This window comes from Cherax quadricarinatus, unplaced genomic scaffold (genome assembly GCF_038502225.1).
Source record: "Cherax quadricarinatus isolate ZL_2023a unplaced genomic scaffold, ASM3850222v1 Contig314, whole genome shotgun sequence".
NCBI classification, from domain to species: Eukaryota; Metazoa; Arthropoda; class Malacostraca; order Decapoda; family Parastacidae; genus Cherax; species Cherax quadricarinatus.
Genome location: NW_027195340.1, coordinates 26,129 through 98,217, shown reverse-complemented (window position 1 = coordinate 98,217; position 72,089 = coordinate 26,129). Strand labels below are relative to the sequence as shown.

At 39.7% G+C, this 72,089-nt stretch overlaps 1 protein-coding gene across 1 annotated transcript; it reads right to left on the bottom strand.

Annotated features, from left to right (window-relative positions):
* Positions 1-23,644: 23,644 nt before the first annotated feature.
* Positions 23,645-60,579, bottom strand: LOC128701237 (F-box/LRR-repeat protein 18). Its single transcript, XM_070080314.1, has 13 exons — positions 60,269-60,579; positions 58,612-58,837; positions 56,815-57,052; positions 55,043-55,127; positions 54,740-54,837; positions 53,202-53,413; positions 51,865-52,012; positions 47,933-48,116; positions 46,921-47,041; positions 40,211-40,335; positions 36,451-36,678; positions 34,698-34,880; positions 23,645-24,359 (listed from the first exon to the last, which is right to left on the bottom strand). Exons 1-12 carry the CDS (start codon positions 60,403-60,405, stop codon positions 34,736-34,738), a joined length of 1,947 nt encoding a protein of 648 aa, XP_069936415.1. The 5' UTR covers positions 60,406-60,579; the 3' UTR covers positions 23,645-24,359; positions 34,698-34,735.
* Positions 60,580-72,089: the final 11,510 nt, after the last annotated feature.

Genomic DNA, 72,089 nt, shown 5'->3' with positions numbered 1-72,089 from the left:
TTTAAAGTTTACCAGCTAATTATGCTAATTACGTGAGTGATCAGGTGTAAAATATGCGCAGGTAACCCACTGGCTTAGTCGATCACCATAACACAGAGATAATCACACACACACACACACACACACACACACACACACACACACACACACACACACACACACACACATCCTATGTAGTGTGTATGTATACTCACCTATTTGTGGTTGAAAGGGTCAAGTGACAGCTTCTGGCCCCGCCTCTTGAGTGGTCGTCACTAGGCCCACTCCCTGCTCCAAGAGCTTTATCGTACCTTTTCTTTAAGCTATGTATGGACCCTGCCTCCACTACATCACTCTTCAAATTGTTCCACTTCCTGACAACTCTATGACTGAAGAAATACTTCCTAACATCCCTGTGACTCATCGGAGTTTTATACATCTAGTTGTGATCTCTTGTTGCTGTGTCACATCTCTGAAACATTCTGCCCCTGTCCACCTTGTTAGTTTATCTGAGTAAACAGAGTATAGTCTGAGGCAGCTACGGTGAAAAGCTCTGTTCCACAAGGCACAGTACTCGCACCAATCCTATTCCTCATTCTCATATCTGACATAGACAGAGATGTAAGCCATAGCTCCGTGTCTTCCTTTGCGGATGACACCCGGATTGCCATGACAGTGACCTCCATCGAAGACACCGCAAGACTCCAAGCGGAGATCAACCAAATCTTCAAATGGGCCACTCAAAACAATATGAGGTTCAATGAAGAGAAATTTCAACTACTCAGATATGGAAAGTTTGAGGAAATTAAAACTGTAACAGGGTATACAACAAATTCTAACCAAACAGTAGAGCGAAAAAGTAATGTGAAGGACCTGGGAGTGATAATGTCAGAGGATCTCGCCTTTAAAGAACACAACAATGTATCTACCGCATCTACTAAGAAAATGAAAGGATGGATAATGAGAATTTTCAAAACTAGGGGCGCCAAGCCCATGATGATTCTCTTCAAATCGCTTGTTCTCTCTAGGCTAGAATACTGCTGTACACTAACTGAAAGTTCAAGGCAGACGAAATCGTTGACGTGGAGATTGTACAAAGAACTTTCACGGCACACATAAGTACGATAATACACCTAAATTACTGGGAACGGTTGAAATCCCTTGGTTTGCATTCCTTGGAATGCAGGCGAGAGAGATACATGATAATATACACCTGGAAAATCCTAGAGAGATTAGTACCAAACTTGCATACGAAAAATACTCCCTATAAAAGTAAAGGACTCGGTAGGAGATGCAACATTCCCCCAATGAAAAGCAGGGGCGCCACGTGCACTTGAAAGACACATAATAAGTGTCAGGGGCCAAAGACTGTTCAAATGCTTCCCAGCATAAATAAGGAGGGATTACCAATAGACCCCCTGGTGGTCTTCAAGAAGGCACTAGACAGGCTCCTAAAGTCAGTACCTGACCAGCCGGGCTGTGGTTCGTACCTCAGTTTGCGTACAGCCAGCAGAAGCAGCCTAGTTAATCAAACTCTGATCCACCACAAGGCCTGGTCTCAGGCCGGGCGGCGGGGGCGTTGACCCCCGAAACCCTCTCCAGGCATGTCCCCCTATCCCTCCTATCCTCCAGTGTGGTCATTTTGATCTCCCTTAACTTCTCGTAGGAAATACCCCTTAGCTCAGGGGCTAATCTTGTTGAAAACGTTTAATTTTTTTTTTAATTTCCTAACACATTTGACCAGGTGTGGGTTCCATACTTGAACGGCATACTTCGATATGACGTACAATGTGTACAAAGTCTTGAATGACCCCTTACTCAGGTATCGAACGCTATTCTTAGGTTTGCTAAGCGCCCATACGCTGCAGCAGTTATTTGGTTGATGTGCGCCTCAGGAGATGTGCTCGGTGTTATACTCACCCCAAGATCCTTTTCCTTGAATGAGCTCTGGGAAACGAATCTTGGGGTGAGTATTATTCCGAGCTCAGCCGCACATCAACCAAATACTTGCGGTTTTGTGAGTGTGAGTGTGTGTGTGTGTGTGTGTGTGTGTGTGTGTGTGTGTGTGTGTGTGTGTGTGTGTGTGTGTGTGTGTGTGTGTGTGTGTGTGTGTGTGTGTGTGTTGAATATAATAAAAATGAGATTTCATCGTATAATACGATGAATGACATTTCAATACCAGAGTTTTTGAAATTCATAAACAGTCACCCAGCACAGTACCAAACACCAAGAACAGGTGTGTCAGAATGGGCACTACAGTTTGACACTGTGCCACTATGATCACACTGTGTCAAATACGACCATTCATAGATCATGACAACAACTGCAGTGACGAAGTTTTTTTATTGACTGTCCATTATCAAGGATACACTCCTATCTGAGTGCAGTCTATCTCCATAATATATATTTTTTTTTATTATCACACTGGCCGATTCCCACCAAGGCAGGGTGGCCCGAAAAAGAAAAACTTTCACCATCATTCACTCCATCACTGTCTTGCCAGAAGGGTGCTTTACACTACAGTTTTTAAACTGCAACATTAACACCCCTCCTTCAGAGTGCAGGCACTGGACTTCCCATCTCCAGGACTCAAGTCCGGCCTGCCGGTTTCCCTGAATCCCTTCATAAATGTTACTTTGCTCACACTCCAACAGCACGTCAAGTATTAAAAACCATTTGTCTCCATTCACTCCTATCAAACACGCTCACGCATGCCTGCTGGAAGTCCAAGCCCCTCACACACAAAACCTCCTTTACCCCCTCCCTCCAACCCTTCCTAGGCCGACCCCTACCCCGCCTTCCTTCCACTACAGACTGATACACTCTTGAAGTCATTCTGTTTCGCTCCATTCTCTCTACATGTCCGAACCACCTCAACAACCCTTCCTCAGCCCTCTGGACAACAGTTTTGGTAATCCCGCACCTCCTCCTAACTTCCAAACTACGAATTCTCTGCATTATATTCACACCACACATTGCCCTCAGACATGACATCTCCACTGCCTCCAGCCTTCTCCTCGCTGCAACGTTCATCACCCATGCTTCACACCCATATAAGAGCGTTGGTAAAACTATACTCTCATACATTCCCCTCTTTGCCTCCAAGGGCAAAGTTCTTTGTCTCCACAGACTCCTAAGTGCACCACTCACTCTTTTTCCCTCATCAATTCTATGATTCACCTCATCTTTCATAGACCCATCCGCTGACACGTCCACTCCCAAATATCTGAATACGTTCACCTCCTCCATACTCTCTCCCTCCAATCTGATATTCAATCTTTCATCACCTAATCTTTTTGTTATCCTCATAACCTTACTCTTTCCTGTATTCACCTTTAATTTTCTTCTTTTGCACACCCTACCAAATTCATCCACCAATCTCTGCAGCTTCTCTTCAGAATCTCCCAAGAGCACAGTGTCATCAGCAAAGAGCAGCTGTGACAACTCCCACTTTGTGTGTGATTCTTTATCTTTTAACTCCACGCCTCTTGTCAAGACCCTCGCATTTACTTCTCTTACAACCCCATCTATAAATATATTAAACAACCACGGTGACATCACACATCCTTGTCTAAGGCCTACTTTTACTGGGAAAAAAATTTCCCTCTTTCCTACATACTCTAACTTGAGCCTCACTATCCTCGTAAAAACTCTTCACTGCTTTCAGTAACCTACCTCCTACACCATACACTTGCAACATCTGCCACATTGCCCCCCTATCCACCCTGTCATATGCCTTTTCCAAATCCATAAATGCCACAAAGACCTCTTTAGCCTTATCTAAATACTGTTCACTTATATGTTTCACTGTAAACACCTGGTCCACACACCCCCTACCTTTCCTAAAGCCTCCTTGTTCATCTGCTATCCTATTCTCCGTCTTACTCTTAATTCTTTCAATTATAACTCTACCATACACTTTACCAGGTACACTCAACAGACTTATCCCCCTATAATTTTTGCACTCTCTTTTATCCCCTTTGCCTTTATACAAAGGAACTATGCATGCTCTCTGCCAATCCCTAGGTACCTTACCCTCTTCCATACATTTATTAAATAATTGCACCAACCACTCCAAAACTATATCCCCACCTGCTTTTAACATTTCTATCTTTATCCCATCAATCCCGGCTGCCTTACCCCCTTTCATTTTACCTACTGCCTCACGAACTTCCCCCACACTCACAACTGGCTCTTCCTCACTCCTACAAGATGTTATTCCTCCTTGCCCTATACACGAAATCACAGCTTCCCTATCTTCATCAACATTTAACAATTCCTCAAAATATTCCCTCCATCTTCCCAATACCTCTAACTCTCCATTTAATAACTCTCCTCTCCTATTTTTAACTGACAAATCCATTTGTTCTCTAGGCTTCCTTAACTTGTTAATCTCACTCCAAAACTTTTTCTTATTTTCAACAAAATTTGTTGATAACATCTCACCCACTCTCTCATTTGCTCTCTTTTTACATTGCTTCACCACTCTCTTAACCTCTCTCTTTTTCTCCATATACTCTTCCCTCCTTGCATCACTTCTACTTTGTAAAAACTTCTCATATGCTAACTTTTTCTCCCTTACTACTCTCTTTAAATCATCATTTCACCAATCTATATATATATATATATATATATATATATATATATATATATATATATATATATATATATATATATATATATATATATATATATATATATATATATATATATTCAACAAACCGGCCCTATCCCACATAGGCAGGGTAGCCCAAAAAGAAAAACAAAAGTTTCTCTTTACAAATTTAGTAATTTATACGGGAGAAGGGGTTACTAGCCCCTTGCTCCCGGCATTTTAATCGCCTCTTACAACACGCATGGCTTACGGAGGAAGAATTCTGTTCCACTTCCCCATGGAGATAAGAGGAAATAGACAAGAACAAGAACTAGAAAGAAAATAGAAGAAAACCCAGAGGGGCGTGTATATATATGCTTGTACATGTATGTGTATTGTGACCTAAGTGTAAGTAGAAGTAGCAAGACGTACCTGAAATCTTGCATGTTTATGAGACAGACAAAAGACACCAGCAATCCTACCATCATGTAAAACAATTACAGGCTTTTGTTTTACACTCACTTGGCAGGACGGTAGTACCTCCCTGGGTGACTGCTGTCTACCAACCTACTACCTAAATATATATATATTATATATATATATATATTATATATATATATATATTATATATATATATATATATATATATATATATATATATGCCCAAAAGACCACCATGAAAAAATAGTGAAATTATAAGCACTTTAACAGAAAAAGAGATAGTTCCTTGTTGATGTCGTGCACAGACATCACAGTGCTGACAGTAACTATCACTGTACACAAACATCACAGTGCTGACAGTAACTATCACTGTACACAGACATCACAGTGCTGACAGTAACTATCACTGTACACAGACATCACAGTGCTGACAGTAACTATCACTGTACACAAACATCACAGTGCTGATAGGAACTATCACTGTACACAGACATCACAGTGCTGACAGTAACTATCACTGTACACAAACATCACAGTGCTGACAGTAACTATCACTGTACACAGACATCACAGTGCTGACAGTAACTATCACTGTACACAGACATCACAGTGCTGACAGTAACTATCACTGTACACAAACATCACAGTGCTGACAGTAACTATCACTGTACACAGACATCACAGTGCTGACAGTAACTATCACTGTACACAAACATCACAGTGCTGACAGTAACTATCACTGTACACAGACATCACAGTGCTGACAGTAACTATCACTGTACACAGACATCACAGTGCTGACAGTAACTATCACTGTACAAAGACATCTGCTAAATTGATCACATCATTAACTCTCTACAGCTATCACTGTACACAGACATCACAGTGATCATCATCACAAACATCACAGTGCTGACAGTAACTATCACTCACAGACATCACTCCGCTGCCAACAGTACTTCTCTTCTGTATTCAACTGAAGAAACCTGCAGAGCAGACGAAACATTTCAATAATAACGATACTTAGCTCTTTCTCGCGCATTTCACACAAAAAACTGATATGTATTTCATGTTTAAAAGATTTTCTTTATATTATTAGTAGAATTGTTATTTAATACAAAGAATTAGCATTAATGATCATTTTTACCACGCCAGCCATCTCATTCCAAGGCAAGGCGACCCAGAAATAAATGTAACACATTTACCATCATTCAGTCAATAGCTGTGTTGTCGGAAGCGCGTAGACAACACAGCTCAAATAATTCTTTGAACTGTTTAGTAAATTTGTCTAAGTGGACTAAACACAGGAATAACAGTGGATGTAAAGGATGTTACGTTGCTTGGCGGGGCAGTAGGTACACGGAGACTAATACTCAGGTACCTATTTTCTGCTGGGTGAAGATGGGCAGCAGGTGTGAGGTAAATTTCAATTAAATATCGACTCGCCTGGGAATTAAACCCGGGTTCTTTCTATTGGGAGCTGAACTTTCTATCATCGAGATACACAGAGTTAACAATGGTCTGTGCATCACCCATACACAGAGGCATGGGAGGAGGGGTACAGAGAGCAGCAGCGTTACAGGGAAGAGCAGCGCTACAGAGAGCAACAGTGTTACAGAGAACAGCGGCTGGACAAGCTAGTACAGAGACGTCACCTGTTGGTGAGGCTGGTCCGAGATACAGAGACTGTCTTCAGTCCTGTGCTACAGTGCTACTTTGCTACCACGGTGAGTCCTGTGCTACAGTGCTACCTCGCTACCACGGTGAGTCAGGTGCTACAGTGCTACGTCGCTACCACGGTGAGTCAGGTGCTACAGTGCTACTTCGCTACCACGGTGAGTCAGGTGCTACAGTGCTACGTCGCTACCACGGTGAGTCAGGTGCTACAGTGCTACTTCGCTACCACGGTGAGTCAGGTGCTACAGTGCTACTTCGCTACCACGGTGAGTCAGGTGCTACAGTGCTACTTCGCTACCACGGTGAGTCCTGTGCCACAGTGCTACTTCGCTACCACGGTGACTCAGGTGCTACAGTGCTACGTCGCTACCACGGTGAGTCAGGTGCTACAGTGCTACTTCGCTACCACGGTGAGTCCTGTGCTACAGTGCTACATCGCTACCACGGTGAGTCAGGTGCTACAGTGCTACTTCGCTACCACGGTGAGTCCTGTGCTACAGTGCTACTTCGCTACCACGGTGAGTCAGGTGCTACAGTGCTACTTCGCTACCACGGTGAGTCAGGTGCTACAGTGCTACGTCACTACCACGGTGAGTCAGGTGCTACAGTGCTACTTCGCTACCACGGTCAGTCAGGTGCTACAGTGCTACTTCGCTACCACGGTGAGCCCTGTGCTACAGTGCTACCTCGCTACCACGGTGAGTCAGGTGCTACAGTGCTACGTCGCTACCACGGTGAGTCAGGTGCTACAGTGCTACTTCGCTACCACGGTGAGTCAGGTGCTACAGTGCTACGTCGCTACCACGGTGAGTCAGGTGCTACAGTGCTACGTCACTACCACAGTGAGTCAGGTGCTACAGTGCTACTTCGCTACCACGGTGAGTCAGGTGCTACAGTGCTACTTCGCTACCACGGTGAGCCCTGTGCTACAGTGCTACCTCGCTACCACGGTGAGTCAGGTGCTACGGTGCTACGTCGCTACCACGGTGAGTCAGGTGCTACAGTGCTACGTCGCTACCACGGTGAGTCAGGTGCTACAGTGCTACGTCGCTACCACGGTGAGTCAGGTGCTACAGTGCTACGTCGCTACCACGGTGAGTCAGGTGCTACAGTGCTACGTCGCTACCACGGTGAGTCAGGTGCTACAGTGCTACGTCGCTACCACGGTGAGTCAGGTGCTACAGTGCTACGTTGCTACCACGGTGAGTCAGGTGCTACAGTGCTACTTCGCTACCATGGTGAGTCAGGTGCTACAGTGCTACGTCGCTACCACGGTGAGTCCTGTGCTACAGTGCTACGTCGCTACCACGGTGAGTCCTGTGCTACAGTGCTACCTCGCTACCACGGTGAGTCAGGTGCTACAGTGCTACGTCGCTACCACGGTGAGTCAGGTGCTACAGTGCTACGTCGCTACCACGGTGAGTCAGGTGCTACAGTGCTACGTCGCTACCACGGTGAGTCAGGTGCTACAGTGCTACGTCGCTACCACGGTGAGTCAGGTGCTACAGTGCTACGTCGCTACCACGGTGAGTCAGGTGCTACAGTGCTACTTCGCTACCACGGTGAGTCAGGTGCTACAGTGCTACGTCGCTACCACGGTGAGTCCTGTGCTACAGTGCTACGTCGCTACCACGGTGAGTCCTGTGCTACAGTGCTACGTCGCTACCACGGTGCTACGTCGGAATTTGACACACATGCAACACCAAATTCAATACAAAGACAATATGAAGGTGTCACGACTGTAGACAGTAGAATCTGAGGTAATCAGTCCCTAAGCCTGGTACTGACGCTGCTACCAACACAGGTACGGACATAGGTACTGACATAGATACTGACTCAGCTACTTACACAGGTACGGAAACAAGTACTGACATAGGTCCTGACGCAGCTACTAACACAGGTATGGACACAGGTAGTGACACAAGTAGTGACGCATGTAGTGACACAGGTACTGACATCACAGGTACTAGCATAAGTACTAACACAGGTATTAACACAGGTACTATCACAGGTTCTAGCACAGGTACCATCACTGGTACTAGCACATGTATTAACACAGGTACCATAACAGGTACTAACACAGTTACTAGCACAAGTACCATCACAGGTGCTAGCAAAGGTAATAACACAGGTACTAACACACGTTCCACCTCAGGTACTAGCAAAGGTACTAACACAGGTGCTAACACAAGTACTAACACATGTACCAACACAAGTACTAACACATGTACCATCACAGGTACTAACACAGGTACCATCACAGGTACTAACACAGGTACCACCACAGGTACTAGCATAGGTACCATCACATGTACTAACACAGGTACCACCACAGGTACTAACACAGGTACTAACACAGGTATCATCACAGGTACTAACATAGGTACCACCACAGGTACTAGTACAGGTACCATCACATGTACTAACACAGGTGCCACCACAGGTACTAGCACAGGTACTTACACCGGTACAATCACAGGTGATGATCGTGTGTACGGAACTGTACCTACTGGCCAAGGGTGTGGGGTCGAGGATGTACGCAGCTGAGGAACTGGTCATCCTGGTGCTGCTGACATTGCAGACAACCTGGCTGTTGGTGCATGTTTCTCTAGCAGCTGCTGTTGTACAGGAGAAGGTGAGTCGAATGTGATCTCTCTCTCTCTCTCTCTCTCTCCCTCTCTTTTCCCTTGTGTGTATGTGTTATGTGTTACGGCTGGTTTTTAACGAATGATTCATTACTTTATTTGATATACAGTAATTTCATCAACACATAAGGACTGAATAACGTTCTTGTATATATATATATATATATATATATATATATATATATATATATATATATATATATATATATATATATATATATATATATATGATCACAGTAAACAGGTGGTATCACAATATGCAGAACAACCACTGCGAAAAAATTGTGAAATTTCAAGCGCTTACGTGACTTCTCACATTATCAAGGAACTATAGATCCTTGATAATGTGAGAAGTCACGAAAGCGCTTGAAATTTCACTATTTTCTCACAGTGGTTGTTCTGCATATATATATATATATATATATATATATATATATATATATATATATATATATATATATATATATATATATATATATATATATATATATATATATATATGCAATAAGATCACAGTAAACAGGTGATTTCAGAATATGCAAAACAACCACTCCGAAAGAATAGAGAAATTCCAAGAACTTTCGTGACTACTCACATTATCAAGGAACTTGATAATGTGAGTAGTCACGAAAGCGCTTGGAATTTCTCTATTCTTTCAGAGTGGTTGTTTTGCATATATGTATATATATATATATATATATATATATATATATATATATATATATATATATATATATATATATATATATATATATATATATATTCTTGATCTGGGCTGCTGGAGGAAAGGACGCAAAACTCAGGTCCCACTGGAGTCACACCTCAGCCTTGTGCCTCAACCCCAGCCCTGGAAAAGCTCAGAAAATCCTCTTACCATGTGGACTTGTCCGCCGCTCCACAACGAGTGATCCAACAGAAAAATAAAGCGGCCCAGACACGCTCCCTAAAGGATACCACTACCGAGAACGATAGCTGAGGTTTCTTAGTAGCTTGGGCTTAACTTTAGCAGTGATTGATGATGGTAGTGGTACATTCATTAGCTTTAAAGCCACTAACACGAACTCCTGAGTATATGTTGGTATGTATGCACGCATAAATAAGTATGCATTTAAATATTTATGTATATATACGAACTGATAAATGTATATGTAAAGAGGACAATGAAAAGGGCGAGGATGATGCGTGTGATATAAACATTAGTGTTAGTGAGTTAAGGGAATTACTCACGCACACACGCACTCATATTGCTTAATGGTTTCTCATCATCTAAGCTTGAGAGAGAGAGCGAGCAAGCGAGCGAGAGATAGAGAGAGAGAGAGAGAGAGAGAGAGAGAGAGAGAGAGAGAGAGAGAGAGAGAGAGAGAAATGACCTTACAGTTATGTACAAGGCCAATACTGTCAAGTGCCACACTTGGCTCCACTTCGCGGGCAGCGAGAAGACAGCCTCTGTACTACAAGACGGGTAGCAAACAGCAATTATACTCTGGCTGTATCTTCTCAAGAGCATCACTTCACCTGAGTGCACTCACTCCTAGAATGACTCGAGTCCGGAACATGTTCATATAGCGTAACATTAATAAAATAAAGCCAACTGAGCAAATAAAATCTATGACTCACAGCTGGCTCCAAATTCATCCCGTTCAAACAGACTCTCTTTTAAAGACTACTGAAAACCACACAATCTTCTACATTTCTTCTCTGACCATGACATAGTTCTATCAGTCAGCGACGTTACAACTGAAGTCGCTGACCGATAGAACGATGTCAAAACTTGTTAAAATATCCACCAGCTCTTCAACTACTGTTAAAAACCTAGTGCATTAACCTAGGAACGACTCTGACACGATCGCAGGAGCCTATGTACACAATACCATGTGAGGGTTGTGACAAAATGTATGTGGGGGTAACAGCGAGATCTCTGGATATTAGGATCAGGGAGCATAAGAACGCCTGCAACAGTGTTGGCAGTGAAAAATGCGTGTGTCCACCACAGAAACGATGTTCGACAGCTTATGAAGTTCAGTTAGGCTAGATTAGTCGTCAAGGAAGAAGATATACAACGGCGAAAGTGTATAGAAACATATTTCAAGGTTGCGTTCTCAGTCCTATTAGATATATATGAGTATCACTCAGGTGTTTCCATGAATATCTGGTCATCCTTACATATAGATGATTTTTGTCATTGCCTGTGCAGGTTTGGACTGCCGTTTTTTAGCATCCACTCTACAATATACACAATGGATCCCGCAGCCAACTGGTTTCAAATTTTCTTTTATTCAAACCAACTCAGTTACCCTCACGAGACATCCTGTCATCGCACGACCAATTTTATACCTTGGTGGCTCCCTTATCCTAGCATGTACCATGGTCATTCTTATAAGCTTTAACTTTGAGTGTTGAATACATGGTAGTCCCACAGAATCTCACCTGGCCTTACTAATAACTTTAACCCCATTACACCTAGAAAGCATGTAGGTGACTTCTTTTCAGACTTCATGCAACCATAATTTTGTTCAAGCTAGACCAAAAGGGGATCACGTATATTCCTTAACTCCTCTTTAGAAACTCGATTTTATTTACCATCAAGGCTTAGGTTTATTGTATTTAAATATTCAGTGTTCTGTACATGACAGGAGTGAACCGTCCCCAGGGTGCAGAAAGTGGTGACGTGTTGGCCCAGGGTCTCCCCTACCACGCCAGTGACAACGACAAGTTTAATGTAAGTGCCCGACTTTAAATCCCATTTTAATGTCCATTTGTTTGATTATCACTTTAGTAATGGCGAGTTGATGAATAAGGTACAAGAGTCACTTTTAGTGGCTTTATTTCCGAAACGTTTCGCCTACACAGAAGGCTTCTTTAATACAATACAGAGGTGAATATAATTCGAGACAGCAGAAGTGGTCAGTCCGTAAGCCATGGGTAGCGTCCAGCTACCCATGGCTTAGGGACTGACATGTGTCATATTGCACATATGTTATATTGCACATGACTAAAGTGTTGCACATACGTGTCTTATTTACCCCACAATTATTAATCGGAACTATTTTTAGGTATTCCCGGCAGCGGGTATTTTTATGTGTATATAACATTCGTGCCTCCTTAACACCATTGAAAAAAACATTTGTATGTTATGTACACTAAGCTTATATAAAACTTATTTACTTGTTTAAGTACTTGCTTACTTCTTGTGCTTACTTTCTTAAAAAGCTTCTCAGTTTTAGAGATTGTATTGATTTTGGTCAATGTGGAAAAACTGAACTGTGGAAATTTCCGAGTGTCGCGTCTGACTAACTTCAGCCCTTCCATGCTGATAACTTGATAATGCAACTTCCGAGCGGCTTCAAACTTAATGTGCTTGTGTATTTTAGGGTGCTGGTTTCATCGAAACCTTTAAATTGTATTTGGGCTGTGTATGTCCTAATTTACCATTTTATTGAAGAAATTTAGATCTTATTGCCCATATATATGATGACTTATGAATAACGCTTTTGATTCCCTTCAAATCTTCATTGCTAATATTTAACAGCATTTTCAGCTTATGCTGCACTCTGCACTATTCCAGCCGCGAGAATTGAGGCAGGGATGACTGGGGTTATGGAATACGGAGTACCATCCACGGATCACGCAGTGACCGTAATACATCTAGTTATAAAAAATTGAAAAACGATCTAAAACGTTATTTTATGGCGTATTTCGAGGATTCAGGGTTTTTCGAGAATTTCCCGAAAAACTTAAATTTTTTTTTTTAGCTAAAATATGCCTATATATAAGCTACTTAAAAAAAATAATAAAACTTGGCTTACTCCCCCCGTAAAATTCAGTTGGATGCTAATTGCTTCAGTAATGATTAGATTGTAAATCATCACTGTTTAACAAACAAATTCAACATTAGCCTTGTCAACAAGAGCTTTGATCATACATCCATTGCCCTAAAATACGATAAACAAAATCAGTTTTAGGAAAATCGGGACCTACATAACTTCCATTGCATATTAAATTTAACACAGTTTCGGAATTCGTGCATCCTGAACTCGCATTTTTAACTTAGAAATTAATTTGTTATTTTCATTTCCATTAAGTAGTGCACACACGATTATCGAGTACCATGCTAAGATAATTCAACAATTCGTTCAATTCGAGAAAACATGGCGTAGATAAGAGCTTGTGATATAGGTTATTTTCACTGCGTCGTGATAGAAAACAACGAGAGAACGAAAGAGAGGTCATTATGCCTAAACAAGAGAGAATGTTTACTATAGGTATGAGGCTTTATTGTCAGTCGTATGAAGAACCACCAACCAGAACACAATAGAGGTTACTCAGAGAACACCTGAACACTCTTGTGCAATCATCAACTGCACCGACATCAATACGGCTTCCACAGCCATCAATTTTGACCCAGTAGGCCACAACCGCCCTCTCCTCTTCAAAATGTTACGCACCCCTTCCCCCCTAAAAAAATGCTTATCTTAAAGATTAGTTGGGTGAAGAAATGCTTTCCTTAAAGATCAGTTACCACAAGAACATAAGTTTTCCTACATTCTTATGTCAACTAATCTTTAGGGTAAGCATTTTTCTTATCCAACTAATCTTTAAGGTGTGCATTTTTTTTCACCCAACTGATCTTTAAGGTAAGCATTTTTCCCACCCAGCTAATATTTAAAGAAAGCATTTTTTATGTAACCTTTTTATCTTTCTAGCTACATGTACTCTTACTTTTCACTATATAAACACTACAGTACAGGTAATGCACATAGAAACATCTACAATTTTAGCTAAGAATTTTTTTCGGAAGAATTAATAAAGTAAAGAATATTTTTGGGATATTTTATGGAGGTGTGAAGAATGCCGTCCTATTTTTCCCACATGATATGCACTATATAAGTCAAGATGCTCATTGGTAGGGCAAATTTCAGGAACAAGACACTCGTAATAAGGGAAGGTTACTGTACCTTGAGACCTCACCTTTTCGAAGCAAGAGTGACGCCACTGCTAAACTATTCTTTTACCACCAGCATTCACTTATTTTATAACCCCAGAAATGACGCCACTGCTATACTACCTATTACTACCAGTACTTACCTATTTTACAACCCCGAAAGTAATTGCACTGCCAGACTATTCCATGACCATCAGCAATCAGTTATTTTACAACCCCAAGAGTGACAGCACTGCCAGACTATTCCATTACCACTCACATCATTTGCTCTTTGTTGATGCTACTTAAGTGATGCGTTGTATTTGTGTCCTCAGGTAGGAGAACTGGAACGGTCTCTGTCAGTCTCACCTATGTATATCACCGGCGGCAACTTCTTCATTATCAACCGCTCCTTCATTCTCACGGTGAGAGTCCTGGTTGATTCCAGACACTTTGTGTTGTAATAACTTTTTTGTCTACGTATATATGTGAGTGTATGAGCAAAACTGCCATTGAATAATCCTACTGAAACAATTGAAATAGTCTAGGCTTGATATTTTTTTGGCAAGGAATTATTTAAAATACTAAAGTCAAATTTTTATACAAGTACATTTTTGGATACCTTCAGAAATTAGAGTGATGAATAAAGTGACGAAGATCATCTTCTGAAGTGCATGTAGGAAAGTAACTAGATTGGTTTTGGTCACTACACGATCTGAGACAGGTATTCCAAGTATTACATAGTTATTTAGTTTAATGTCTTCATTACGCATCCCATACTCTATTGTGTCGCATAATGGGTCCAGGGACTGGGCCGCAAAGTTCTGATAGGTAAACAAGCTGGCAGTAATGAACTATTTACATGTTTATATCAGCTTACAATCGTAATGAGTTATACATGCAGACATGAATTATGCCACATTTTTCTGTTTTTTTTTTTTTTTAAATACGGTTATTTCCCCAGTTTCAACAACGCAGTAAAACTCTACGGACGTAGCAAGCCTGCATTCGATTTACTTTTCTAGTATACTGCATAAAAGTGTTGAGTAGATTGAGTTCTAGCTCCTGGCCCCCTTGAGAGTTGCTCTAAAGATCATTACCTCTTGAGGGTATTGAGTTATAGAACATCGTCTTTTCGAAGATGTTGAGCTACAGATGCTGGGCTTCTCATGTGTAGAGCTGAAGCCGAGTGCTGATTTCAAGTTCCTGAACCTTATGGAAGGGTTACTTATTTTTAATCGTGGGGAAGCGATAAACCCGTAGAGGTTATACATTTCTTGGGGAATACGAGGGAATGAGATTCGCTTAAGAGGATGAGAGGAGTAAAGTCCATTTCCTTGAATCAAGAGCCTCTCTTTGACATCACTTGCCTTGAAGGTTGAACTGTTGCTGATCAGTTTCCTATTGTAAACATTAATAACATTAATAACATTGATAACATTGATAACATTACGGGATACGAACCCTATTAAAACAAATTCCAGTATTTACCGTCCGATTTCAATAATTTTTTCTTGTTGGAATTAGCTTTAGAAATAATTCTGAGGAAAAAAGTTTGGAGGAAATAGGCAAACAGATCAATGATAAAATAACAAAAAAAAAATGGATTTAGCAACTAGCTTCTTAGGCTTGGGTAACATCATATGGGAGATATCTCTCTGGGATCGTGCAACGACTGAAACAAAACTGGAAATAGTAACACTAGTAGCAGGTAGTCCTTTTTGCTCCGACGTTTCGCCCAAGTCTAGGCTTTAATCAGGATGAAGCCTAACCTCGGCTGAAACATCATAATGGAAGGGTTTCTATTACTAGTGTCATTATTTCATTTGCAGACTTAAGTGGTGGTTGACCTGAAGCGTATCTAATAATCTCTATGCTTTCGTTCCCTGTTCTGCGTAATTTCAATAATTCTGTTGTTTCAGTTGGTGAGTGTAGTGGCATCCTATTTCATAGTGATCCTGCAGTTCATGCAGTCCTGCAGTGCTCCTGACGACCAAACTACATGCTCCAACCTCACTTCAGGGACGTTAAGCTGATAATCCGCCAGTGAATTCACTTAGCAGTGCTCCTGACGACCAAACTGCACACTCCAGCCTCACTTCAGGGACGTTAAGCTGATAATCCACCCAGTGAATTCACTCAGCAGTGCTCCTGACGACCAAACTACATGCACCAGCCTCACTTCAGGGACGTTAAGCTGATAATCCACCCAGTGAATTCACTCAGCAGTGCTCCTGACGACCAAACTACATGCTCCAACCTCACTTCAGGGACGTTAAGCTGATAATCCACCCAGTGAATTCACTCAGCAGTGCTCCTGACGACCAAACTACATGCACCAGCCTCATTTCAGGGACGTTAAGCTGATAATCCACCCAGTGAATTCACTCAGCAGTGCTCCTGACGACCAAACTGCACACTCCAACCTCACTTCAGGGACGTTAAGCTGATAATCCGCCAGTGAATTCACTCAGCAGTGCTCCTGACGACCAAACTACATGCACCAGCCTCACTTCAGGGACGTTAAGCTGATAATCCGCCAGTGAATTCACTCAGCAGTGCTCCTGACGACCAAACTACATGCACCAGCCTCACTTCAGGGACGTTAAGCTGATAATCCACCCAGTGAATTCACTCAGCAGTGCTCCTGACGACCAAACTGCACACTCCAGCCTCACTTCAGGGACGTTAAGCTGATAATCCACCCAGTGAATTCACTCAGCAGTGCTCCTGACGACCAAACTGCACACTCCAGCCTCACTTCAGGGACGTTAAGCTGATAATCCGCAAGTGAATTCACTCAGCAGTGCTCCTGACGACCAAACTACATGCACCAGCCTCACTTCAGGGACGTTAAGCTGATAATCCGCCAGTGAATTCACTCAGCAGTGCTCCTGACGACCAAACTACATGCACCAGCCTCACTTCAGGGACGTTAAGCTGATAATCCACCCAGTGAATTCACTCAGCAGTGCTCCTGACGACCAAACTACATGCACCAGCCTCACTTCAAGGACGTTAAGCTGATAATCCACCCAGTGAATTCACTCAGCAGTGCTCCTGACGACCAAACTGCACACTCCAGCCTCACTTCAGGGACGTTAAGCTGATAATCCACCCAGTGAATTCACTCAGCAGTGCTCCTGACGACCAAACTACATGCACCAGCCTCACTTCAAGGACGTTAAGCTGATAATCCACCCAGTGAATTCACTCAGCAGTGCTCCTGACGACCAAACTACATGCACCAGCCTCACTTCAGGGACGTTAAGCTGATAATCCACACAACAGATTGACTCTAGAAGAGTCGGTATGCCACTGGAAGTGTCTACATTGAAAAACCCTCAATAACAACTCTCACTCTCTGATTGCCTGGTGTCCTGCCAATCATTATGCACATTTTAAATTATAAATAACAACCGTGTTTTCTATACCACAGAAAAATAGTTTTTTTTTGTGCAGAAGGTTACTTATGGGACTTTTTTTTTTAAAACATTGGCCATCACCCACCGAGGCAAGGTGCCCCGAAAAAGAAGAAACACTTTCATTATCACTCACTTCAGCTATATTCTAAACAAACAGGAAAAACGCTTTATTTTCCTATGTAAATTTAATAAGAAAAACCCAACCAAACGCAACCTAGACCATCTTTGAAATTTTCAGTCAGTTTAGGTTTTTTATATATATATATATATATATATATATATATATATATATATATATATATATATATATATATATATATGGTGCCGAATAGGTAAAACTTGCTATTTTGGCTTAAATTACAACGCTCTTCTTGCTGGATAAGGCAAGCGAAAATTTGTGAATGCACAAATTTCGCAAAAATCATTCTGAACCTAACGAAAAAGATATTGTGGAAAATTGCATTTATCTGAATGTAACTCATTATGTACATAACAGTAAATGATAACTAAGATAATTATTATTTATCAGAGTTACATAGACAAGTAGGAATTTGGGACACCTAGGTCGCAAAAATGTCCCCCTTCGATACCTACCACTGTCATATCCACAAGTTGCTCTGGACCTATTAATTACAAATGAAATATACATCACCAGGAATTCTGGTAAATATATAAATTTGTGGACTGTATATTAAAATTAAAAAAGGATTATATATATACACATACACATAACAGAAGGAGAATATATCTTAATATCACTCACCAATTTGACTGGAGATTAAAGTGTATTATACCCAGAAAACCTCACTGTCTACATTAATGATAATAATACTGGCCAGAACTATAAACATAAATATAGACATGACTTATCTGAGGTTCCTGGAGCTGTCTTGTCCAGTCGCCTGATATCTCAAGTTATGCAGGACTGCACATCCAACAATTTCGGCTCCTATTTGAGAGGTGTCAGCCCAATTTTAACCTCTAGAGCACGAAAATTCTTCCCATTTTTACACTAACGTTCTGTTCAATTCAAACAACAATGGCGAGTGTCTTCTGCACAGGCGCAGCTTCCCATTTTCGATAACATACTTATTTTAAAAGTACATTTTTAATCAGGTTTATTTACACAGCATAATATTGGAAAATTATTTTCCACAGATATATTTCATTTTGTTTGTTTATTAAATTATTGTAACTTATCTAAAATATATTTAGTTGGATTAGGCTAAATTAAATTGCGCTTATAATAAAGTTAGGTAAGCTTTCTAAGGTTCTTTTGGTACAAAATTATTAATTTTTACATTAATATAAATGAAAAATAATCTTTAAACGTATAAGAGAAAATTTTTTAAAAGGACTTAATTTTAAACAAGTTCTTACTAATTGGTGAATTTTACCTATTCGACACAATGTTATATATATATATATATATATATATATATATATATATATATATATATATATATATATATATATATATATATATATATATATATATGTCGTGCCGAATAGGCAGAACTTGCGATCTTGGCTTAAATAGCAACGCTCATCTTGCCATATAGGACAAGTGAAAATTTGTGTATGCAATAATTTCCCCAAAATCATTCTGAACCTAACGAAAAAAATATATTTCACTTTGTTTGTTTAGTATTAAATTATTGTAAACAAATCTAAAATATATTAAGTTGGGTTAGGCTAAAATAAATTGTTCTTGTTATAATAAGGTTAGGTAAGTTTTCTAAGTTCCTTTTGGTGCAAAATTATAAATTTTTACATCAACATTAATGAAAAAAATATATCTTTAAACGTATAAGAGAAAATTTTAGAAAGGACTTAATTTTAAATGAGTTCTTGCTAATTGACCAGTTTTACATATTCGGCACGACATATGTATATATATATATATATATATATATATATATATATATATATATATATATATATATATATATATATTATATATTATATATATATATATATATATATATATATATATATATATATATATATATATATATATATATATATCTCGTCCCTATTGTACAGCGCACTTCATGCTGGAGAATTTACATATAAAACACACATGGGGTAAAGCATAACGCCGTAAAAGTGTTCACTAACCTCAATCTGGGTATCCACTTGATATTTCACTTACTCTTGGAGAGAATGGGGCAAGTGGTCACTTATTGCCTCACCCACCAACACCACGGTGTCTGAATCCATCTGTTGCTTGAGTGTCAGGTCCCAACTCGCCACGCTTGCGTAACTCGCTGGAGTGAGAGACGGAAGTGCAGGAGTGTGTCAAGAGCAAGGCTGCAGTAGGCATAAATTGAGAAAATTATATCTAAATATGGGTCTTTAGGACGCTAGCAGCAACAACCTAGTAGTTATGAATGGTACAAAACTAAGCAAAAATGCAATTGTGTCGTTTTTTCTCCCAGCAACAGCTTGGTTAGTCAAGCCGTCAGCATTGGAATCTGACCTCAGGCCAGACTTTGAAAGAACTGTGAAGACTAGTCGCAGGTGTTTGCCCATCGTTATCATCGCAGAGGCATCAGTTGAATGACCTACCCACCAACCTCACTAGGGGTCATCCAGATGATGTACAACCCATCAACCTCACTAGTGGGCATCCAGATGATGTACAACCCACACAACCTCATCAGAGGGCATCCAGATGATGTACAATCCACCCAACCTCACTAGGGGGCATCCAGATGATGTACAACCCATCAACCTCACTAGTGGGCATCCAGATGATGTACAACCCACACAACCTCATCAGAGGGCATCCAGATGATGTACAATCCACCCAACCTCACTAGGGGGCATCCAGATGATGTACAACCCACACCTCACTAGGGGGCATCCAGATGATGTACAACCCACACAACCTCATCAGAGGGCATCCAGATGATGTACGACCCACACAACCTCACTAGGGGGCATCCAGATGATGTACAACCCATCAACCTCACTAGTGGGCATCCAGATGATGTACAACCCACACAACCTCATCAGAGGGCATCCAGATGATGTACAATCCACCCAACCTCACTAGGGGGCATCCAGATGATGTACAACCCACACAACCTCACTAGGGGGCATCCAGATGATGTACAACCTACACAACCTCACTAGGGGGCATCCAGATGATGTACAACCCACACAACCTCACTAGGGGGCATCCAGATGATGTACAACCCACACAACCTCATCAGAGGGCATCCAGATGATGTACAACCCACACAACCTCACTAGGGGCATCCAGATGATGTACAACCTACACAACCTCACTAGGGGGCATCCAGATGATGTACAACCCACACAACCTCACTAGGGGGCATCCAGATGATGTACAACCCACACCTCACTAGGGGGCATCCAGATGTACAACCCAACCTCACTAGGGGGCATCCAGATGATGTACAACCCACACAACCTCGTCAGAGGGCATCCAGATGATGTACAATCCACCCAACCTCACTAGGGGGCATCCAGATGATGTACAACCCACACAACCTCACTAGGGGGCATCCAGATGATGTACAACCCACACAACCTCACTGAATGAAGTATCATAAAGATAAACATTTAACCCCACATTGCTCTAATTGTATATTAATGACCTGTAAACAGAGACTAACTTATGCATAATTTTGTTTGTGTCAAAATAAATGTAAAATACTAAAAATAACTAAAGATAAATAAAGGACTGCAATATAACTCTGACAAACTTCAGAATTATTACATTATTACAATAGACCCGTAGGAACACTGCCATGCAGCGCTTGAGTAATGAAAAATAATCAGTTTAGATCTGAGGAAAGGGAAGGTAGCTTCAGTTTCATGGATCAAGAGCCTTATGCCAGCATCATGGCACTCTCATCCCCATTGAATGACCAGACTTCTTGAACAGTCAAACAAGTATTTACTTGCGTCAACCCAACAAAAGAAAAGTAATGTAGCTGAGAGGAACAAGGTTGAAAACAGGCTATTATCTGGGGATGAAAAAAGAAGGAAATTTAAAGAAAAAGACCTAGGAATACCCTTTACCATGAGGCTATACCCTGAAGGGCACACAGAGAGTAACATAGGCAGCACAGGAGAGGCTGTCATTAATACGATGAATTAGATACATGTGCAACATCTGGGTATCTTTATTATAGACGTTTCGCCATCCAGTGGCTTTATCAATACAAATGCAAGAACATAATGGGAAGTCAGAAGAACTATATACAAAAGATGAGGTAATCAGTCTGTCAGTCTTAAATTGGTGAAGAGTTCCATGGTCTTGAAGTGTCTGAAGCACAGGCATGAATGTCAGAGCATGGTTGAGGGCATCCCAAAAATTGAAGCAGACCTAGTAAAAGCCTATATAATAGACTGGAAAGTATTGGGGAGGAGGGCCTCACCCATTCTCAGGAAACCATAAAAAATCCAACATTTCTGCTACTTTGAACCCAGTTCAATCTACTTCCGTTCCTAAAACCAACCATGCTATTTACATAGTATGTCTCCCATTCAGCGGCGGCTCATGTATAGGCACTGCTGAACTGCAGCACCCCTATTTTCACTCGATATTATCGATAACATTCTATATAACGAGTCTTTTTTTCTTTAATTCTTTCTTTATACTTGTACATTATATAATCCTTAAGCTTAATGTCAGTAGCTATCCCCTAGTACATGAAAAAATTACAAAAATCCTTGTATGGAACTGTGCGCTTCACAGTTCCAGTGACTTGGTGTTTAGCTGTTGTGTGCATGTGCACATGTCCGAGACAAGATGCTGCACACTAGGTAGAGAGAGCACTTTCGCTGATGCAGTGCCGACCCTGTTGTGCAAGTGTAAGGTAGTGTTTCTTTTTGACTCATTGATGTTTGTTGTGCTTAAAAATCATGTACAGTGGTACCCCGAGTTTCAGCCATAATTTGTTCCAGAAGGCTGTACGAGTGCCGTTACTGAACAAATTTGTTCCCATAAAGAATAATGTAAATTAGATTAGTCCCCCAAAAATACACTTACAAAAGCACTTACAATAATACACTTACATAATTGTTTGAGTTGGGAGCTGTACGAAACTCCGGGTACCACTGTACCATATTCTTGAGTGTGATAAAGTGTAGAATTAGATGATTATCATGCTTCCAGCTATTTTATATGCTTATTTCATTTTACACAATATTAAAACAATGGTTAAAAATTTTCTGAAGAAGCACCTCTATTAATTTAGCCATGAGCCGCCACTGCTTCCATTCTATCAACTAATACCAAGAAACAGTCAATAAAACCGTGAAAACCATCCTAAAAAATACTCCAATGTAGCTATTTTAAATCAAACACAAGGTCAGAGATTTCTTTTTTCCCATCTTGCACTGCTGGGTCAGGATATTTTTTATACAGTGCACACTTACTGCAGACCCATTTTCTCTTATCTAGCCCAAAATTTACCACTCGTAGCATATTTGAGGGAACTGGTCTTAAAACATAGATCTATGTGAGTGACAGTAGTGTCAGTAACGTAGATCTACACGAGATAGTGAAGGGGTAAAACTAACTTTAGTTTGACTATTTTGTTGTATAAGAGAGATTAAGCAGAGACATTGGGCATGAAATGACGTAGCCCAAAATATTTAAGTGGAAGTGTAAAAAATATATAAAAACACGAGTGTAAAAAAGAAAAATGTTTTAATACGTAGTGTGGGGCAACTCCTGATGTTGCTGTCATGTGATCAGTGACTTTTAACTTCAAGCCTTCATAATTCAGTAAGTATGGATGGGATGTTTTTTTACCATACAAAAATAAGTTCTTTTTGAGATTTTTTTTTGCTTTTTGAAAAATTGCAACACTGACAGGACTCTGAATACTGGGGATTGCAATAATGAATGGGTTAACATATCATATTTCCTGGATTTTGTATTTTCAGCAAGGTCACATCATCTTAATAAAAAAATCCATTACAATAGCATAATTTATTAAACAGGAATTACAAAAAAAAAGATTATACAACTCGACAGCATGTATATACAGCTTTCTACATACAATATGAGAATCTCATACAAAAACTTTATCTAATATTACAAAATATAAAAAAATATTTTAAACTGTGACAATACAAGGATTTTTAATAAAATTTAGCATAACCTGACACCCAAAACATAACAAAATTATACATTTTAGTATTATCATGGAGAAGTGCCAAATCTATAGGGGTCTAATTTGATCCAATGGACAGTAGCTCCAATTTTTTTGAATCAAGAGCTCTTTGTCGGTATCAAGGCACCACCCATGAACGAACAAATGCACATAATGAGCTGGTATTTACTCTCAAACTGTGCATGGGTACACAAAGTATTTTCATGAAATTAATCACAGAATGGGTGGGGCTTAAACCCATGGATAGTGAGTCCTAAAACAAATTACCTCTAACATGAAGTAACGAGTGTAGCTAGGCTGGGTGATACGGTTTCCAAATGGTGTACAGCAGATGCTCTCATAAAGTGACCTTACAATGCATGATTTTGGCTTAGTCTTTGAAAACTTGCAGCAACATTTCATATAATTAGGAAACCCTTGATAATAAACTACAGCATCTCCTCACTTAGCGACGTACTCGTTTACTGATGTGGCCTTAGGAATGGAACTCTGTTATTGAGGAAAGGCTGTATGCACCTGAAAGAAAAAATTATCCAACGTGCCAAATTTGAGTGGTAAACACGATAGATTTTCACAATCTGCTCATCGGGCAGCAAGCAGTGCCTCGATTAAGACAGGGCATCCCAGTAAGTCAGGGCATCCCACTAATCAGGGGTTCCCATTAAATCAGGGCATCCCACTGTGTTAGGGGTTCCTAACCTAGGGGTACATACACCCACAGGGGGTGTGAGCACTGAATTCAAAGCTTATTTTTTTAGTTCAATTTACTCACCCACGGTACTGTATTCTTTCAATTTGAGATTCAAAAATTAAAAATTTGACTTCTTCATCTTCAAATGTGATATTACTTTTGTAGGTGATCCAACATTAATCAAACATTTCCTAGGGGTGCAGGGCATAGAAAAGGTTGGGAACCCTTACACTAAGTGAAAGAAAGTCTTTGGTGTAACAAATGTTTCACATAATCTATATCATGAAATTTTAATTTATAGAAAGAACATGTACAAAACAGTTTGAAGAGAATATTCAGTGCATCGATATCAAGAATACTGACAAAGCTCTGCTGAAGGCAATGACAACTTTACTTATTATTAACCTAGGAGGTTAGTAACCCATAATCATGCATTATCATAATTATGAATTTCCATGTCTTTGGCAGTCGGCATCAACCTCACCTGTATTTTTATATTTGTAGAACATACTGAAAACTGATAATAAAGTGTAAAAAATTTTAAATGATAATTTTTGGATAGTGGGCTTCTCTGAGGCTAGACTTGGCAAAGTTTACATTGTACTGACCATGTATGAACCTTTCAACATCTCCCAGACACAACCTACCATGCTACTGGTAGCAGGGCTAATAAAGCCCTTGAAAAGCACCAAACCATCACCTCCTACACTATTTCATCACAGTTCTACTGCAATTTTCTTGGTAATCACTTTCATTGGATACAGGAGGGCCTTGCATCACAGCTCTTCATTTTACAGCATTTCACTTACAGCAGTTTTCAATTATACACTTTCTTCATTTATCCACACTTCCTACAATAAATATATTCACCACTATAAGCTAAGGATAAAAATACTTTAAGGTAAATAATGTGCATAATGTATATGCATTTTAATATATGAGAGTGTAAACACATTATCATGCTTTTACATGCATTTGAAAGTGAAAAAAGGCTATTTTTCACCTTACAGCAATTTTCGCTTTACATTAGTAGCCCGGAACCTAACCTGCTATATAAGCGAGGCCCTCCATATCTTTCTCTCGCCTTGAAGATACTCTATTCTCTCTTCTGAAACAATATATTTCAGGCTGGTCAATATCAAGTAGTAATAGTAGTCAATGATCTGTATCTGAGCCATCTCTACTCGAGTTCATCACGGCCACGTTGGTGAAAGATTTGTCTATAAAAGCTTGCATTGGCATTTGTGGTCACAGTGGTGCCTATGCTAACCTTCATATGGTGTATAAATATACCTAAGTGAACGAATCTTATTGTAGCCAGCTGGCCCAGTGGCTAAAACATCGGTCTGGAGTTTAACGACTCTCTGATTGCAGGTTCTATCCCCACCCGTGGTATGGTTTTTTGAGCCATCTCCTTTGCCATGTGGTGTTTCTCAGACCTCTGTTCTTAGACTGGCATTACTTATTATTTATATTAGTGGCTTAGCCATACTGTTGGATGCCCACAAAGTTGATTATCATTTGAATGCTGATGAAATACAAGTTTACATATGGGTTTTGAATATAAAAGATCCAATACTTCATATGGGCATTCTGTATACACAATCAAATGTCACCCATCTTTGTACAAACGTTGTACTGTATCATGCTGAAATAAATCTTTGCCTTTGTCTATATTAGTCGTCTTCTGCTGGATATCTGGACCTGGATAACACAAAGTTGAAACTAAATGAGATTTTAATTATCAGGCAAAATCTCTAGGAAAAACAAATTGGAGATTTTGGTGCCTTCAACTGTGGCATTGTCAGTTTTCACTTTGTGGGATTAGTAAAGGATCTGGGTGGCTATATGGATTCCTCATTGTTATTTGTAGGGCACATTAACCAAACTAATTAACGAAACTATTAAATCCACTACTATCTACACTTCTTTCTTCCTCCTCTCTTTGTGCCGTCCCTGCTCTCTTGTATATAAACAGGTTCCTTTACCTTTGTGTGTTAGTGTGTTACTAGTTAATGGTGCAAGTCAGGCCAAAATGTTGTCATAGTTTCTTTCTCCTATCTGCAAGTTATCTGTGTATTGTTAAATCTTGAAATTTTCATATGGATAATCTCTATGCTGTCAGAAAGTATCTCGATACACTGAGTATCTTCATCCTTATCCACTCTATTGTTCCTTCTAAAATTGATTTTTGCAATTCTCTGTTTGTGAGTTTGCCCAATTACTTGCTTAAAACACCTCAGTCTATACTGAATCATGCAATAATGGTATTTTCACTCCTACCTGGATCCAAACTAGTCCCTAACTGTATGACTTGCAATGGCTCACTATTAAGGCAAGAATCAAATTTAAATTCTGCCTATTAACATTTAAAGCTATTAAGTTGAATAAACTAAAGTATCTAAATGAAATGCTTGTACTCTTCACATTGGGCTCAAGAATATTTTTGTGAATGGCTATGGATCCTTTCAGACTGACTGATCCTTATGCTGTTGGGAAGAAATCATTAGCAGAAAGAGCCTTTGTTATGTAACTCCAGGACTGTATAATACATCACTAAAGTCTGTTAAGAATCAGGAATCTGCTCATGTTTTAGGTCTCAGTTGAAAGTATATCTATTTTTTTAACGCTTATAATCCCAATGATCTCCATGGGGAAGTGGAATAGAATTCTTCCTCCATAAGCCACGCGTGTTGTAGGAGGTGACTAAAATGCCAGGAGCAAGGGACTAGTAACCCCTTCTCCTGTATATATTACTAAATGTAAAAGGAGAAACTTCTGTTTTTCCTTTTGGGTCACCCTGCCTCGATGGGATAAGGCTGGTGCATTGAGCGAAGAAGAAAGAATCCTGATTATCATACTCTCACTCTTGAATATAAACATCAGTATTCTTTTTATTTTAGTTGAACTATTGGTTTGATGCGTGAGCTATCAGACATATCCTGGGAATCAGACATGAGCACCCTAAATCCCCAACAGTGCCTAGAGAAGCTGAGTACAGTGCATACAAGGTATGTATGAAGCATGTACCATTGAGGAAACCCAGAAGATCAGATATACTGCAACAGAGGAAAGATAGTTTTAGCCAAGAGATCACTGAATTAGAGCAAAAGCTTAGTGTATCATACCTAACAGAAGACAACAAAGGGCCGTACAGGATATTGCAAGAAACCCAAAATATTTCTGTTCCTGTGCAAAATCCAAGCTTAGAACTACATGTAGAATTGGACCATTATTGAGAGGAGATTCGTGTACTAACGATGAACAGGAAATGAGTGAAATCCTAAAAGAACAGTATGAGTCGGTATTCAGCAACCCACTAAATGACAACAAGGCAGAAAATGCAGAAATATTTTTCACTCTGGTAGAAGGCCTCACAGACCAACTAACTGATGTTAGTACAAATCCCATAGATTTCGAAAAAGAAATGGACAACATGCCCAATCACTCAGTACCTGGACCAGATTCATGGAATGCTCTATTTATAAAGAAGTGCAAAGTCCCACTAGCACGAGTATTAGATCTAGGAGAAATGCCAGATGCCTTAAAGACTGCAGATATAGCTCCTTTGCATAAGGGAAGTAGTATAGCACTAGCTAAAAATTACAGACCAGTAACCCTAACTTCTCACATCATAAAAATCTTTGAAAGAGTGATGAGACAGCAGATTACAAATTTCATGGACCAGCACAACCAGCATAACCTGAACCAGCATGGTTTTAGAGCAAGACGATCATGCCTGTCACAGCTGCTGAACCATTATGACAGAATTATGGAGGCATTGGAAGACGACCAAAGTGCAGATGTGATTTACACAGATTTTGCAAAGGCGTATGACAAATGTGATTATGGAGTGATAGAGCACAAAATAAGGGTCATGGGCATTACAAGGAAAGTAGGCAGATGGATTTTTGGGTTCCTAACACAGAACACAGAAAGTAGTAGCGAACAGAGCAAGTTCCAGCATCAGCGAGGTCAAAATCTCAGTGCCCCAAGGCATTGTACTGGCACCACTGCTGTTTCTCATCCTCATAGCAGACATAGATAGAAACACCTTTCACACATTTGTATCATCATTTGCAGATGACATTAAAATAAGTATGAAAGTCACTATGGTAGAGGACACTGATAAATTACAGGATGACATGAGCAGGGTTTTCCAGTGGGCAGTGGAGAACAACATGACGTTCAATGGTGATGGGTTCCAGCTGCTTAAGTATGGAAAGAATGAAGAACTCAAAAGAAGCACTATATACAAAACTCGAGAGGGTCACCAAATGTATAGAATGAAAGGGAATAATTATGTCAGCTGACCTTTCTTTTAAAGATGATAACAAGACAAAGATCACGACAGCCAGGAAGATGATGGGGTGGGTATTGAGAACTTTCAAAACAAGAGAAATAATGCCGATGGTGACACTCTTCAAATTGCTAGTGCTCCCTCATTTAGAATATTGCTCAGTGCTGATGGCCCCATTCAAAGGAAGAGAAATATCAGAGCTGGAATAAATACAGAGATCGTTAACGGTTCACACTGAGTCAGTAAAGCACCTAAATTAATGGGAATGCCTTCCAGTCTTGAACATGTACTCACTGGAGTGGAGGAAAGAGATATAGTATATGATAACATTACGTACATGGAAAGTACTCGAGGGCTTGGTCCCAAATCTGCACACTGCCATAACAACATACTGGAGTGAGAGATATGGGAGGAAGTGTAAAATAAGCCCAGTAAGGAGCAGGGGTGTGGTGGGGACAATAAGGAAACATTGTATCAACATCTGAGGTCCCTGACTATTCAACATCTTACCAGAAGATATTAGAAACATGGCTGGAACAAGTACAGAAGCCTTCAAGAGGAAACCGGACAAGTATCTTCACCAGGTGCCAGATCAACTAGGCTGTGATGGATATGTGGGGCAGTGGGCCTCCAGCAGCAACAGCCTGGTTGACCAAGCAAGCACCAGACAAGCCTAGCCCATGGCCAGGCTCAGAGAGTAGTGAAACTCTCGAAACTTTTCAAAGGTAAAGATAAGGCTTGTGAATTTCCTTAAAGAACAGGCTTTCAAGAATTATAAAATTCCAAATTATTAATTATAATTATTCTGAATTATTTACTTTATATTAGTTCTTATTAACATATATACTAACATACAAAAAAAATTCCACATTTACAACTATGAACACTGTACTCATCTAATTATACTCACCTAATTGTGGCTGCAGGGATCGAGTTTCAGCTCTTGGCCCCACCTCTTCACTGGTCACTACTAGGTCCACTCTCTCTGTATACATGATACTCGTACTACTATCTACCTCATCCCCCCCCACCCCTGAGGATCTGCAACATAACACAGACAGTACAAGAATCAAATGTCTCTTTGATATACCACTTATTTGACTCAACCTGCTTAGAAACTCCAGGAAGATAAAAAGCCCAAAAGTATGGAACACACTACCTGAAGATGCAGAAAGTTCACCATCTGCCAACTGCTTCAATGTTAGGTAGAAGGACACAAGTGCAACTAATGCGACATTTTATTGTGGCAACGTTTCACTCTAAAGGAGCTTTGTCAAGCCCCTGGAGAGCAAAACGTTGCCACAATAAAATGTTGAATTAGTTGCCCTTGTGTCCTTTTACCTAACACATTGTTGGTAATTTTACAAACATTATTACAACTGCTTCAATGATTTTCTTAAAAGTGCCTTAAATCTGATGAAAGTGCTATGTTAAGTGATTGTAAACATTAAACACAGCCTCTGTAACCATATTCTCTAAACTTGAGTAGCACTCGTCCTCATGTGCTACTGTCACCGCCATATTTCTACCACCCAATAATAATTATAATCAATATTGTCAGTGCAGTCAAGATTATTCTCTCTTCATATCATATTGTATTAAATTTAGTATTCAAACAATTTACTTGTAATACATAACCATTTTAGTGTTAAATTGGTTTTATTCCTAAGGTTACCCAAATGCTATACAAACAATGGTCTTTTTAAATTACTGCACTGTTTCCATGTATAATGTTCAGAATATTTTTTTTTATTCTGCCACTAGTCCTACTAGTACTACTATCTGCTGCTACTATTAACAACAACTATTACTATATAAATGCTTTAGAAATCTTACAAGTTGAAGAATGAGACACTAGTGCAACATTTGGGTAATTTTATGGAAACATTTGGAGTAATGAAGCCACTGACTGGCCAAACATTTCCATAATAAAGTTACCCAAATGTTGAACGTGTCTCATTCTCAACTACAACTACTACTACAACTACTACTGCTGCTAACTACTAATTACTACACTACCACAACCACCACCACCAGTTAAGATACAAAGTACAGAATTATTGTTGAAGAATGCAATTTCATCAACAAAATGAGTGTCTATGTGACAATCAAATCGATTCAGAATGAGCAACACTCAGGTTGCAAATAATTTTAAAAGGGAGAAACTCATCTGTTTGTTCAGTGCTTCCATATCAATATAATAATTAATTTATTAGTTGTGGAGTTCCTGTAATACCACACAGAAAGAGCATCTTCCTTCCATGACTCAGAAAATTAAGCACAAATTCTGGCTCTGTATCAAGAATATGAAGATTTATGAAGGAGTTCAGGGAAACTGGTTAGCTGGAACCAAGTCCTGGAGGTGGAAAATACAGTGCGTGGACTCTGAAGAATAAGCCCTATGTGGAGCCCATATCTACAGTGACTTTTGTAGGTTTTAGAATCTAATCAAGACACATGAAATTGTTGTTGCTGCTTCTAGCCAACAGAGAAACTTTTCATCATCTTCAGATAACCAATTAGAGAGCCCTCCTCTCCGAGGAAATAATGGAACTGGAATCAGAAACAGTGGAGTTCTTAACTTGGGGGACAGTGTTTCCCAAACATTTGTAAAAACTCATACGTAGGAACAAAGACTGTTTGGACTCAATTTTAAAAATTAATAGAAAACTATGAAAGTTATGTCAAAAAGTACAAGATTAAAAAAAAAAGTCTTAGAAAGGTCATTCTATAACATACGAGAAGCACGGCTAAATCCTTTTCCTCTTACATTGATGATTGAATGCCTTAGTGGATCATGTGTGTGATATGTGAATTTCTGAGTTCTAATGAGAGATATATTCTAGAGGGGTGCCTTGAACCATTAATTAGTCACAGTGTGACTAGTTAGTGGTCCAAGTCAGATCAAAAGGTTGTCATAAATTTCTTTCTCCTACGTGCAGGTTATTTGTGTAAACAGTGGAACCTCTGGCCACGAATGCTTCTGAACACAAACAAATTGGTTCACGACCAAAAAATTCTGCAAACTTTTGCGTCTGGTCATGAACACATAATCGGGTGCCGAACAAACACAGCCACGCCAATTTTCACAGTCCGCATCATTGTTACTCATTTACCGACACCTCGGACTTACAACAGGCTCTCTGACCAGTATGCATGCCTAAATAATGAATATTAGAGCTGATTTCCTTTGTTCTGTTTATTACAATATACAGTACACTACTGTATAAACATTTAAAAATATACCACAAATGTTACAAATGGTGAGAAGGTGACATTAAAACAATATCAAAGATAGCTGACAGAAACCCACTACCATAATAGTATGCTCCTCACTTAGTGATGAATTCATTTACTGACATGGTCTTAGGAATGGAACTCCGTTGTTAAGCGAGGAGAAACTGTCTATTTTTTCTCAGTTGTTTGTTAGGCTATCTTATTAAAACTTGGGCAATGTATGATGGAAAGATAATTTTTAACATACACCAAAATTGAAAGAAATCAGGCGGCAAATAACGAAGTTCACTGCTCAGCCATTAGATGCTTAAAACTCTTAGGACTCGTGCAATGTTAGTTTTCTCTGTTGTTCAAGGTTTTCTCAGTGTTAGTCACGGTTTTCACATTTAGTTTACTATTATACTGTGTATTCTATGTTATAATTAACTATTTTTGTGTTTAAAAATCTTAAAAAAAAAACAATATTTACATACAGTTCCTAAGGATCTGGAATGGATTAACTGAATTTACATACAATCCAATGGGGAAATTAGGTTTGGAACACAACCAAATCAGGTCACAACCAGAGTTTTGGAATGAATTATCGTCGTGACCAGAGGTTCCAACTGTACCTGGAATACCTGGAAGGTGTTCCGGGGGTCAACGCCCCCACGGCCTAGTCCATGACCAGGCCTCATGGTAACCCAGTCATGGTAATGTACCTTCTTGTTCCAAAGAATTAGAGCCACTCTTCCCTCCCTTCAGTAAAACTTGATTACCTACCAATCTTTCTTTCTTTCAACACACCAGCCGTATCCCACCGAGGTGGGGTGGCCCAAAAGGAAAAACAAAAGTTTCTCCTTTCATATTTAGTAATATATACAGGAGAAGGGGTTACTAGCCCCTTGCTCCTGGCATTTTAGTCGCCTCTTACAACACGCATAGCTTACGGAGGAAGAATTCTGTTCCACTTCCCCATGGAGATAAGAGGAAATAAACAAGAACAAGAGCTAGTAAGAAAATAGAAGAAAACCCAGAGGGGTGTGTATACATATGCTTGTACATGTATGTGTAGTGTGACCTAAGTGTAAGCAGAAGTAGCAAGACGTACCTGAAACCTTGCATGTTTATGAGACAGAAAAAACACCAGCAATCCTACCTACCAATCTACACAGCATTAAATGACCCCCTACAGCTTCAGAGCTTTGTCCATAACTATAATAATCATCAACTATAACCCACAGTGCTCTCAAGCGAATGGAGCTCTTGGGAACATAGTGACGACCTTATAACAAACCCAGATTTGATACTATCATGAATGTAAAAAAAAAAAAAGTGTAATCAATGATGCCTTGTTTGGACTACGTACAACCTTATTCAGTATATTAGTAGTGTACATTACTGAAAAATTGATGAATGAGACACAGGTGCAACATCTGGGTATCTTTTTAAATAGCACAGATACCCAGGTCCTAGGTAGTAGGTTGGCAGACAGCAACTGCCCAGGAGGGTGCTACCGTTTTGCCAAGCGAGTGTAAAAGGGAAGCCTGTAATTGTTTTATATGATGGAAGAATTGCTGGGGTCTTTTTTCTGTCTCATAAACATGCAAGATTTCAGGTACATCTTGCTACTTCAACTTACACTTAGGTCACACTACACTTGCATGTACAGGCAGATATATACACACCCCTCTGGATTTTCTTCTATTTTCTTACTAGTTCTTGTTCTGGTTTACTTCCTCTTATCTCCGTGGGGAAGTGCAACAGAATTCTTCCTCTGTAAGCCATGCGTGTCATAAGAGGTGACTAAAATGCCGGAAGCAAGGGGCTAGTAACCCCTTCTCCTGTTTACGCTACAAAAGTTAAAAACAGAAACTTTCATTTTTCTTTTTAGGTCACCCTGCCTCGGTGGGACATGGCCGGTTTGATAAAAAGAAAAAAAAAAAAAATACCCAGGTTTTGTATATATGTCTAATTCATTAATCTTCTTCATGTAAAAGATCTACATTACTTGCAGAAGATCTACATTACTTGTAGAAGATCTACATTACTTGCAGAAGATCTACATTACTTGTAGAAGATCTACATTACTTGCAGAAGATCTACATTACTTGTAGAAGATCTACATTACTCCCATTACTCACAGCTTGTGTACTTTTTTATTCTCAAGAGTCCAGTGCCCAGATATTCAAACAACATTCATAACATCACCTGTAACAACACACTACTACACATGGCCCCAGAGATCACTTTCCACTGCATTCTCAATTTAAAATTTAACTTCTAGAAGAATGAAGTGACGATGAAAGAGCCTCTGATTAAATGAATTAAAGCCACACTCCTTTTTCTTTGATCGAGCTTCTTCACCTCCCATCCCTCAAGTATTATCTAACCCCCTGAGTTTAGCATTTCTCCATGAAAGTACTACTAATAATAAACTTTTGAAAAATCCTACTAACATTAATTATATATTTTAAGTAATTCATTGTGAATGCTCTCTAGCATCTATAAATCTATACATATATTTAATAGATTTTTTTTAACTTACTTTAAATAATACTGTATAAAGAATATTTTACAGCGAGACACCACAAGAATTATAAATATAATTCAGTATAAATTGACCTCAAAACGATGACCAACATACTTAACAAAATTTGTACATGTTCATTTAGTGAGTTCGCATTAAGTGAAAGCATCGTAAGTCCAACTTCTAAACGTAATCATTTCATTGTAGTGGCACACGGGTATTGTTCGAATCTCTGTGTTTTTGTCGTCGAAGACGTCCCACAGAGCACTGCGGATGCATACAACAAGAGCTGGACGGAATCTGAAAAGAAAAAAAGAAATGCTCATTTCGGCGACTTCCATTATACGTCAAGTGCTCAAAGAGTCATCACTCCCATGGTCTGGTCTCTGACCAGTCCACTTACAGTATGAAGAATGAGACACTTGTACAACATTTGGGAATCTTCTTTTCTCAAGACTGATGGACCGAACACTGTCTCCAGGCTAAGGGACTCATTACTCCAAACTGCTTCTTATCATCCACCATTTTTCTCTGTAATGGACTGAAGAATCCACTGGCTGGTGAAACCATTTCCCTAATAAAGATTCCAAAATGCTGCACAAGTGTCTCATTCTTCGACTTGTCAGTTTTCTAAACCACTTATATCAGACCCACTTACTGCATATCAGAATGGAAATATTACAGGAATAAGAAATATAATGAAATACAGAGGGAAATACAACAAGTTTGTAAGATTTTCCTTCCAGAAAAAAAAGACCAGTAGTCTTGCCAGAGTGAAAGAAAATGCCAGTAGTCTTGCCAGAGTGAAAGAAAATGCCAGTAGTCTTGCCAGAGTGAAAGAAAAGGCCAGCATTCTTGCCAGATTGAAAGAAAAGACCAGTAGTCTTGCTAGAGTGAAAGAAAAGACCAGCAGTCTTGCCAGAGTGAAAGAAAAGACCAGTAGTCTTGCCAGAGTGAAAGAAAAGACCAGTAGTTTTGCCAGAGTGAAAGAAAAGGCCAGCAATCTTGCCAGAGTGAAAGAAAAGACCAGTAGTCTTGCCAGAGTGAAAGAAAATACCAGCAATTTTGCCAGGGTGAATGAGAAGATCAGCAGTCTCACCAGAGTATAAGCAAAGGCCAGCAGACACAATCACCAGTCATTTGACATTTTTAAAACCATACCGTAGCATTTAAGTCAATGTTCAATTCGTTTAATATTCAATACATTTAATACCTTAAGCTTTACCTGTGCTTTACCAGTGACTGTTTTCAAGGACTCATTTACCCTCTTGCATCCCAGCCTGAGCCCAGGCTTTGCTGTTGACAGCCTGGTCAACCAGGTTGTCCATGCTAGCGGCCTCAAATTATACACCTACCATCCGACTTACGATCGAGTTCGGTTCCGAGAAACCGGTTGTAAGTTGAAATGGTCGTAAGTCGAACTTTACTACTGAATATCAACAAAACATTTTTTTTATGACTATTTTATTGTTTTAATTTGGTATTTCATGTTTTACTTTACTTTTTATGTTGTTAGTACTGTATTTTATACTGTAAGGTTTAGGATAAACACTGTGTACAACACAAATAGTTGTTTATTTCCCAGAAATTTGGCATAAAAAACACGGTCGTAAGTCGAGTGGTCGTAAGTCGAGCAAGTCCTAAGTCGGATGGTAGGTGTACATGCCAACATAAATAAAAATGTACACTGTAATTTCTTAAAATGAAAAAAACTATACTTATTAAAAACAAAGCTACACAGATAAAGACTACAAACATATATAACCTTAACACAAAAAGGTCAAAACGTAAAACAATTTTTTTTCTAGCTTTACCATTTACAATTTGTATATCAAAAGTCTGAAATTCGTTACCTTAAATGTCAACTTACGAATTTTTGTACTTTCTTGTGAGTTTTGCACACTTGTTTTTGGGCGTCTGACTACCGACAATGAAGACGAACACTAGGTTTGCTTGCTTCTCGATGAAGCTGTCTATGGCAGGAATGTCAAAACTTTGCGAGTCTCTCTCAGAGTGAATAAACACTCTCTCAAGCTTCTCACAACCTTGCAAAGATTTGAACAAGGCCGTCCCAGAAGCAAGGTAGTTTTGCTCGATCCTGAAAAAAAAAATTGATCTGTCACATAAGACAAAACAACAAACCTGAAATAGACGAAACCCAAAACACCAGATTGTACAATGGGTTGTTAATGCACAGTCACTGACAAAAGTTTTTCTTGTTTACATGACAATTCAAAGCAGTTTACAATCTGCCATGTAATATGAATTTAGTCTGTAACAAAAGATATAATTTAAAGTACAGAGCCCAAACATTTGAATAAGAATTTTAAATATAATTAACTGCACAAAGATGTACAGACAAATATTAAAACAAAAAAGTAAAATCTAGTACATTCTTATTTTTGCATCTATTTATAAATGGTTCCCTTTCCACAGATATCTAAACATTTCACCAACCTTCTTTTCATTACTCATTCCATGATTCTCCTTGTCTTTCATACACTCCTCTATCAACAAGTAAGCAGGTGGCTAGTAACCCCTTCTGTATAAATGACTAAATGTAAAAAACATTTTTTCTTTTTGGGTTATCCTGCCTTCGTAGGAGAGGGCCAGTGCATAAAAAAAAAAAAATGGCCTGAAATAGGTGCAAAGTGGCAGAAATATCTGATTTATGGTGATTTACTTGAGTAAGGGCTGGGGCCCTCCTACCCCTCCCAGTCTATTTTAAGGGTTTTCACTGGGTCTGCTCCAGTTATCAGGACCAATTATTTTTGGTTAAGTTTCATTAACTGGGATATAAAATAAAACTTTGTTTTTTGTGTAATGGATTTAAAATGAAGGGCAAGTGTTATACAGGAGGGCCCCACTTATACGGCAGGTTAGGTTCCAGGCTACCGCCGTAAAGCGGAAATCGCCGTAAAGTGGAACACCCTTTTTTTCCACTTATAAATGCATACAAACACTAGATAACAAGTTTACACTAACATATATTAAGTTAGCAATAGAACCAGGCATCAAAAAACAATAAAAAGGTACAATACACACATAGTGCACTCATTACATACCTTAAAATATTTATAGTCTTAATCTATGGTGAGACAAGTAGTATTTATTGTAAGAAATCAAATGTGGTATGTATTGTAATAGCCAGGCTACCTCGCCAGGCCACCCCACCCACACATACTATTCTATGATATTTAAGCATCCCAGAGCGATAAAATGTATATACAGTTCACTCATTACTTACCTTAAAATATTTGTAGTCTTAATGTAGGGTCAGGAGTAAGTAAATGAGATAAAACGAATAAATGAGAGAGAGAAAGAATGGGTACATGAGAGGTAACAGGTGCAGAGTTATGTAAACAAACCAGGCTCCCACATCTTATATTTATGTTTATTTATTCTATTGTGGGGTGTATTTATCATCTTTTTATGTTATGTATCGTGTTTATTATATAATTTTGAAAAAAATATCATGGCTGGATTAATGAAAATGTGTATATTACCGCAATATACGACATTTAATGAGACTCGGTGAGTATTGTTATTATCACCACTTGTGCAAGTCGTCTGCTCACATCTCACATTTGTTTATTTATTCTACTGTGGGGTGTATTTATCTTATTTATATGTTATGCATCGTGTTTATTATATAATTTTGAAAAAAATATCATGGATGGATTAATGAAAATGTGTATATTACCGTAATATACGACATTTAATGAGACTCGGCGAGTATTGTTATTATCACCACTTGTGCAAGTCGTCTGCTCACATCTCACATTTGTTTATTTATTCTACTGTGGCGTGTATTTATCTTATTTATATGTTATGCATCGTGTTTATTATATAATTTTGAAAAAAATATCATGGATGGATTAATGAAAATGTGTATATTACCGTAATATACGACATTTAATGAGACTCGGTGAGTATTGTTATTATGGCGTCACTTGTGGAAGTCGTCTGCTCACATCTCACATTTATGTTTATTTATTCTACTGTGGGGTGTATTTATCTTATTTATATGTTATGCATCGTGTTTATTATATAATTTTGAAAAAAATATCATGGATGGATTAATGAAAATGTGTATATTACCGTAATATACGACATTTAATGAGACTCGGTGAGTATTGTTATTATGGCGTCACTTGTGGAAGTCGTCTGCTCACATCTCACATTTATGTTTATTTATTCTACTGTGGGGTGTATTTATCTTATTTATATGTTATGCATCGTGTTTATTATATAATTTTGAAAAAAATATCATGGATGGATTAATGAAAATGTGTATATTACCGTAATATACGACATTTAATGAGACTCGGTGAGTATTGTTATTATGGCGTCACTTGTGGAAGTCGTCTGCTCACATCTCACATTTATGTTTATTTATTCTACTGTGGGGTGTATTTATCTTATTTATATGTTATGCATCGTGTTTATTATATAATTTTGAAAAAAATATCATGGATGGATTAATGAAAATGTGTATATTAACGTAATATACGACATTTAAATGACTCGATGTATGTAAGTTTATTTAGGTACAGGTATACATAAGTATAATTATCAGAGTATATATAAAATATGAAATAACTTTTAAAAACATTTGAAATTTTGGAGTTTCCAGACAAAATGGAGAGACTTAGTGCTTACTGAGCTCATGGAGAATGTAAACAAACAGGGTGGGGCACGGTGACCGTATTAGAAAGTCAGGTGGGGGGAGCCGTATAGTGAGTTTTGGTCATAATTTGAAATGTCCGTATTAGCGGAACGCCGTAAAGTGAAACGCCGTAAAGCGGGGCCTTCCTGTATAGGCAAGGACTGGAGACATAAGTAATGAAGAGACACAAAGTTCCTTTCGTGGATGAAAGCCCTATAGTGCATGTTCTGAACTGTTTTAAAATTTGAATTTGTATAATTTTTTGTAATATTGTTTTAATTACTGGCTTCCAGGCACTTGATTGGCTAGTTTTGATAGATGAATGGGCAGAAGGAATAATAGTGAAATAGCCAGAAATTGGGTCAGTTTGAGTACTGGAATTACCTTAAAGGCCTCAAAATGGACAAAATAGCAGATGCATAAAGTGTTCCTTGACCTCCAACTTCGGGCCTGCATAATTTGGAAGTCTTACACTAAATTTCGTATTTTTGGAGTCATTATCTTTAAAAAAAAATTTCTACCATTTCAGGGAACAAAATGTTTTTTTTTTTAAATAGCAATACCGACAGGATTTTTAATTTTGGGGTCACAACAGTGAGTGTTAGTATCAGTTGTTTTCTGGTGCAAGTTTTAATTAATTCTTTTTGCACCTCAATTAAATTATTAGTAATACAGCAAGGTCTCAATTAGTGAGAGTTCGAATGGCGAAAATTCTGATGTGTGAAATTTATTAATGCTCGTTTTTTCCCACAAACTCTTCAAATCATGTTCAAAAATTACACATGATCTGAATAGTGCAAATTTGAATAATGCAATCACTTCAGGGGATTCATTATTTGAACTAACTGAGCCCTAGCTCTACTTTAGAAAGTGCGTTTGCAGTGAAAATACATAATACAAATACTCTTATAACTCTCCAAAAATATTACAGCATGCACATGTTAACCATTTGTGACATTACCTGAGATTAACAAGGTTTCTACAGTGTGCCAGTGCCTGAGAAAAGTGAGCCAGGTAACAGCATTTCCCTGAAGGTCCTAAATGCTTCAAACGAAGAAATTTCAACTCCTGACATCCTAGGGCTATCTGAAAAACATTAATTACAGGAAACCGGTTAGCCGAACTTGAGTCCTGGAGGTGGAAAGCACAATGCCTGCACTTTAAAGGATGGGTTTGGGATACTGGCTGTTTGGAGTGACATCTAAACTACCCCATATGAGCGCCTCTACAAAGACAGTGATTGTGTGTAAATAATGGTGAAATTTGAATAATGATGAAAGTGTTTCTTTCTTTATTTTTTGGGTCACCCTGCTTCAGTAGGAGATGGCTGACGTGTTAAAAAAAAAAAAAACTAATTTGGATTCAGGGTGGCATGATTTTGTATTTCACACCTCCTGGGTTATTACAATAAGTGACACAGGATGGTACAGGAACAAGGCTGGGTAAGCCACATTTATTTATATTAGAAAGACCACTTTCAATAAAAGTCTCCTATGAAAGATTAGCTTAGAAAGATAAAAAATAAAAGCATAAAGAGTGAGATATTGGATAGAGCTAAGATTTTTTTGTTTGCATGAAATAGAAAGAGAACATATAGGTAGTAGGTTGGTAGACAGCAGCCGCCCAGGGAGGTACTACCGTCCTGTCAAGCAAGTGTAAAATGGAAACCTGTAATTGTTTTACATGATGGTAGGATTGCTGGTGTCTTTTTTCTGTCTCATAAACATGCAAGATTTCAGGTACGTCTTGCTACTTCTACTTACACTTAGGTCACACTGTACATACATGTACAAGCATATATATACACACCCCTCTGGGTTTTCTTCCATTTTCTTTCTAGTTCTTGTTCTTGTTTATTTCCTCTTATCTCCATGGGGAAGTGGAACAGAATTCTTCCTCCGTACACCATGCGTGTTGTAAGAGGCAACTAAAATGCCGGGAGCAAGGGGATAGTAACCCCTTCTCCTGTATATATTTTTATTTTTTTATTATTATCACACTGGCCGATTCCCACCAAGGCAGGGTGGCCCGAAAAAGAAAAACTTTCACCATCATTCACTCCATCACTGTCTTGCCAGAAGGGTGCTTTACACTACAGTTTTTAAACTGCAACATTAACACCCGTCCTTCAGAGTGCAGGCACTGTACTTCCCATCTCCAGGACTCAAGTCCGGCCTGCCGGTTTCCCTGAATCCCTTCATAAATGTTACTTTGCTCACAATCCAACAGCACGTCAAGTATTAAAAACCATTTGTCTCCATTCACTCCTATCAAACACGCTCACGCATGCCTGCTGGAAGTCCAAGCCCCTCGCACACAAAACCTCCTTTACCCCCTCCCTCCAACCCTTCCTAGGCCGACCCCTACCCCGCCTTCCTTCCACTACAGACTGATACACTCTTGAAGTCATTCTGTTTCGCTCCATTCTCTCTACATGTCCGAACCACCTCAACAACCCTTCCTCAGCCCTCTGGACAACAGTTTTGGTAATCCCGCACCTCCTCCTAACTTCCAAACTACGAATTCTCTGCATTATATTCACACCACACATTGCCCTCAGACATGACATCTCCACTGCCTCCAGCCTTCTCCTCGCTGCAACATTCATCACCCACGCTTCACACCCATATAAGAGCGTTGGTAAAACTATACTCTCATACATTCCCCTCTTTGCCTCCAAGGACAAAGTTCTTTGTCTCCACAGACTCCTAAGTGCACCACTCACTCTTTTTCCCTCATCAATTCTATGATTCACCTCATCTTTCATAGACCCATCCGCTGACACGTCCACTCCCAAATATCTGAATACATTCACCTCCTCCATACTCTCTCCCTCCAATCTGATATTCAATCTTTCATCACCTAATCTTTTTGTTATCCTCATAACCTTACTCTTTCCTGTACTCACCTTTAATTTTCTTCTTTTGCACACCCTACCAAATTCATCCACCAATCTCTGCAGCTTCTCTTCAGAATCTCCCAAGAGCACAGTGTCATCAGCAAAGAGCAGCTGTGACAACTCCCACTTTGTGTGTGATTCTTTATCTTTTAACTCCACGCCTCTTGCCAAGACCCTCGCATTTACTTCTCTTACAACCCCATCTATAAATATATTAAACAACCACGGTGACATCACACATCCTTGTCTAAGGCCTACTTTTACTGGGAAAAAATTTCCCTCTTTCCTACATACTCTAACTTGAGCCTCACTATCCTCGTAAAAACTCTTCACTGCTTTCAGTAACCTACCTCCTACACCATACACTTGCAACATCTGCCACATTGCCCCCCTATCCACCCTGTCATACGCCTTTTCCAAATCCATAAATGCCACAAACACCTCTTTAGCCTTATCTAAATACTGTTCACTTATATGTTTCACTGTAAACACCTGCTCCACACACCCCCTACCTTTCCTAAAGCCTCCTTGTTCATCTGCTATCCTATTCTCCGTCTTACTCTTAATTCTTTCAATTATAACTCTACCATACACTTTACCAGGTACACTCAACAGACTTATCCCCCTATAATTTTTGCACTCTCTTTTATCCCCTTTGCCTTTATACAAAGGAACTATGCATGCTCTCTGCCAATCCCTAGGTACCTTACCCTCTTCCATACATTTATTAAATAATTGCACCAACCACTCCAAAACTATATCCCCACCTGCTTTTAACATTTCTATCTTTATCCCATCAATCCCGGCTGCCTTACCCCCTTTCATTTTACCTACTGCCTCACGAACTTCCCCCACACTCACAACTGGCTCTTCCTCACTCCTACAAGATGTTATTCCTCCTTGCCCTATACACGAAATCACAGCTTCCCTATCTTCATCAACATTTAACAATTCCTCAAAATATTCCCTCCATCTTCCCAATACCTCTAACTCTCCATTTAATAACTCTCCTCTCCTATTTTTAACTGACAAATCCATTTGTTCTCTAGGCTTTCTTAACTTGTTAATCTCACTCCAAAACTTTTTCTTATTTTCAACAAAATTTGTTGATAACATCTCACCCACTCTCTCATTTGCTCTCTTTTTACATTGCTTCACCACTCTCTTAACCTCTCTCTTTTTCTCCATATACTCTTCCCTCCTTGCATCACTTCTACATTGTAAAAACTTCTCATATGCTAACTTTTTCTCCCTTACTACTCTCTTTACATCATCATTCCACCAATCGCTCCTCTTCCCTCCTGCACCCACTTTCCTGTAACCACAAACTTCTGCTGAACACTAACACTACATTTTTAAACCTACCCCATACCTCTTCGACCCCATTGCCTATGCTCTCATTAGCCCATCTATCCTCCAATAGCTGTTTATATCTTACCCTAACTGCCTCCTCTTTTAGTTTATAAACCTTCACCTCTCTCTTCCCTGATGCTTCTATTCTCCTTGTATCCCATCTACCTTTTACTCTCAGTGTAGCTACAACTAGAAAGTGATCTGATATATCTGTGGCCCCTCTATAAACATGTACATCCTGAAGTCTACTCAACAGTCTTTTATCTACCAATACATAATCCAACAAACTACTGTCATTTCGCCCTACATCATATCGTGTATACTTATTTATCCTCTTTTTCTTAAAATATGTATTACCTATAACTAAACCCCTTTCTATACAAAGTTCAATCAAAGGGCTCCCATTATCATTTACACCTGGCACCCCAAACTTACCTACAGCACCCTCTCTAAAAGTTTCTCCTACTTTAGCATTCAGGTCCCCTACCACAATTACTCTCTCACTTGGTTCAAAGGCTCCTATACATTCACTTAACATCTCCCAAAATCTCTCTCTCTCCTCTGCATTCCTCTCTTCTCCAGGTGCATACACGCTTATTATGACCCACTTCTCGCATCCAACCTTTACTTTAATCCACATAATTCTTGAATTTACACATTCATATTCTCTTTTCTCCTTCCATAACTGATCATTTAACATTACTGCTACCCCTTCCTTTGCTCTAACTCTCTCAGATACTCCAGATTTAATCCCATTTATTTCCCCCCACTGAAACTCTCCTACCCCCTTCAGCTTTGTTTCACTTAGAGCCAGGACATCCAACTTCTTTTCATTCATAACATCAGCAATCATCTGTTTCTTGTCATCCGCACTACATCCACGCACATTTAAGCATCCCAGTTTTATAAAGTTTTTCTTCTTCTCTTTTTTTAGTAAATGTATACAGGAGAAGGGGTTACTAGCCCATTGCTCCCGGCATTTTAGTCGCCTCATACGACACGCATGGCTTACGGAGGAAAGATTCTTTTCCACTTCCCCATGGACAATAGAAGAAATAAAAAAGAACAAGAGCTATTTAGAAAAAGGAGAAAAACCTAGATGTATGTATATATATATATATGCATGTGCGTGTCTGTGAAGTGTGACCAAAGTGTAAGTAGGAGTAGCAAGATATCCCTGTTATCTAGCGTGTTTATGAGACAGAAAAAGAAACCAGCAATCCTACCATCATGCAAAACAGTTACAGGTTTTTGTTTCACAGTCATCTGGCAGGACGGTAGTACTTCCCTGGGTGGTTGCTGTCTACCAACCTACTACCTGTATATATTATTAAATGTAAAAGGAGAAACTTTCGTTTCTAGTTTAGGGCCACCCTGCCTCGGTGGGATACAGCCGATGTGTTGAAAGAAAGAAAGAGAACATGTAGGTAGTAGGTTGGTAGACAGCAGCCGCCCAGGGAGGTACTACCGTCCTGTCAAGTGAGTGTAAAACGGAAACCTGTAATTCTTTTACATGATGGTAGGATTGCTGGTGTCTTTTTTCTGTCTCATAAACATGCAAGATTTCAGGTACGTCTTGCTACTTCTACTTACACTTAGGTCACACTACACATACATGTACAAGCGTATATATTTTCTTTAGTTCTTGTTCTTGTTTATTTCCTCTTATCTCCATGGGGAAGCGGAACAGAATTCTTCCTCCGTAAGCCATGCGTGTTGTAAGAGGCGGCTAAAATGCCAGGAGCAAGGGGCTAGTAACCCCTTCTCCTGTATGTTACTAAATGTGAAAGGAGAAACTTTTGTTTTTCCTCTTGGGCCACCCCGCCTTGGTGGGATACGGCCAGTGTGTTGAAAGAAAGAAAGAGAACAATCTCCATGTGGGGAAGTGGAACAGAATTCTTCCTCCACTAGTCATGCGTGTCGTAAGAGGCGACTAAAATGCCAGGAGCAAGGGGCTAGTAGCCCCTTCTCCTGCATATATTACTAAATGTGAAAGGAGAAACTTTCGTTTTTCCTTCTCGGCCACCCCGCCTTGGTGGGATACGGCCGGTGTGTTGAAAGAAAGAAAGAAGAAAGAGAACAGCAATGAGAGGAGATATACCATATAGCAAGATTACCAGTGAGGTGCCACAAGGAAAAGTACTTACTCCCATAATGTTTCTCATCCCCAAGGCAATGCTTTTTGACTAGAGTAGTTGTGTGAGAAAATTCTAAAGGAGAGGGGTCAGGATATTGTAATTTGGAGGGGTATTTGAGTTGTTATGTTGATGTGCTTCTGGCAAGACAGTGATGGAGTGAGTGATGATGAAAAAGTTTCTTCTTTTTTTGCATCACCCTACCTTGGTGGGAGACAGCTAATGTGATTAAAAAAATCCTGGTGCACAATAACTAATAATTTTACAATGGGTCACTATATCTGGTATAAGACTAAACCATACCCCCGGCTGGGATTGAACCCGCGGTCATAGAGTCTCAAAACTCCAGCCCGTCGCGTTAGCCACTAGACCAGCTAGCCACAATAAGATTCATCCAACTAGGTATATTTCTACACCATAGGAAAGTTAGCACAGGCACCTCTGTGACCACAAATGCAAGTTTTTACAGACGAATCTCCAGCTAGCGTGGCCGTGACGAACTCTAGCTCAAGTCCCTTCACTGCCGTCAACATGACTTAAGAAATCGTAATGACACGATTGCAAATAAACCATACCCCCGGCTGGGATTGAACCCGCGGTCATAGAGTCTCAAAACTCCAGCCCGTCGCGTTAGCCACTAGACCAGCTAGCCACAATAAGATTCATCCAACTAGGTATATTTCTACACCATAGGAAAGTTAGCACAGGCACCTCTGTGACCATAAATGCAAGTGGCTAGCTGGTCTAGTGGCTAACGCGACGGGCTGGAGTTTTGAGACTCTATGACCGCGGGTTCAATCCCAGCCGGGGGTATGGTTTATTTGCAATCGTGTCATTACGATTTCTTAAGTCATGTTGACGGCAGTGAAGGGACTTGAGCTAGAGTTCGTCACGGCCACGCTAGCTGGAGATTCGTCTGTAAAAACTTGCATTTGTGGTCACAGAGGTGCCTGTGCTAACTTTCCTATGGTGTAGAAATATACCTAGTTGGATGAATCTTATTGTGGCTAGCTGGTCTAGTGGCTAACGCGACGGGCTGGAGTTTTGAGACTCTATGACCGCGGGTTCAATCCCAGCCGGGGGTATGGTTTATTTGCAATCGTGTCATTACGATTTCTTAAGTCTGGTATAAGACTAATTCTCATCTGTCTTGTCTTACCTCAATTAAAAATAATCTGTTGGTTATAGGGATACCATCAATGTAAGACATGTAAGTCTCACCTCAATTAAAAATAATTCATTGGTTACAGGGGTACTATCGAGTGTAAGATGTGTCAGCCTCACCTCAATTAAAAATAACCCATTGGTTATAGGGATACCATCGAGTGTAAGATGTGTCAGCCTCTTGAGCTTCTTCATGTTTTCCAGACACTCCCAGTGAACTTTAGCTGGACTGCATGATGTACTGTGGAAAATAAAGATTATTACCTATTTTAAGTTCCTAACTTTTAGAGCAACAGTTGTTGTGAAAATCTTTAAAAAACTTATTAAAAGGTTCTCTAAAATCTGACTTTTGCCATCTCACAAAAATTTCTTGTATTATTTGGAATGTTTGTCCCACAAATTGTACAATTAAATGCTCAGTTTGTTTAAGATAAAAAGTAAATGTAAGCAAAGGCAAGAAAGATGCCATAAATAAAACAACAGCATCTTACAAATGAGAATTATCAAGCAAATAAATACCACTAAACAAGTGAAACGTATAAACAATAGTCATAACTAAGTGACATAAACCACTCTTAAAATCCCCACCCAAAGTGGTCAGGCCACTTACCTATCTCTACAAATTTTCCAAGAAATTTCATGTTTTTTGGTATCACTGCCTTCCAAAAAATGTTGTCCACCATTTACAAAAAACTTTTCTGAAAAATCATGATACTGGCATTGCAGAGGTTAATATCTTGTTTGCCAAGGAAGGCATATAAAGGAATACAGGCGGGCCGTGCTTTAAGTGCTTCACTTTACAACATTTCACTAATGCAGCGGTTTTCAATCATACCCATTCTTCATTTACTCAGACTTCCCAGACTTCCTACAATAAATATATTCACCACTCACTATAAGCTAAGAACAAAAATATTTTAAGGTAAGCAATGTGTGTACTATATATGCATTGTTTAGTCCTAACTCTACTGCTCACTTAATATAAGATAGTGTAAACATGTTATCAGGCTTTTAGATGTATTTGAAATTGAAAAACGTCTGTGTTTCACTTTACAGCTATTTTTGCTGTACAGCAGTAGCCAGAACCTAACCTGCTGTATTAAGTGGGGCCTTCCTGTATATACAAACATACCTTGTATTAAATCCAATTTCTAGCATTGTGATCATTGGACAGTTTTCAAAAACCAAGTTGAAGGCAGCTATTTCAACTTCTTCCAAATTACTTGTACTGGGGACGCCAACTCTCTTGCGTTTAAATCCGACGGTGATTAAGTTCTCTGCCTTGGTAATGCAGGATTTCTTAGTGTGTCGAATTTCTGAAAACAAAGTACGGTACGGTATTTATATTAGGTATCAATAATTAAGAAAATGTGCTGTATTACCCACATGGGTCTGGGACAATTTTGGAAATATAATAATACAGGTCTCCATGGGGAAGTGGAACTGAATTCTTCACCCAGAAACCACATGTATTGTAAGACGTGACTAAAATGCCGGGAGCAAGAGGCTAGTAACCCCTTCTCCTGTATATATTACTAAATTTAAAAGGATAAACTTTCATCTTTCTTTTTTGGGCCACCCTGCCTTAGTGGGATACAGCCGGTTTGTTGAGAGAAGATGATAATACAGGCACTGACTGAGTGATGGTGAATGTGCTCATTTTTTCTTTAGAGCACCATGCCTTGATAGACAATGCCAATTTTTTTTTTTCAACAAACCAGCCGTATCCCACAAAGGTGGGGTGGCCCAAAAAGAAAAACGAAAATTTTTCCTTTTTAATTTAGTAATTTGTACAGAAGGGGTTACTAGCCCCTTGCTCCCGGCATTTTAGTTGCCTCTTACAACATGCATGGCTTACAGAGGAAGAATTCTGTTCCACTTCCCCATGGAGAATAATGGCAATAGTAAAACTAATTTAAATTTCTAGTTTTTAGAAATTACTGAAACTCTCTTAAAATGTCTTGATGCTGGTGAAAGGCTCTTAGTGCAAAGAGCAGGAGCAATCCTTCCTTTCCTTGGATAAAACCTGATTACTTTTCATTCCCAAAGCAAAACATAACCCGTATGGGTCATACTGTGCTTTGGGAAGCTTTAAAGATCTAAAGGTCTTGGAAAGCTCTAAACCCATAAAGGTTTCCAACAAGTGTATTTCAAAAAGAGCTTTATAAAATCATGCTAAAGTTTTCTTTGAATCTAACAAAGTCATAAATAAAAGCTTACTGTGCTCTAGTGCTGTATGCTGTATCACCATAATTTAGTGCTCTCCTGTTGACTATATTAATTGCTATGCACTAAGGGTGATGGCATTACACATATTTGTAGGTACTCTCCCTTCCAACTAACCTAACCACGAAAGTTCTGTTGATAAATAAGACCAATGTACAATGCCTGGGTATTTCAACTCTAAAACTGGTTCACCAACCAATGGCTTTTTCAATTCAATAGAGAAGTTAATTGAAGGACTTGAACTGGAATAAGTAGATGAGGAGGAAATCAGTTCTTTGGGGCCCCTAGAAGATGATGTCCATCACTCAGGTGTTGCCCCCCATGTGTCTTATTCAACAATTTGTGAGTGCTGTATACCATTTAGGTAATGAAAGTATTATAGTTGATTTGCATAAGCAACACAACATAAAATGCAGGAAAGACAACATAAAATTCTTTTCCTGTTCCTCTTTCTAATTTTCTTTGTTCCAGGTAATGGTTAGGTAGTGTTGAATACAGAGGTTTAAAACTTATAATTGTGCCCCTCAGGCTGTGAAATGTATTACTCTTCAAATGTAACATTCTCAGCTTTATATAATATGCATCATCTAAATTACCCTTTATGTTATAAACAAAAATGTTTGACAAGAAAACTGCAACACTTGACAAGTTCTCTATTTTCAAAAAAAATTCATTCAAAATTACTGCATTCAAAAGTGCTCAATTTATTCAAAAGTGCTTAATTCATTCAAAAATGTTGCATTCACTGAAAAGTGTTCCAAGAATTCAGGAGTGTTTTACACATACTGAATGTCATCAAGTGAATTATTGCATAGTAATAAAAGCAGAAATCTTTCTTCTTTCAATGCACCAGCCGTATCCCACCAAAAAGAAAAACAAAAGTTTCTCTATATAAATTTAGTAATGTGTACAAGAGAAGGAGTTACTGGCCCCTCGCTCCCAGCATTTTAGTCGCCACTTATGACATGCATGGCTTATAGAGGAAGGATTCTGTTCCACTTACCCCATGGAGAAAAAGTAGAAACTATTACACTATATAAAAGCAAGCAGACTAAGTCCATCGTATGTATCACTGAGAGAAAAAACATCTTCTATGGTTTAAAGGTTATTCAGCCCCTGGAGAATGGGAGGTAATCAGGTCTGAGCCAAGGAAGGAAAGGGCAGCACCATTTCTGGAGATTAGAATACTGAAAATATGGAAGTTGAATGAAAAACATTTTTAAGACTATTGTCAGGGGGAGTTACAATTATAAGAGCTCCACATTTAGTCCAATTTCCCAGCCCAAGGAAGTCACTACAAGTATTTTATTACAACATTGGCATTTGGAGTGTGAGCAAAGTAACATCTATGAAAGGATTCAGGGAAACCAGTTAGCCAGACTTAACTCTTGGAGGTGGGAAGGTTCCTGCACTCTGAAGGAGGGTGGAGATATGTTGCAGTTTTTGAAATGTACTATTGGCATGATTCTGGCAAGAGAGTGATGGAGCGAGTGACGAATAAAGTGTTTCTTAATTTTTAGGTCACCCTGCCTCGGTGGAGAATGGCCGACGCGCTTAAAAAAAATTACACTAGCAAGGGTATGTGGAAAACATAAAAAAAAAAAAAGTGAAAACAAACCTAAATAACCTCAAATGACCAAAGGAAAAAAGTGACTGATCACAACAAATAGAAGCAACTGCAACAAACACTGCTGTTCTTTTACCTCTACATGAAAGATGTCTGAGCACATCAATTTCAGCCTCTGCAAACATAATATATCCAGCACGCTGAATAGGTCCAGTTTCCTCTGGAAGACTTCTATACATGTACTTGTGCTGACACTATTTCTAACATGTGGTGGTAGCAGACTGAATAGTCTTGACCCACAGATGTTGACACATTCTATTATTGTGCCCTTGGTGCATGTGCTCCTTGCTGGTTTATGTTACACTGTCTCCCATCTCTCTCACTACAGTAGATCAGTATGTTGTTAGGTTAATGTGTAAATTTGGAACTTTGCCCTCTGGCATATTCTATGTACAGAATACATTATCAGGAAAAGTATCTTCTTCCCTCCAGAAAGTATATTCCAAGCACTACGAGAAATTCCCAGTGGTTTAAATGCTTTATAAGTTTTCTGTGGGAAGCAAAAAATCTCTTTAATTTTTCTAACTTATCTCTCCTGTCTTAAATGGAAGGCATCAACACAGAAAATATTCTAAATGAGAGAGCACAAGTGATCTGAATATGTCCCCAGTGTCATTTTTTTTTTTTTTTTGAAAAGTTCTTGTTACCCACCATGTCATTTTTCCGACCTTTAAGGCACCTGCATTATTTTATTAACACACTGGCCATCTCCCACCAAGGCAGGGAGACCCAAAAGAGAAACACTTTCACCATCACTTTTACTATCACTGTCTTGCCAGAGGTGCACAGATACAAAAGTTCAGAAGTCCCTCCAAACAGTAAATATCTCTAACACCTCTTTTAGAGTGCAAGCACTGAACTTTCCATCTCCAGGACTCAAGTCCAACTAACTGGTTTCCCTGAATCCCTTCACAAAATGTTGTATTATTGTGTTCTTAATATAACAGGTCATTAACTAGTGACTAGTTAATGGTCCAAGTTGGACCAAAATGTCATCAAAAGTTTCATTCTCCTATGTGTGGGTTATTTGTGTAATGTATGTGAAGTGATAACTAAATTTAATCAAACCAGAATGCACTGTTGGTGTTTCCTTGCACTATGGAGCATTTGGATGGGATGGCCAACAAAACCACTGAAAGTCAAAAAATGAGGGTCACCCAACAGTTCACACAAACTGAAAGACAATAAAAATTCACATAAAAGAAACTCACCTATAAGAGCACACACGGGTACTGTGAGATGTGTTAAATGACGCAGTGTTGCGATGCCTTCAACGATCTTGGGTGGTCCTTGCTCAGGATGACAACATATGCTAAGTCTCTCCAGTTTTGGTTGCAGTTCACATAATTTCTTCATATCCTGAGGAATTTTTTTATATGTACAGTACATGTATAATATATATAAATAGATAAAATCAGGAGCAAGGGGCTAGTAACCCCTTCTTCTATATCCATTACTAAATTTAAGAAGAGAAAAACTTTTGTTTTCCTTTTTTGAGCCACCCTTCCTTGGTGGGATATGGCCAGTTGTTGAATGAAAAAATATACCATATATCGTGGCTTATAAGACTTGTTTTAGTTTCAATGGCTCGGTATGACGTAACAGGGAGAGCTACAGCCCACCCCACACCCCAAACTTATAGCTTCCATCACTGACCTTCAGTTTATAGGATGCAGGGTGATTTTTGGAGACATTTTATGGAAAAAAAAATGCATCTAGTAAGCCGCAAAATATGGCAAGTATTTTTTTAATATGCCAGCCATCTCCCACCACGACAGGGTGACCTGAAAAAGAAGAAATGCTTGTTTCTTCTTTTTACATTTAGTAATTTATACATGAGAAAGGGTTACTAGCCCCTTGCTCCCGGTATTTTAGTCACCTCATACAACTGGAATGACTTACGAAGGAAGAATTCTTCTCCACTTTCCTATCGAGGTTTTTATGTATGACTGGCTTAGACATCAGGCATGTGTGAGCATGTTAGATAAGAGTGCATGGAGGCAAGTGTTTTTTTTATGACTTGACGTGTTGTTGGAGTGTGAGCAAGGTAACACTTATGAAGGGATTCAGGGAAACCACTTTGCTGGAATCGAGTCCTGGAGGTGGACTTGACTCTGAAAGCAATGTGCTGGTAAAACTGTTTCTTTTACAAGTCATCCTACCTCAGTGGGAGATGGCCAGAGTGATCAAAAAAAAAAATATGTATATAGTTTTAATCGCAGGTACAATAAGGCCAATGAGCCTAGGAGGTTTGAAACTGGCAAACAGCAAGTTGAAAAGAAGAGCCAGTAGCTAGGATAAATAGGTTCATACATAGAGGATACTGTAATGATTTTTTCAGACAACTTTTCTCATTTTTGGTTACAAAGCCATACTGCCAATAATAATGAAAAAAACATAGTGGTACAGAACAAGCATTTATTGTAATCCTGATTCACTATGAAAAGCTTTACTGATAAAGCTCTACATAATGAAACTTTATCCCAACTAAACCTTGTTTGATTTTTTTTTACTAAACAGGAACATTCAACATTGCTCTACCACTCACCAGTGTTATGTTGAGACCACACATGATATTCATACTCTTGAGATTGGGACAGGAACGTATGATGGAGGTGAGGTTGATGCTGCGAGGAGCCTGACCAGTAACTAACAGTTCTTTTAAATTATGAAGAGGTCCAGCCTTGCACAACATGTCCCAAATCTGTGGTGTCAGTGTGAGGAACACTCTTGAGCACTTCTGGATGACAGCAACATTATCTGAAGGGAACAACAAGTTATTGTGTAGTGTGAAGTAGCAAACATGGTAGAAATTTATTTTCTATTATTTTATTTTCAGGTTACTATAACATGAGAACAGAGTTATGAAACCTGTGAGCTTCATGACTCTTGTAATGATGTTGGTAGAATTATTGAGATGATGTTATGTAAAAGGACACATGTGTGACCAATGCAAAACGCTCCAACAATAAAATGTTGCATTAGTTGCACACATGACCTTTTCATAATTCTTACGGTAACCTACCAAATAGTGTACTATCTATACACCCGGCAATATAGTCGGGTGCATACACTCACATTGTCCTTGTCGGAGTTTGTAATTTATTTTTTTGTGATATATATCAATTTAAATATTTTTATAATTTAAAATTAATAATGCTTTTTTTTGTCATGTTCAAAGTGATTTAGGAACAATCCTAAAGTGTTCCCTTATAAAGCTTTGCTATATAGTGATTTTTTTGTAAATACAAATGAAAAAGTGTACCCAAAATTGAATAGTGCACGTGCACGTGCGTGTGTGAACTTCCAGTTCAGACCAGCAGGCCCATGGTAGCCCTCCCCATATTTTTTAAATGCATCAGGTAACTACTACAAGAATGCAAGTTAAACCATAGTAATTTTTACCAAGTACAACAGCAAAACAATAAAAAATGGGTTCTCAAATTTGGAGCTGTCCAGAATGTAATTCTATTTTTCCCATATATTCTTCCTATTACACTGTTTTTTTACATAGCATGCCAATTTTCAAGAACACAACCTGCATAGTAAGAGGGCACTAACTGAATTTTACATATAGTACTGTACATTTACAGGATCTGATTTGCTGCTGGGGTGTAAGCATGGTAACATTTATAAATTAATTCAGCAAAACAGGATTCCTGGACCTTGTGCTCTGGTGTGAATATTGTTGTTCACAGAGTCATTTGAGTTGTGACATGAATGCACTTCTGGTAAAACAATTATGAGGTTAGTGATAAGTAATGTGTTTCCTTCTTCAGGTCACCCTACCATTGTGAGAAAACTAGTTTATAAGAAAAAAAAAAAAAACATACTGGCAGTGGATATGAAAACTGATATACACTGACAGATATAAATACAGGTGCAGTTAAGTACAGTGAAGTAAACTGACTAATTACATGAGGATCTTCAAAGCTGTGTCACCTATACATAATCAATCAAGAATACATTACTTTAATTCCTAAAATAGGATTGATGTAAATTTCCTGAGCAAATAGGATTATACACATACACACACACACACACACACACACACGCACCTCGGCGTATATACCCTCTAACTCTTACCAAATGTGTTTCCGTTAATGTAAACTGGAGTGTTAGTCCAAAAAGTCTCCCAATCAGCAGAGCTCTGGCAACCCTCCGATATTTTAAGGAGAAGACCCCTGCAACACATCATCATTAAAAACCACTGGCACAAGCAGATAAAACCTCACTGTAAAATGAATCTCATTACTAGTGTTTTATCATTCATCTCCAGCTAAAGAACAAACTCTTAAGAATTTCAGCTTTTGAAACAACAGATGAATATTGTGATGAGTGCATGAAGTAAAAAGAAAAAAAGCTCAACTGTGGCAGAGGACAACTTACGCCAGCAGGTAGAGTGGAAAGCTGCCGTCCAAATGATCAATTATCAACTCTTGTAGATGAGGAAAGTTCAAAGTGTATTCCTTATCTGTTCGTCAATAATAATTGTTATTGTTATTAAAATTATAATAATAATAATTATTATTATTTATGAAGTGGAAAGAGTGCTAAATCATCATCTTTCAACAAACCAGCCCTATCCCACCAAGGCAGGGTGGTCCCCCCCAAAAAACGAAAGTTTCTCTTTTTAAATTTAGTGATTATACAGGAGAGGGGGTTACTAGCCCCTTGCTCCCGGCATTTTAGTCGCCTCTTTCAACATGCATGGCTTACGGAGGAAGAATTATGTTCCACTTCCCCATGGAGATAAGAGGAAATAAAGAAGAACAAGAACTAGAAAGAAAATAGAAGAAACACCAGAGGGGTGTGTATATACATGCTTGTACATGTATGTGTAGTGTGACCTGAGTGTAAGTAGAAGTAGCAAGACATACCTGAAATCTTGCATGTTTATGAGACAGACAAAAGACACCAGCAATCCTACCATCATGTAAAACAATTTCAGGCTTTTGTTTTACACTCACTTGGCAGGACGGTAGTACCTCCCTGGCTGGTTGCTGTTTACCAACCTACTACCTAGGGGTGATAAATCTATATGGGTAAAAAAAACACTTTGGGAAATGGGAGGAAATCAGATTGGATCCAAAGGAATGGAAAGCAGATCCAATTCCCTGGATCAGTAGCCTCTCACTGGCATCTAGGCTCTTAAAGGGACAACATGCTTAAGTGCTTGATTGTGTGGTTGAGGGCAGTTAATGTTTTCTGTGAAACAATATAAAACACATGTCCTGACATCAATGTCTGACAGATGTAAAGTGTTGCATTGCATTTGAACACCAGTCAGGATCTGACAGCTGTATGGTACTAATATTTTTATATGCCATATACAGTAGAATCCCCACATCCACTAATTTGGTATCCATGGTTTCAGTTATCCAATGTTTACTGTGGCCCAAAAATATTTCTTAATTTTGCATAACAATGGCCCCAAAGTGCAAAAGTAGAGAAGCTGGCAGTTCTTCAAAGCCTAAAAGAAGCAGTGAAGGGCTTCCCATCTTATTCTGCCTAATTTATCAATTTAACTTATAATAGGTATGTATAGGACCTATATAGTACACAGTTTGCTACTATCTGTGATTTCGGTATCCACAGCAGGTCCTTGGAACATATCCCCTGTGGATACAGAAGTCCTACTGTATATAATTTCTCTCTGTGGAGAAGAATCTTTCCTGCGTAAGCCATGCGTGTCGTAAGGGGCAACTAAAATGCCGGGAGCAAGGAGCTAGTAACCCTTTCTCCTCTATAAATTACTAAATGTAAAAAGAAGACATACTTCACATTTCTTCATTTTTGGGTCACCCTGCCTTGGTGGGAGATGGTCAATATGTTAAAAATATATATAGTTTCTCTCATACAAACCTACCAATGTTAGAAATCTGATACTTCAAAGAAATTAAAAATTTATTTTGGCATTCGAACACTGATGTGATGATACCTGACTTTTAATGTAGCATTTTGTCTCTGAAGCTATTCCTTGAAATTTTCTCTTAGATTTTCACACTTGGTCAGGCAAGATGGATCTTAATGTTCACAATGTACACAGTCCTGAACATTCTAAACATTCAGCCCTGAACACTTAGAACATTCAGTGCTCAAATGTAGCTTTAGCCCCTTTGCAGTACTTAATCTCAATCATATTTTTAAGTTAAGCCTACCGGAAAATATTCTGGGAGCGCTGAAGAACTTGCGTGCATGATGATTGATGATAACCAATTTTTTAAGGCCGGTACAGTGGATAAGAAGCTCCAAGAGTGGCATGGGGTTAGCATATATCATTATCTTCAAAGTTTTGAGTTCACTGAGTACAGTCTTCACCTCACTGAACCCTCCCACCCACTGCTTTGCATTGTCTGATTCCATATCATCCGGCCAACTGATAGAGAGATCTTGAAGCTGAAAATATAAAAATGTGTATAAGTATTATTTTGTGAAGGGATTCAAGGAAACTGGTTAGCCAGACTTGAGTTCTAGAGGTGGGAAGTACAGTGTCTGGATTCAAAAGGAGGGGTTTGGGATATATGCTGTTTAGAGTGACATCTAAACTGTGGAATCTGTGCCTCTGGCAAGACAGTGACAGTGCGAATGATGGTGAATGTGTTTCTTTTCTGGGTCATCCTGCCTCAGCAGGAGATGGCCAGTGTGCTAAAATACATATATATATATGTATGTTATAGGTAGTAGGTTGGTAGACAGCAACCGCCCAGGGAGGTACTACCGTCCTGCCAAGTGAGTGTAAAACGAAAGCCTGTAATTGTTTTACATGATGGTAGGATTGCTGGTGTCCTTTTTTCTGTCTCATGAACATGCAAGATTTCAGGTACGTCTTGCTACTTCTACTTACACTTAGGTCACACTACACATACATGTACAAGCACATATATACACACCCCTCTGGGTTTTCTTCTATTTTCTTTCTAGTTCTTATTCTTGTTTATTTCCTCTTATCTCCATGGGGAAGTGGAACAGAATTCTTCCTCCGTAAGCCATGCGTGTTGTAAGAGGCGACTAAAATGCCAGGAGCAAGGGGCTAGTAACCCCTTCTTCTGTATATATTACTAAATGTGAAAGGAGAAACTTTTGTTTTTCCTTTTGGGCCACCCCACCTCGGTGGGACACGGCTGGTGTGTTGAAAGAAAAATATATGTATGTACAGTATAAGTTATGGTCAACATCTATGTGTAATGTACATGGTCTGCATTATTGCATAAACTGACTTAACATGAAAGTCACAATGCAGCTCCACACATTCCATTGCATAAATGACCTTTCTATGTATGCCATTTTAACCACAAATTAATAGGGTTCATCATTCACAAACTTGGATCATCCAACTTTTACTGATGAGCAACCCACAAACATATGATTATTTAGAGTTTCTGAAGGATTGTCAAATTTTATTTCTGTGTGGACATCCAATATGGAATTAGAAAATGAGTCACGTTTATGGGAAAAAACTGTATAATAGTCATATGTTCATGGGAATGTTTAGTATAGATTTGTATTGTTCTTCAAGAATTTTATTAATTCTCTGTCCCCTGAATATGTACTGTACCTTGATAGGTAAAGTACATACTGAGGCAGTTATTAGATTTATAAAGTGTAAATCTGTAAATGTCATACTGCACCTGAGCAATGGGAAGCATTCTGATTTGATCCAATCAAAGCACCCTATTTCTTTTGAAAGGCATAGTGGAGTTATAGAGACGAGTTTTCATTTGAAAGAGTTTGTGTTCCTAGTGGACCCAAAGAGCCTCACTGTAAAAAAAGCTTCAGTTTATCTTAAAAAATTTGCTGGAGGAATATCACCCTAAAAATATATACGAACCACAAAAAATGCTGTACCATATTAGTTTTACCGTCAATAATAATATACTATTGCACACTGCTATTATTATAACTATATTCACAACAGAGCACTAAGCTCAGTCTAGTATAGAGACAGGTACTCTTACCTTTGTACAAGATGTGAGAATCCATTTCAGTTGTAAAAACGTCAAAGGTGTTCCTAGCATATGGAGCGAGTTCAGATTTTTCAGCTTCACCACAAAACTTGGCAATCTGATCCAGTACACATGGTCTAAATTGATATGCTCTATATTCCGGCATCTTAAACGTGGAAGGAAGAAGGTCTTGAAATCGTCTGTTGTACGACTGTAGACCTTTCTCAAGTCTAAATACCTGAAGAATAATATCACAGTTAAACAATAGATACCTGGTTTGAATAACATAACAAGAAAACAAAATCCAAATTAAGCCAAGTTAAAGTAAAAATATCTTTGCATTTTTATAGACTTTGCTTTTAATTTTTCAAGTGTGAAGTACTAGGAGCCTCCAAACTTACAAAAAAAAAAAAAAAAATATTTCTGAAAATCATTCTTAACTCTAGTTTTTATAACTGAACATATGATCCCACAGACACCTATAATTTAAAGAGATGTCCTCTTGAACTATATATAAAATTTTGTATTTAATTTCAGAGTTTAACAATGAAACTAAGATGGGTCTTACTCTCTTCTCTTTCCTCCCTTTTCCCTCCCCCCTCTCTCTCCCTATTTCCTCCTCTCCCATCATATCTGAAGCAGCATTCTTCACCAGTGTTCTCCACCCCATCAGTGTTATGGTACGGGAGGCAAGTGTCTGGGCATGTGGGGAGAGTAGTAGGTGCCTGGGTGTAGTTTGAGAAGGAAGGTTTGCTGTGAAGGCAGCATGGAATAAGTGTATGAAGACACTGAAGAGGTTGAAAATGAAGGCAGCACAATCTCAGACAACTGGAACAACCAAGAGATGATGGAGCGTCAGCATGACTGGACATTTCTCGTAGAGTGACATGAGGTGATGAGATGATAATGTAAGTGTTATTCATCAATGCAGGCATATATAAGAGTACTATAACCAAGCATAAGAGTACTATTACCAAGCATATATGAGTACTATTACCAGACATATAAAAAAGTACTATTACCAAGCATATAAAAGAGTACTATTACCAGACATATGAAAGAGTACTATTACCAGGCATATAAAAGAGTGCTATTACCAGGCATATAAAAGAGTACTATTACCAGGCATATAAAAAGAGTACTATTAACAGGCATATAAAAGAGTACTATTTCCAGGCATATAAAAGAGTACTATTACCAGGCATATAAAAGAGTACTATTACCAGACATATAAAAGAGTACTATTTCCAGGCATATAAAAGAGTACTATTACCAGGCATATAAAAGAGTACTATTACCAGGCATATAAAAGAGTACTATTTCCAGGCATATAAAAGAGTACTATTACCAGGCATATATAAGTATTATTACCTGATATTTTAACTTTTTGCCCATATTACTAAACATATAATACAATTCCTTATTTCTAATTTCTGCACATACAAATATATAACCTGAAGGATGCACAGCACTCACGGTTTAATAACCCAGAATAACCCAAGAAAACAAATGGAACTGATTCCCATTGGGTCTTTTTATTTTTAGGTGAATATTATTATTATTAAAGCTTATACTGAGACAAACGCTAAACCCGTATGGGACCTACAGCGTTTTCAAGGCGCATAATGGAGTTACAACACTCGCGCCCAGGAAGATTATTTCATCTTACCTGACTATTTTCCTGTCGTTTACTAGACAGCTGAATCTGTTGCTGACACACGACACTGAGAACAAGTCTTGGCTGGAGAGAAACCGTAATATTAGCAGCAAAACTTCATTGGGAAGGAAGTCAATGTTGACCTCCATTGTTGTTGGGGATCTTTAAAGGTCACTAAACATGACGTTTTAGCGAGTTCTCCTTCACGGCAGTCCAGTAAAATTATGTTGCTTAAATCTGAACGGGAATTGCAAAGTCAAGAGAATTTCTTTTGGGAAGGGTAGCGGGAACAAAAACTTCTTATTAAGTGAGGTAGAACCCTTGCTTGAACTTCAGCAGAGTCAGAAGTTAGTGGTTAGTTTGTGTCGCCTGAGTGACTAGTTGACTGTTGTGTATCTCGTGCTCACTTTGTGAGCTTCAGCGCTTGTTAAGAGGTTTACAGATGTCATATCTTGTCTTTATCTAACCCCACTGGGCACTATCACATAACATATTAGTCGTTTAATATATTACAATTGCTTTATATAACCAATGTGCACAATACAGTACAGAATAGTCTTAAAAGTATTTGGTATTTTTTACGACCAATAAATATTAGCCATGATTGGGTTGCAATTTCCTCAGCTCATCCAAATGTCGACGCAAAAATTTGGATACAACATCAAGATTTCAGTTATCTTACCCTTAACAATGAGAATCTTTTGCCATATCCTGCAAGATTTGCATGGGGTTTGCTCAATATCTTTATTATGTACCCCATACTCATGATGTTGGGGGTAGCCAACATATTACAGAGGTACATAATGGGTCCAGGGTCTGGGTCCTAAAATTTTAATAGCTGAATAAGTTACAGTGGTAATGAACTATTTATATGTTTATATCTGGTCACAATCGTAATGAGTTATTTATGCAGACATGAATTAGGTCACACACACCCAAAAAACTGGTAATGTTTTATTTATAGGGAGCAAAATCAGGGTATTTTTCCAGAATGGTTTGTAATATACTACTGTGGCACATGGTCACTCTCTAGAACACTAGAACATAAGAAAGAAGGAACACTGCAGCAGGCCTACTGGCTCATGCGGGGCAAGTCCAAGTCTCCTACCGGCTTAAGCCAATGCCCCAACCTAGTCAGATCAGGTCACATTCACTTAAGGAAGGAACACGGCGTGCTTAATTGTCCACTTATTGAGGAATACAGAGATAGACAGTATAATAACCTATGTGACATGTCAAGATATCTTATTAATGAAAATAAGATACCAGATATACTAAGCAAATTTCCTAAATTTGTTTGTAACAGATAAGTGAACTGTAGATATGTAGATATAAATCCATATGTACACCTGTTAACCCTTTGGGGCTATTTCCTAGGCCTTTTGTGTATCAATATGCTCTTGCGCTACCGTCCACAGGATAAATATGAAATGCACAATAAACTATCCACTTCAGTGACAAAATCTAATCTAAATCTACTGTGGATAAAGCACTATGATATTTCTTGAACATTTCTGAGTGAGTTGTCTACGAATTCATCAATTTTATCACATGGAGGCGACTCTGAAAGGCTGAATGCTTAAGCAGTCAGTGCGCCCATTCACTGCAGAGGTACATATAACCTTGCCTTAGTCTAGGTGCTAGATTAAGGCTGGATGTTACTGCTAGATTCTAACATTAGCAACAACTTGCAATCTACTGTCCTTGTTGACTTAAGAAATCGTAATGACACGATTGCAAATAAACCATACCCCCGGCCGGGATTGAACCCGCGGTCATAGAGTCTCAAAACTCCAGCCCGTCGCGCTAACCACTAGACCAGCTAGCCACAATAAGATTCATCCAACTAGGTATATTTCTACACCATAGGAAGGTTAGCACAGGCACCTCTGTGACCACAAATGCAAGTTTTTACAGACGAATCTCCAGCTAGCGTGGCCGTGACGAACTCTAGCTCAAGTCCCTTCACTGCCGTCAACATGACTTAAGAAATCGTAATGACACGATTGCAAATAAACCATACCCCCGGCCGGGATTGAACCCGCGGTCATAGAGTCTCAAAACTCCAGCCCGTCGCGCTAACCACTAGACCAGCTAGCCACAATAAGATTCATCCAACTAGGTATATTTCTACACCATAGGAAGGTTAGCACAGGCACCTCTGTGACCACAAATGCAAGTTTTTACAGACGAATCTCCAGCTAGCGTGGCCGTGACGAACTCTAGCTCAAGTCCCTTCACTGCCGTCAACATGACTTAAGAAATCGTAATGACTAGCTAGTCTAGTGGTTAGCGCGACGGGCTGGAGTTTTGAGACTCTATGACCGCGGGTTCAATCCCGGCCGGGGGTATGGTTTATTTGCAATCGTGTCATTACGATTTCTTAAGTCATGTTGACGGCAGTGAAGGGACTTGAGCTAGAGTTCGTCACGGCCACGCTAGCTGGAGATTCGTCTGTAAAAACTTGCATTTGTGGTCACAGAGGTGCCTGTGCTAACCTTCCTATGGTGTAGAAATATACCTAGTTGGATGAATCTTATTGTGGCTAGCTGGTCTAGTGGTTAGCGCGACGGGCTGGAGTTTTGAGACTCTATGACCGCGGGTTCAATCCCGGCCGGGGGTATGGTTTATTTGCAATCGTGTCATTACGATTTCTTAAGTCATGTTGACGGCAGTGAAGGGACTTGAGCTAGAGTTCGTCACGGCCACGCTAGCTGGAGATTCGTCTGTAAAAACTTGCATTTGTGGTCACAGAGGTGCCTGTGCTAACCTTCCTATGGTGTAGAAATATACCTAGTTGGATGAATCTTATTGTGGCTAGCTGGTCTAGTGGTTAGCGCGACGGGCTGGAGTTTTGAGACTCTATGACCGCGGGTTCAATCCCGGCCGGGGGTATGGTTTATTTGCAATCGTGTCATTACGATTTCTTAAGTCATGTTGACGGCAGTGAAGGGACTTGAGCTAGAGTTCGTCACGGCCACGCTAGCTGGAGATTCGTCTGTAAAAACTTGCATTTGTGGTCACAGAGGTGCCTGTGCTAACCTTCCTATGGTGTAGAAATATACCTAGTTGGATGAATCTTATTGTGGCTAGCTGGTCTAGTGGTTAGCGCGACGGGCTGGAGTTTTGAGACTCTATGACCGCGGGTTCAATCCCGGCCGGGGGTATGGTTTACTGTCCTTGTTTCTTTTCTCCATAAATATGATAAACATTATCTATATTTAATGTTTAATTAGGAAAGTTATCAACTTTGTCATGCCCAGTGTTGTAACTACAACAGCAACAACAGACTTTATAGATGTAACAACAAACAACAGACTTCAGCGTTGTAACAACAACAGATTTCAGTGTTGTAACAACAACAGATTTCAGTGTTGTAACAACAGACTTCGGTGCTGTAACAACAGACTTCAATGTTGTAACAACAGACTTCAATGTTGTAACAACAACAGATTTCAGTGTTGTAACAACAACAGATTTCAGTGTTGTAACAACAACAGACTTCAGTGTAACAGCAGACTTCGGTGCTGTAACAACAGACTTCAGTATTGTAAATGTGTTTTATAGGGATGCTGCAGTTCAGTACTGCTCAACCTTCCTACACAAATGGGTCACCTTTGATGGTCAAATGTGTGATGACGGTCGCACTGTTTTGTTGACACTGTAGTGTGGAATCTGCATAAAAGTGAATTTATAATTTCATGCGAGGGCCACAGTCATAGAATGGAAGGACCACATGCGGCCCGCGGGCCGCAGGTTTGGGACCCCTGATACAGGGGGCTGCCTCGTATCCAGTCATCGTAATCCCTCAAGGTAATAATGACTGCCCCTCGTCATTACCTTGACTGTGTTGAAAATAGGCAACATACCGTCCATATTAGGCCAAGTACTTACTAAGAAAAGAGAACAAAATTATATTATCTTAGACATTTAGAAAATATCAGTTACATTTGGTTATTAAAAAAATTTGCAATCTATAATGTACAGTAAGAAAATGAATGATTAAAAGTCATAGGAAGATTATATATATATATATATATATATATATATATATATATATATATATATATATATGTCGTGCCGAATATGTAAAACTGGTCAATTAGCAAGAACTCGTTTAAAATTAAGTCCTTTCTAAAATTTTCTCTTATACGTTTAAAGATATATTTTTTTCATTGATGTTGATGTAAAAATTTATAATTTTGCACCAAAAGAATCTTAGAAAACTTACCTAACCTTATTATAACAAGAACAATTTATTTTAGCCTAACCCAACTAAATATATTTTAGATTTGTTTACAATAATTTAATACTAAACAATCTTAGTGAAATATATTTTTTTCGTTCGGTTCAGAATGATTTTGGCGAAATTATTGCATACACAAATTTTCACTTGTCCTATATGGCAAGATGAGCGTTGCTATTTAAGCCAAGATCGCAAGTTCTGCCTATTCGGCACGACATATATATATATATTGGCAGTTTGGAGGGATATGTTGTGTATCTCTATACGTATATGCTTCTAAACTGTTGTATTCTGAGCACCTCTGCAAAAGCAGTGATAATGTGTGAGTGTGGTGAAAGTGTTGAATGATGATGAAAGTATTTTCTTTTTGGGGATTTTCTTTCTTTTTTTTGGGTCACCCTGCCTCGGTGGGAGACGGCCGACTTGTTGAAAAAAAAAAAAAAAAAAAAAATATATATATATATATATATATATATATATATATATATATATATATATATATATATATATATAAGGTATCATTAGGCAGTTCTGTTATCAATAATTCATATCAAGATTTTTCTAATCATTAACATCGTAATTTCCTCCCAAGAATCACGACCACATTATGAGACTGGTCGTCTGCTTCCTCACGTTCCTCACATCAAACTGCTCACAATGTGCTTCTCTTCCTTTTCAAAATCATTATATATTATCATCATTTCATAATTATTTTACTTTAATAATAATACTAAATTATCATATAATAATAATTATTATTACTATTTTTATGGTTATCATTACTCTTGTTGTTTTTATCATTATTATTGTTGCTATTATTATTATTATTATTATTATTATTATTATTGTTATTGTAGAGTGTATCAGTGGATCACTGGGTCAGGAAGGGGACGAACTCGCGATTTTAAAAATATGTTCGGAACCGTGATGGAGGGGAAGCAAAGGGAAGAGGGAAAGGAAAGATAGCGAAAAATTAATGGTGGATGGTTTGGTCTGTGACCAGGGGTAGTGGATGGTGTCGTCTGTGACCAGTGGTAGTGGATGGTGTGGTCTGTGACCAGGGGTAGTGGATGGTGTGGTCTGTGACCAGGGGTAGTGGATGGTGTGGTCTGTGACCAGGGGTAGTGGATGGTGTGGTCTGTGACCAGGGGTAGTGGATGGTGTGGTCTGTGACCAGTGGTAGTGGATGGTGTGGTCTGTGACCAGTGGTAGTGGATGGTGTGGCCTGACCAGGGGTAGTGGATGGTGTGGTCTGTGACCAGCGGTAGTGGATGGTGTGGTCTGCGACCAGTGGTAGTGGATGGTGTGGTCTGTGACCAGTGGTAGTGGATGGTGTGGTCTGTGACCAGGGGTAGTGGATGGTGTGGTCTGTGACCAGGGGTAGTGGATGGTGTGGTCTGTGACCAGTGGTAGTGGATGGTGTGGTCTGTGACCAGTGGTAGTGGATGGTGTGGTCTGTGACCAGGGGTAGTGGATGGTGTGGTCTGTGACCAGGGGTAGTGGATGGTGTGGTCTGTGACCAGGGGTAGTGGATGGTGTGGTCTGTGACCAGTGGTAGTGGATGGTGTGGTCTGTGACCAGTGGTAGTGGATGGTGTGGTCTGTGACCAGGGGTAGTGGATGGTGTGGTCTGTGACCAGTGGTAGTGGATGGTGTGGTCTGCGACCAGTGGTAGTGGATGGTGTGGTCTGTGACCAGTGGTAGTGGATGGTGTGGTCTGTGACCAGGGGTAGTGGATGGTGTGGTCTGTGACCAGGGGTAGTGGATGGTGTGGTCTGTGACCAGGGGTAGTGGATGGTGTGGATGGTGTGGTCTGTGACCAGGGGTAGTGGATGGTGTGGTCTGTGACCAGTGGTAGTGGATGGTGTGGTCTGTGACCAGGGGTAGTGGATGGTGTGGTCTGTGACCAGTGGTAGTGGATGGTGTGGTCTGTGACCAGGGGTAGTGGATGGTGTGGATGGTGTGGTCTGTGACCAGGGGTAGTGGATGGTGTGGATGGTGTGGTCTGTGACCAGGGGTAGTGGATGGTGTGGTCCGTGACCAGGGGTAGTGGATGGTGTGGTCTGTGACCAGTGGTAGTGGATGGTGTGGTCTGTGACCAGTGGTAGTGGATGGTGTGGTCTGTGACCAGTGGTAGTGGATGGTGTGGTCTGTGACCAGGGGTAGTGGATGGTGTGGTGTGTGAACAGTGGTAGTGGATGGTGTGGTCTGTGACCAGTGGTAGTGGATGGTGTGGTCTGTGACCAGTGGTAGTGGATGGTGTGGTCTGCGACCAGGGGTAGTGGATGGTGTGGTCTGTGACCAGGGGTAGTGGATGGTGTGGTCTGTGACCAGGGGTAGTGGATGGTGTGGTCTGTGACCAGGGGTAGTGGATGGTGTGGTCTGTGACAAGTGGTAGTGGATGGTGTGGTCTGACCAGTGGTAGTGGATGGTGTGGTCTATGACCAGTGGTAGTGGATGGTGTGGTCTGTGACCAGGGGTAGTGGATGGTGTGGATGGTGTGGTCTGTGACCAGTGGTAGTGGATGGTGTGGTCTGTGACCAGGGGTAGTGGATGGTGTGGTCTGTGACCAGGGGTAGTGGATGGTGTGGTCTGTGACCAGTGGTAGTGGATGGTGTGGTCTGCGACCAGTGGTAGTGGATGGTGTGGTCTGTGACCAGTGGTAGTGGATGGTGTGGTCTGTGACCAGGGGTAGTGGATGGTGTGGTCTGTGACCAGGGGTAGTGGATGGTGTGGTCTGTGACCAGGGGTAGTGGATGGTGTGGTCTGTGACCAGTGGTAGTGGATGGTGTGGTCTGTGACCAGGGGTAGTGGATGGTGTGGATGGTGTGGTCTGTGACCAGTGGTAGTGGATGGTGTGGTCTGTGACCAGGGGTAGTGGATGGTGTGGATGGTGTGGTCTGTGACCAGGGGTAGTGGATGGTGTGGATGGTGTGGTCTGTGACCAGGGGTAGTGGATGGTGTGGTCCGTGACCAGGGGTAGTGGATGGTGTGGTCTGTGACCAGTGGTAGTAGATGGTGTGGTCTGTGACCAGTGGTAGTGGATGGTGTGGTCTGTGACCAGTGGTAGTGGATGGTGTGGTCTGTGACCAGGGGTAGTGGATGGTGTGGTGTGTGAACAGTGGTAGTGGATGGTGTGGTCTGTGACCAGTGGTAGTGGATGGTGTGGTCTGTGACCAGTGGTAGTGGATGGTGTGGTCTGCGACCAGGGGTAGTGGATGGTGTGGTCTGTGACCAGGGGTAGTGGATGGTGTGGTCTGTGACCAGGGGTAGTGGATGGTGTGGTCTGTGACAAGTGGTAGTGGATGGTGTGGTCTGACCAGTGGTAGTGGATGGTGTGGTCTATGACCAGTGGTAGTGGATGGTGTGGTCTGTGACCAGGGGTAGTGGATGGTGTGGATGGTGTGGTCTGTGACCAGTGGTAGTGGATGGTGTGGTCTGTGACCAGGGGTAGTGGATGGTGTGGTCTGTGACCAGTGGTAGTGGATGGTGTGGTCTATGACCAGTGGTAGTGGATGGTGTGGTCTGTGACCAGGGGTAGTGGATGGTGTGGTCTGTGACCAGGGGTAGTGGATGGTGTGGTCTGTGACTAGGGGTAGTGGATGGTGTGGTCTGTGACCAGGGGTAGTGGATGGTGTGGTCTGTGACCAGGGGTAGTGGATGGTGTGGTCTGTGACCAGTAGTAGTGGATGGTGTGGTCTGTGACCAGTGGTAGTGGATGGTGTGGTCTGTGACCAGTGGTAGTGGATGGTGTGGTCTGTGACCAGTGGTAGTGGATGGTGTGGTCTGTGACCAGGGGTAGTGGATGGTGTGGCCTGTGACCAGGGGTAGTGGATGGTGTGGTCTGTGACCAGGGGTAGTGGATGGTGTGGTTTGTGAATAGGGGTAGTAGATGGTGTAGTCTGTGACCAGTGGTAGTGGATGGTGTGGTTTGTGAACAGGGGTAGTGGATGGTGTGGTCTGTGACCAGTGGTAGTGGATGGTGTGGTTTGTGAATAGGGGTAGTAGATGGTGTAGTCTGTGACCAGTGGTAGTGGATGGTGTGGTTTGGGAACAGGGGTAGTGGATGGCATGGTTTGTGAACAAGGGTAGTGGATGGTGTGGTCTGTGACCAGGGGTAGTAGATGATGTGGCCTAGTGTGGCCCTAGTGTGGCTGGGGAGGAGCTAGAGTGGAACAGTAATAATGACTGACAGTAACGTGTTGGAATGGACAGTGGGTTTCGGATTTTGAGATAAGATACGTATTAAGAATTTTAAACAAAGCGACCCTCCTTTTCCTTGATCAGACTAGCAAACTGTTGGAGAGAAATATCCCGCCTCTCTGTACTTTAGCGTTCCTATCCTTCTCTTATATCCATAGATAACACACGAGAGCCCTGAATCCAGATAGGAGCATAAAGTATATTCTCAACACATAATCTCGGTGTTTACTTACAAGTCTTCCGGTGTCTGTCCACATAGCAGTTATTCTTTCCCCTGACAAAGGCCAGAAGCTACTGTAGTTTAGGTTAGATCAACGTTAGTCCTTCAAAACATACTATTACTGGTGGCTAAAGCTCCCGCTTCACACACAGAGGGCCCGGGTTCGATTCCCGGCGGGTGGAAATTCCGACACGTTTCCTTACACCTATTGTCCTGTTCACCTAGCAGCAAATAGGTACCTGGGTGTTAGTCGACTGGTGTGGGTCGCATCCTGGGGGACAAGATTAAGGACCCCAATGGAAATAAGTTAGACAGTCCTCGATGACGCACTGACTTTCTTGGGTTATCCTGGGTGGCTAACCCTCCGGGGTTAAAAATCCGAACGAAATCTCTACATGGGTATAAACTATGGTTATAGATGCCGGCGAACTGGCTTAGAAAGACAGGTGAGCAAACACTGGGACATATTTATTTGAAAACGTTTCGGTCCTGAGACCTCGATCACTTCTAACACACATACACACACACACATACCGTTTTATAACCTCTGTGTGTTAGACGTGAGTAAGGTCCCATGACTGAAACGTTGCTATGTCCTAGTACTCACCTAGTTGTGGCTGCAGGGGTCGAGTCACAACTCCTGGCCTGCTTTGGTATACAAAACCGACAAGATGAAAAATAAGACACATGTACAACTCCTGGTCATTTGTCTTGCAGAAAAGATGGCGCCCACTTGTACTTCCGTAGGTAATTGTCTTCGCTGCTTCTTTAACTCAGATCCCAGATGAATTGTGTATGCACAGACCTACACATTTAATATTATTTAACACTGGTAAAACAATCCTGTCATAAGAACGACGCTGTACAATTTTATTTCGCCATAAATGACCAACTTTGGGCAGTCCTTTTCCGAAAGACACATTGACGGTTCCCTCTTTAAATATTTCGAGAGGAGATATAAAAAAATTAGTAATAATGGCAGAATTACCGACAGAATGTTAGATAAATGGACATAGATACAACTAATATGACATTTTATTGTGGCAACGTTTCGCTCTCCAGGAGCTTTGTCCAGCCGTCATGTCATGAATATTTTTAAAAACAATATATACCACGAATATTATATTGTTGTAAATTAGATGATATATGCAATAATACCTTATGTAAATTGTGAAAATTTTATTACCAAAATTTGGTAGTCAGATGAATGTTACATTAGTTGCAACTGTGAAAAAAATCTAGAGTGGATATCTGTTATATGATGACTCGCTTAGTGGAACTTCCAGTCATTCCACACAAACCTTCCACACTGTCTTGCCGGCCCATCCATTGTGGGGGAATGGAATGAATATCGCATCATGAGATATTATGGTAAGTCTACCATTGTAAACTAAGTACAGTTGCATCATAGTAGAGCCTTTACATTTTCTTTTCTCGTTTTTACTTGGGAAATGATGTTTTATGCATTATTCATCGATAAATATATTTTTAAAATAATAATAATAGTAATAATTAAAATAATTCATAATAATAATAATAATTAAATAATTAATAATACTAATACTAAGTAGGTACCTAGGTTTAAGTCACCTTACACTTGATGCCCTTGTTCTACCAGCAGTAAGTAGGTACCTTGGGTGTTAGTTGGCACTTGTGGGTCGCATCCTGAGGAACATGATTAACCTAAGTTGTCTGAAATGCTCTACATAACCAGAGACTTTCTATATAGTATGTCAGTGATGTCAGCTAAGTTTGAATAAGCTGTATCATGTACTGGAAGAAACAGATTATTATTGTTATATTAATGTTTATTATATTTATATTATTATTCTTGTTTATCATTATTATTATTGTTAATTATTAATAACCTCACCTCATCAGTAATACGTAGTTAATGTCTTCCATCTCTACTGTAAATTTCAGGCCATATTTTTCAGTATGGTTTGGCGTATTTTTATCCTTATTTCATGGCAGCAGTGGCCGAAGGAATTAGAGGGTGGGAAGAGAACCTTCTGTTTTGCTATCCTTCACACACACACACCATTGAATTGGAGAAGCCAGGTACAGATACTCAAAAATCAGGGACAAAGGAATTGCTATGGATCCCATCACACATTGGATTACTCCTTCATGATAAAGTTGATATGTTAGCCAAGAAGAGTACCCAGAAGGAGAATGTAGAATATAACTTTGGTATAACTGTGTCTAGCATTAGGAATAATATTAGGAGAGAAGTAAATAATGAAAATGATTGTTATAGGAATGTAATTAGAAGCCTGAGTAGATCTATAACCCACTATGATAACATGAACATAGATAAGTATGTTTATGGAGCAACTTGCAATGTGAACACTGACTGATGTTGTAGTGGCCAGGCTTAAGCTTGGTTATAAGTACTGACTGATGTTGTAGTGGCCAGACTTAAGCTTGGTTATAAGTACTGACTGATGTTGTAGTGGCCAGACTTAAGCTTGGTTATAAGTACTGACTGATGTTGTAGTGGCCAGGTTTAGGCTTGGTTACAAGTACTGACTGATGTTGTAGTGGCCAGGTTTAGGCTTGGTTATAAGTATTGACTGATGTTGTAGTGGCCAGGCTTAAGCTTGGTTATAAGTACTGACTGATGTTGTAGTGGCCAGGCTTAGGCTTGGTTACAAGTACTGACTGATGTTGTAGTGGCCAGGCTTAAGCTTGGTTATAAGTACTGACTGATGTTATAGTGGCCAGACTTAAGCTTGGTTATAAGTACTGACTGATGTTGTAGTGGCCAGGCTTAGGCTTGGTTACAAGTACTGACTGATGTTGTAGTGGCCAGGCTTAGGCTTGGTTACAAGTACTGACTGATGTTGTAGTGGCCAGGCTTAGGCTTGGTTACAAGTACTGACAGATGTTGTAGTGGCCAGGCTTAGGCTTGGTTATAAGTACTGACTGATGTTGTAGTGGCCAGGCTTAGGCTTGGTTACAAGTACTGACTGATGTTGCAGTGGCCAGGCTTAAGCTTGGTTACAAGTACTGACTGATGTTGTAGTGGCCAGGCTTAGGCTTGGTTACAAGTACTGACTGTTGTTGTAGTGGGCAGGCTTAGGCTTGGCTACAAGTACTGACTGATGTTGTAGTGGCCAGGCTTTGTAGACAGCCTGTACTGTCTGCACAGACAGCCCATGC

Coding starts and splice junctions, on each gene's coding strand:
- LOC128701237 (XM_070080314.1), bottom strand. CDS start 60,405: ATGGAGGTCAACATTGACTTCCTTCCCAATGAAGTTTTGCTGCTAATA. Junction 48,117..51,864: donor ACCCGTGTGTGCTCTTATAG/GTGAGTTTCTTT, acceptor CTTTGTTTTCAG/AAATTCGACACACTAAGAAA. Junction 40,336..46,920: donor ATGGGTTATTTTTAATTGAG/GTGAGGCTGACA, acceptor AATGTTTTTCAG/ATAGCCCTAGGATGTCAGGA.